General features: G+C 27.6%; 1 protein-coding gene across 2 annotated transcripts; it reads left to right on the top strand.

Moving 5' to 3' along the window:
- Nucleotides 1-9,676: 9,676 nt before the first annotated feature.
- On the top strand, nucleotides 9,677-60,701 carry LOC100205420 (protein phosphatase 3 catalytic subunit alpha). 2 transcript variants are annotated; one of them, XM_065795575.1, is made up of 11 exons: nucleotides 9,677-9,895; nucleotides 21,523-21,723; nucleotides 35,452-35,576; nucleotides 35,716-35,827; nucleotides 36,022-36,307; nucleotides 36,476-36,553; nucleotides 43,441-43,535; nucleotides 48,133-48,258; nucleotides 54,218-54,365; nucleotides 57,444-57,541; nucleotides 59,679-60,701. In XM_065795575.1, exons 1-11 carry the CDS (start codon nucleotides 9,847-9,849, stop codon nucleotides 59,807-59,809), a joined length of 1,449 nt encoding a protein of 482 aa, XP_065651647.1. In that variant the 5' UTR covers nucleotides 9,677-9,846; the 3' UTR covers nucleotides 59,810-60,701. The 2 variants fall into 2 exon arrangements, with proteins under 2 accessions (XP_065651647.1, XP_065651648.1); XM_065795576.1 differs by lacking the exon at nucleotides 9,677-9,895 and adding an exon at nucleotides 10,195-10,309 and having other exon boundaries at nucleotides 59,679-60,090.
- Nucleotides 60,702-60,948: the final 247 nt, after the last annotated feature.

Raw genomic sequence — 60,948 nt, forward strand, 5'->3', positions numbered from 1 at the left:
ATTTATTTTCAATTGAGAAAATTACTTTTTTTAGTTTTCTTTTGAACATATAATAATTCCATTCATGAGAAAAATCAAAATTTTTTACAATTATTTGATTCCATAAAAAAGCTCCACGAAAAGAAATGCAAAATTTACCATTGTTTGTTTGAAATTTTGGTTGTTTAATAAAATTATCATTTCTTAAAGAATATTTATTTTTTTCCTTTAAAGAATATAAATCAAACAAGGAAGCCGGAGATGAGTTGGTTTTACATTTAAACATAAAACAAAGAACATTATAAACATTTACTTGATATATATTAAAAACATTCATGTTAAATAAGAGTGGCCTTGAGTGAGTAAAACGAATTTTGAAATTTATAAGACGTGCAATATGCTTCTGCTGACAATAAAGTGGCTTTAATTTATTTTTATGGGTACTACCATGCAATATTAGCATAATTAATATGACAGTGTATAAAAGAGTAACATAGTTGAGTTAATGAATGTTTGTTTAAAACGCTTCTTGCTTTATATAAAACTCCAATGCTTTTTGCAATTTTGTTGCATAAATGTCCAATGTGATTCTTCCATGATAGATTTTCATCTACAATGAGACCTTGAAAATTTGTGAAAATTACTCTTTTTATTTGAGTATTATCAATATAAAGAAGAGGCATATTACTTGGAAGTAAATGTTTTTTAATTCGTGAATGAAAGAAAATCTATTTAGTTTTATCAATGTTGAGTGAAAGTTTATTTGACTTAAACCAGTCAGATATTTTTGTTAGTTTAATGTTTATATCATAAAAAAGTTTATTGATTTAATATTAGATAGGAATAGGTTTGTATCATCAGTAAACATTATAGTTGCTAATTTTGAGACTTCATGGAGATCGTTAACATAAATCAGAAATAATAAGGACCCTAGTATAGACCCCTGTGGAACTCCACAGGTTATATTTAGATAATCTATATTTTGATAATCTTGTGGAGAAGATCCGTCGACATAGACAAAATGCTTGCGGTGTTTCAAATAGCTTTTTAGTAGTTTTAAAGCATTACCGGTGATACCATAATGTTCAAGTTTTTTAAAAAGTATTTCATGATCAATTATATAAATTATAGTTTTAAACCGTTAAGTTGTATTCTAAAATCAGAACTAAAATATTAAAAATTATGCGCAGAAAATGACGGATTTAAATAAAAAATTGAAATTTGAAATAAAACTAAGATTTATCAATTCGGAAACCAGAAGTTACATTAATCCATCGAATGCCGGCTTTTAATCGACACAGCGTGTGCGTATTTTACAACAATGTTTAACTTAAATTATAAAAATTTTTCTTTTATTAGATCTGATAAAGCAAAGCTTTTTACACATAAACCTAATATTTTTCAGAATGTTGATAAACCGAGGATTACAATAGTTTAAATCCCCAAACGCGTCATTTTTGAAAGGGATAAATACGGTGACTAAGTGCAATACAGTAAATCATTGTAATATTCTCGTTTTATATTTTCCACGGGCACATTTCAAAGACGCTTTTCTAAATAATAAAACCGGCATAGCGCAGCAAATTAGATGTATAGCGAAGAGAACATTTTTTGTAAACTTATTCTTCGAAAATATTCAATATTTCTTGATTTATTAGTTTAGTATATTGTTTCTTTATTTATTTCTTAATGTATTTATTTATTTAATTTAATTTATTTATTTCAGCCTTATTTCTTTTTTTCACGTATTTTTGAGGGATAGGGTCGAGAGAAAGTTGAAATTAAAAAAAAAAAATTACAAAATTTTTAATTAGTTCTTAAATCTGCCCACAGTCAAAATCAAGCCCCAATTTTTTTTTTTTTTTTCCTTTTTCTTTTTCAACATCTTCGTTTCCAACTATAAGTTCAGTGCTCTTTACTTACTTTTTTACTTTTTACATTTTTCAAAAGAGAACTTAGTTCTTTTGTTTTTAGACCATGAGATGCCACGGAAAACTTTACCCCTAATCATATATTTTATTTTGTATTTTCTATTTTGAACATGCGTTAATATTAAAGTTCAACAAAATATAAAAATGAAATTAAACTATTTTTAAGCTCATTTCTATATTTTTTATAATCGTTTTTAACTCGTTCTTATCGAGTCATTAAGCAATCTTTGCTTAATGACTCGATAAGAACGAATTAAAAACGAAGGGCCTCGATATTTCAAACGATGCGACCATTTCAATCGCATCATTTGAAATTTCGAGGTCCTCCGTTATTTGAAATGTCGGGGACAATTCGAACTGCAAATTTCCAATCATATCAACTGGCGATTATTTGAAAAAACACTTGGGTGGACAAAGAGTAAGGCAATTTCCCAAGAGACACTTTGATTAAATTCAATATATATAATTAGACTAAAATAATATAAATTTTTTTACTTCCAGGAGGCCTTGAAGAACAAACTACGTGAGTCAAACTGAAAGTTCCCAATCAGTACCTAGTTGATATTCAAACATGGAAAACTGTTAGTCACATGTAAAAAACGTCAATAAATATGCTTAAATGAACAACGGGTTTTATAATGGTGAGGTTCTTTATTTGAGGTCCCTAAATCGTAAATCAACAAGTGTTCTTGAAACACAATTTAGTCGTCTGCATACAAAAATAGTTAATTGCATTAACATGCTATTAAGTATTACAGGAAATCTTTAAGATGCGAAGATGTTATAGTAACAAATCTATTGCTGGGATACACAGGACAGAAAACTTTTTTATTTTATTTTTTTATGCTTTTATGAAAAGTAGACAAAATGAGTAAATTATGATCGTTAAAAAAAAGAAACTTTGTAAAAATAATAATTTGCTGGATTTTGTAATACCACCTGCAACAATAGACACCTATAACAATAGATGGTGGTATTACGTAACAAACTTTAACTTTGACAAGAGAACATGACCGGCTTAAGCATTTAATACTTTTTTTCCATTAAAAAAAAGACTAGAAAAATTATACATACTTTTGCTGAAAAAATTTTTTATAAACTTTTTGATTTAAAAAACAAGATACAAAATATTAAGTTAAGATATAATTAACAATTTATAGCTCACGGTCTCCCACGTTTATAACCAAAGCAAAAAGTAAAGCTCTATTATAAGTAATAAGATTTAAAGATATTTTTCTTTACTCCCTGTGACATTTTTGATTAATGGTTAAGCTTCTAATGTCATAATTAAAAAAGAAAATGGCATCATTATTCAAACCTTACCATTGTGGAACCATGAACGTTAAACATAATATCAAAAACATAATATACAAATTATAACCTTTTTTTTTTAAATTATATTTCAAATTGAAAATAGAGCTAAAATAGTTGCGGACAAGTTTTAAAAAATTTAAATATTTAAAAAGTTTTAATTTTGAATAATGTTGGCTTGAAACATGGTGATTTATTCATTTATGAAAAAATAAGTTAATTTTTTGAACTTTTAAAAAAAATTTAATTACAAATTTTATAATTGGATAAGTATGATATTGATATTAAGATTTTTTAATTCTAATTTTTAATTCTTTAATATTAACTTAGAGTTTCATCGAAACTTAATAAAATAAAAGAAAAATCTAATCGCGAAATGTTTTTTGTAATTTTTCCTCTACAACCCGATTATTTTACAACGATATTTTGAACAAAATCTGAATTTAAGGTTCTTTACATTTTAATGTAATTGATTCCATAAGTTTCCAGCTTACAAAGGTAAAAATCTAAAATAAAAACCAAAAATTATTTTTGATTGAATTGGTCATGCATCCGGGGCAAAACAACTTTCTCTGCGTTTTCTGTCACCAGATTTACTATGTTCTAAAAACTATCAATTTCAGCTTTTCTCAAATTAAATTCTTAAAAAAAACTACGTTATTTTAGGATATATTAATATTATTATTTAATGTTATTATTATTTATTGTTATTACTGTTTATTGTTACGCGCCCTTAAAATAAAAGTCACGTTAACAATGAGTCTCAAAAACCAAAAATTATTCTGAAATAATAGACAAATAAAGAGTTTTGTTTCTATTTTTTTAATTTTATTGTTGAGTTGTTATAGAAAATATCCTCTAGTTATATTTTTTTATAGAAACGGAAAAAAACTCTCAAAAGTTTATATGTAAACAATGATGTCTCGATAAAATCAAACAAGGATTTCGTGATAAAGATTGCAGTAATTATTGGTGCAGTAATTACCGCACTTTTCTCAGAAAGTTCGAGCTTTGATCCCACCTCACAAGGTGTTTAGTACAAAGATTTATTTTTTAACATTTCGGCAAAGTTTAATTTCCATCTATCAACTTTACGAGTATAGAAACAGTGTTTCTTTTTTCAGGGTTATCTAATAGCCACCATTTTAGTTGTCTTGGAGACTGCATTTGTATAGCATTGCGTTGTGGAGATTATTAACCTTAAAAGTAGATTTTTTCATTATTAAAGTTTGAATATGATCAATGAAAGTAGCTGAAGCTGTGAAAGCAATGAAAGTAGCTGAATTTTCATCTTTTCTTATTATCAATTCACTTGATAATGAGATAAGCTGAAGTCACAGCGTCTACTTGGTCAATGTTATGTGAGAACATGTACTGGAAGGTTAATATCAGCTAGATCTAACAGTATTAGATTGACAATGTCTGTAAAAAACTGCATTCAGCATTTTAATATTGAAGGAAAACAGCAGATGCTTGAATTCGCAGCGAATTCAAGCGAATTTGAATTAATTATGCCATCAAGCGTTCTCCTTTTTAAATGTTATAAAAATTAGACTTTTTTTCCCCCCTCTCTTAAATCAGTAGGAAAATTACTCAAAGGCAGCATCCTAATCAAGGTGATTTCTTATCAAACGAAGCGATTACAACTATAAATGAACACGTCCAGTCATTTCCCTTAAAACAATTTCATTATAGCTGCAAATATATAACATATTTAGAAACGAACCTAAACATCAAAAAAATGCATGAACTTTTATAAAAAGTTCATGCATTATTTTGACGTAAAACACAACTATTACAGAAAATATTTTAATGAAAATCATGGCTACAAATTTGGTCGGTCACAAGTAAACGTTTGTTCTTTGTGAAAATCGAAGCAAAAATAAAAAGCCCATTTCACAAAAATTTAAACCCAAAAATGCCAGAAAATCCGGCATATGTAACTAGAATGCTTATAAATAGAAAAAAATGAACGACAGACAAAAAATTATCCAATATACTCTTGACAAATTCAAAGATTTTACAATATTATTCTGGCCTGGTCAACAACTACAAGATCCAAAAGTGAGGAAGTAGATAAATATAATAACATTTTAATGAAAATCATGGCTACAGATTTAGTCAGTCAAAAGTAGACGTTTGCATGGTTTGTGAAGAACTCGAAGCAAAAATAAAAAGTCCATCTCTTAAAAAAAACAATCGAAAATACCTTAAGAACACCTTAGCTATATTAGTTACTAAAATTCCCTAAAACTAAAATAAGAAAAAAATCAACGACATACAAAAAATAATCCTGACAAATTTAAAGATTTTTGAGATATTATTTTGGCCTTGCCAACTACAAGATCCAAAAGTGAAGAGTTGATGAATCTCCGTGTTTTTTTTTTTATAACTTATTTTTGAAATTTTTATTATTATTATTTTTTAATTTTTATCTTGTAAACTTTAAATTAAGCAGAATTCGTATTTTCTTCATTATCATTGATGTCAAATAAACCTATAAATTGGAAGTAAAAAATAAAAAATTAGTTTTAGTTATTTCTATTTTTATTTTTTGGATATATACCTTTTTCCTAATTGGTGGTTCATATAATAAATAAAGATCACAAATAATTCATAACATAAAAAAAAAAATCTTCAAATAGCAATTAGACATTATTATTTGAAATACAATTTAACAGATTCATGTTATCACTAACTATAATGATAAAAACAATTGAGTAACTTTTCAAAAACCACTTTAGTCAAGTTAGTTTGTTTTACAGTAGATTAAAAAAGTAGATAAAAAACAGTAGATAAAAATACAGTAGATAAAACAGTAGATAAAAAAATTAAATATCAATTTTAAAAGAGTGTTGTTGTATTAAGTTCGCCAATGCCCCACTCTCCCCTAATATTTTTTCAAAAAAAAAAAAAGTTTAGTCATGAAATATTTTCTTTTACTTGCTGTTAAATATAAGAATGTAAAGATGTTTATCTTTACATTTTTAAATTCTAATAAATTAAAATTCTTCTTTCTCTTTTTACTTTTACCAGTAGTATTTTTTAATTCTTCCTTCTTACTTTTCTTTTGCTCTAAAATATTTCTCATCGGCGAACTAGTGATAGTAGTGGAATGTTTCTTTCTTAAACATTCTCAGGTTTTCACTCTATTAAATAAAATTACGTATCTAACAATTTGTCTGTTAAAATTAATTGTCACAAAACATTAAAGAAACATTAAAGCTCTGGCCGCCTGATATCCGCGTTATCAATGACACTTCAGACCGCGGACAAAACAAATGAAATACGAATAATCTATTAAAGTTGTATTGACATACTCAAAATATAATACGTATTAAAAACTCCTTGATTATGGTGCTATGCAACAACATCAACCAAAGGAGTGGTTTTATATCCATAGTACAGGGCCGACAATACGGGTTTAAAGTGAGGAGGGGGGATGCACAATCTTCAGTTCTTAAAAAAAGTCAATTATATCTAGAATGTTCTTATGAAAAAGGATCAATTTATTGGGAACAACGAGCGCAGCTTCACTACTCTACTGCACGTCTGGAACTTAGTATGGGACCCCCTCTTAGGAGAAAAAAAGAAATTGTCAGCTATTTTGATCTATCATGCTGTTTTGACCATGTTCGGAGTTACCACGCGTTCGCCATAGCGCTTCTCTCCCCTAAGTATAATCAGAAAGCTTTCAAATTTTTTAAATAACTGTTCATGTAGGGGAAAGGCGCCTATGATGGCATACTTAACTTTGAACCTTCATTATTCAGTATCCTGAAGACCAAGAACAAAAGTTTTGATATGCATGCATTCTTTGTTACATGTAGAACAATAATGACCCTAGGAGTTTTTTTTCAGTTTTATTTTTTTAATAGTTATTTTTATTTTTAAAAAAGCACAAGTATGTCATCATATGCAATTACTGCTTCTATGATGGCATAGGGAAGGATTGGGCTGGTTAGCATCAAAGGTAACTTGATGACTTCACTTGACCTTAGAGTCTTCCTTCAGAAATGCCAGAAATTACACGTAATCATCCTAATTAACTATTTTGTGCTACATAGCACCAATGTAGAACTTCGCGCATGCGCATAAGAGATATTGCGTTTTATGTGTTTTTTGAACCAAAATTTTTTTACTGAAGTAAAAATTCCTTTTTACTCCACTAACAAATATTTTGCTTTTATGAAAAAAAAAAGGTTTTCTCCACTCGTCAATATTGCAACAAACCTAACTCATCAGTATACTATGATAGGAAGAAGTCATTATTTTCATTTACACAAGCTGTGTCTGCCTTGTTCAAAAGATAAAATTAAAATAAGTATTCCACTAAATGCACAAAACTTGGAAATAAAATGCATGAAAACTTTATTTCTGCACAGTTAATAATAAATCGCAATCTTAAATATTTAAAGGGATTAAAAATACAACAGCACATCCAAAAATCGAATTTTTGTTGATTATAAGAGCAATATTTGTGCATGCGGGACGTATTTTTACTAAAACTAATGTAAAGTTAGTGTAGACACGTTGGTCTAATCACTTTTTCGCCATAATCAATAATTATGAAAGTATGACCAGTATGCCATCATAGGCGCTATGCCATCATAGGCGTCTTTCCCCTACTCCAAGAATCAAAACGGTCTTACCAAAGAGTACCGCGGAGTATCATTTAGCCAGAAAGTTCACGTCTCCTTCTTTACCAGCGATGCATTTATGATCATAGTCAGCTTCGAATCACTGACCTCCAGTTCTGAAACCTGAACTCTGACTACTACACCACGACTTCGTTTGAATTCCATTACAAGATGGCGTAACTAACTCAGAACATGACATTTTTGATAAAGGAGGCTTTTGAAATTGAGTCTTCAATTTTCCGTGTTCTATTAGTTTAGTTAAGAAAATGCTTTCTTTAATAATACGGCTTTGATTTTTAAGTCTCTAGCTTGAGGTTGTAAATAGAATTAAAAACGCCGTTGATGACGTATTTTTGTTAATTATCTGTTTTTAATAAAAGATTGGTTTTTCAAATTACGTTTTTCTAATCATTTCTATAATATGCATAAAAGTATTAAAGGCTCATAAGCTATTAGTTTGAATATAATAAACTTATAGTTAAGCAAATAAAGATTAGCTCTTCGGCAAACAGTTTACTAACCGGGTTGATTTTTAAATGCATAAACCATGCAAAACTCCTATTGTTTATAACCTGATACATAATTAGTTAATTTAAAATATTACATTTCACTGTATTTTGAGAAAACGTTCCGTGGAACATTACATTTTCCATTAAAATAAGCTCATGTATAAACATGTAAAATAAGCTCATGTAATAACATGCACTACAGAAGTACATGCAAATAAAAGCCACTACACTAGAAGTATATGTAAACAAATGTCATTACTCCAAAAATGAATGTAAACAAAAGTTTTAGAAAAATCACTAACTATGAAATTCCATAATAGTAGATTCTAAGGGTGTATAGTTTTTTTTGTTTTTGTTTCCGTCATATATATATATATATATATATATATATATATATATATATATATATATATATATATATATATATATATATATATATATATATATATATATATATATATTTATATGGCGATTAGAAATATATACGATGCTATTCACTTCCATAATATTTGAAATTGATGAATATTGTAACCGAAAAACTAGGCAAAGAAATTTTTAAGATTATTATTTGTATTTCTATTTTACAGGTTTCCAGGTTTTGATAAAACATTTTAGATTATTGGAATGTTTGAAGATTTAAGCAGCGCGTAATAATTAAAAAAGTCCTATTCATTTAAGATTTAACTATTTATGGTTTTAAAAACATTGTAAAAAAGACATTTACTAGCAGGTGCTGCAACTAGACATAAAACACGCAATAATATAAATCATTAAAATAGTTTATTGAAAATAAAAAAAATATTTTATTTCTGATCTTCATCTATTGTCCAAAAGCAACCTCCGAAGAAATTTATTAAATGAACTTGGATCCAAATCTAAGTGAATTTTAAAATATTTCAATAAAAGATATTTCGGCGAAATAGGACAACGTTAAAATATGACAATGTTTGTTGGTAATTGACTTAAACAATAAAAGAAGTTCCTGAAAATATTTGTTTAGTTAAAAAAATAAAAAATAAAACAATGGTAATATTTCTTTTATCATTAAATAATCTCTAATAATAAACATTTTTTAAGCAACTATTAAAATGCCTTATATTCAACTTGTGGAAAGCGCGCCGTATTTTTTTATATCCATGAAAGATTAATGGAAAAATAAACTACAAAAATGATAAATGAAACATTAACGAAACTTTTATACTTAATACAATCTTTCTCCGTTAAACATCTGCTATTTAGATTCCGACCGTTTACACTGGCCATTTCTAAAAAATTATTTATTTATGCGCATGCGTGTTAATAAATCAATTAACAAAGCTCAATATCCAAATTTATGTATTGTTCCGTGGGAGATGCCTATTGATTATAAAAGCTAAGAGAACCAATAAATAGCATTTTATTTAAAAAATTAGTGAGTCCCCAACGCTTAAAGTACATGTTTTATTCGTAACATTATTGATATAGATTTTACTAATAATGGCTAATGCAGGAGATAAACACCAAATTCCAGACAGAATATCAGCAAGTGAGTAAACTCCAACAGTGTCTTATTTTGTAAACTTACTAAAACCTAGATAGCTCAGCATAATTAATAATACGATAGGAATAGATTTGAATAAACTATGAATTTTTATTAATAGATTTTTTATGATCAGTTTTCATTAAAGTGTGATGAAATTCGGAGAATATTAGCTATTATAGTTAATTTGTAAACACAAATAATTTAAAGTAGTGCTAGCGTGTAGACTAAAAAATGTTTTTTATGAGAGATTAAATGTTCTTTAATACTTTAATGAGATAATCTAAAAGCTTAAATTACAAGGCTTGTAGTTTATTTGAACCACAATTTATTTGTTTAATGTGAGCTTCTTACATGTAAGCCTATGACTAACCAAAAAGTATTAAGGTCTGACATTAATGGATGGTAAAGGATGTCAGGGTAGGTATATATATGGCTTTTTCTGATTTAATTTTTGTTAACACTATTTACTAATTAAAAGCACATTCAGATATTAAGTTGACAGGATTCTAACATGTCCAACCTTTTATAATATATAAGAACAATATGTTGTTTTACATCTAAGCAAAGATTATATGTTAGTTTTATATTTTTAAATTATATGTTAGGTTTATATTTTTTCGATTTTACTTATAAAATGTGAAAAGTCTTGCTTATTTCTGTAGCCTGTAACCAGCTCATCACTTAACTAACCAAAGCCCTGGATATAAATAAGACTTTTTTCAAACCTGACCCCAGCAAAACTATAAGATTTAACAGGGGTTGATAGCCGGGGCTAGAAAAAAATTTATAATACTTTATATATTATAAATTTATGCATATATTTACTATTTATTAAATACTATATTTATATTTTTAAACTCTAGTTTACTTCCAACAAGATTGCAAGCAACCACTATTAAGTTATGAGTTACTTTAAAATAGAGAGTAAGTAAAAATACTAGGAAATGGTTAACTGAAGACTTCATGTTTTTCTTTTATATATAAAAATACTAGCCATCTTCATGTTTTTCTTTTATAGCCTACAACTAAAGTTGTAGGTTATATATAAAAGAAAAACATGAAGATGGCTAAAAGTTACAAGGTTTTTTTGATGTGCTAGGAAAAAAACTGGATTAATAAAAGTCTTTATAGCATGAAGGGACAGAGTAAAAGGATGCAACTTGTTGAATAAGAAACAAGCAAGAATGATTTTTAGTTTATCGTAATAGAGATCGTTTGAGCATCGACCATGATGGTATTTGTAGGAGAAAAAAAGAAATGCAACCTTACAACAATGGGAGAGTGATGCAAGCTTGACAGATAAAGCAGGTCTAATTGCATTTACAATGTGCTTTTAGACTTTGTCTGAGAGTAGGAAGGTTGATATTCATCAATATAAGAATGCTAACAATATTGCAATATTTTTTTGCAATTAATAAATGAGTTTTGTTGTCTAACAAAAATTGTGGATTTGAGGTCCAGAATTTAAATCCATAAGCCACTGCAAGACTTAGGCTGTTAAATAAGAGAGATCAAATTTAAAATCAGCTGCTTGTTTTAAGCAATCAAATAGAGAGGTTTTTTTGTTAAGACAAGAGTATTAAGTTGAGTCGTCAGCAAATAGAGCCATTTAGATGTAAAATTTTCATAGTGATTGATATTGTAGATAAGAAACAATACCAGAGAAAAGATTGAATCTTGTGTTACCGTTAAAGTTACTTGAAATAAAGAAGAGTGTAAACCTTCAAGAACAACTTTAATACTGCAGTTAAAAAGCAATAATTTAATAATCTCAAAACCTTTATATAAAGAAACTAATAACTGAGTGAAGACTATTTGTAGAATAGTTAGAGATGTCGAAGTGTTTTCTCTAGAGTTTTGAAAAATTGGAGCCACTTCAGTCTTTCACTAGAAGACGTGCTTTATATGACCAGGCAAATTATATTTTGCTTTGATGATTTGACCCCGGCTATTTCAAAAAACATTTTAAAAATGCGCTGAATAAATATTCTGATATATACCTTAAGTAATATTCTTAAAAAATATTCTGATATATACCTTAAGTAAAATAAATTACATCAAAACTTTGAACGAATGTTTTTATATTAGCGAGACGCTTTTAAATAAAGTAACAATTTACTGATAATAGTTTTTTTTTAAAGTATAATTGGCAGTTGTAACAAAACACTTCTAATGAATTTTCATAATAAGTATTAAAAACTGATGTTGTTTTTTTTACTTGTATAATTAAGTATTTTTTATGATAAATGTTTATCTTTAAACATATTGAAAAATAAAGTACAAATGTTAAAGCAAAGAGTGAACTGGTTTTTTAATGCGTAAGTTAAATAGACTATGTATTTTAGTTTGATGAGTTTTTTTATTTTGTGTGTGTTTTTGCTTTATTTAAGTATTTTCTCTTCGTTAAGATTTGTTTTTCTTTTTTAAAGTTTTTTTTTTAGATAGGTTTAAGTAAGTTTTTGTAATGCATTTTTAAAATTTGAAAATATGTCAAAACCCATGGTCAAATAGTTAAAACAAAAATATTTTTTGTGTGGTCATATAATTGTGTGCGATTGCATGTCTTCCTGTGAAAGACTGCACTTATTTAGCACTTTTTAAAAATTTATATATACACATAGATATATATATATATTTATATATATGTATATATATATATATATATATACATATATATATATATGTACAAAGTATAACATTTTGAATTAAAAATATATGCATTAGGATGTATGTTTATGCAGCCCCAGTCGCAAACCCGGCCCTGGCTCTGGTTTTATTTTATCAAACCTGGCCCCTAGCCCTGGTCAAAAGCCCTGGTCAAAAAAACAACCCCGGTTGCTTACTACTCATCATGTGTGTTTTATATATATTTATATTAGACCTTGTTACGAGATTTCGCTGCGTAACAAAAACGTGTAACGCATTTTAAAGTAACTCAACTCAGCAAATATATATTGTATTGTTAAAAGTTATATTGCGTCTCTAGCGTATTTTCAAGTGCCGCGTTGTAATTAAATTTATTTTATTAACGCATTGAAAATCATAGAGTTTTTTTTTCTCATTATAACAAAAGTTACAAATAAAATCTAAGTTCCTGTTTCAAAAATCATTTTTATCATTTTTTTTCTAATATAAACTAAATTTTATTTAAAAAAAATTTTTTTTTCCATAAAATGTAATATTTGTTAATTTTCTTTACAGTTGGTTTTTGGTTATTTTATTAACTATTAATAAATTTTTTCTTATTTATTTTGTGAACTCTTTTTAATAGTGTTTAATAGTGTGTAAACAATAGAGTTTTATCAGTTACCGATAACATATTCGTGATCATAATTTGTTTTCACAAATTAAACGAACGTCATTAAAACTTTACGTTATTGAATTAACAATAAACAAAATATCTTATTAATTAAATATTTACTTCAAAATAAATCGTGCATTTTTTAAACTATTATGACAAAAAATAATTTAAATATTTAAAAGGAATTTATATATTTAATTCCTTAAGATAAAACTTTAAACACTTTATTTTCTTTAACTAATTTTTAACAACAACAAAAAAATTATTAAACAAACTGTTTCTTTAACAAAAAATCTATTAGTTTACAATTGCGGTTAAATGCTTTTACTTATGACTTTATTTCTTCTGAATAAACCTCACATAAATGATATTAAAAGATAATTTAAATATTCTTAAAGATAAAAGTTTTTGCGTAACGCAAAATTGCTGAACGCGTAGGTAAATCGCCGTTTCGCAGGCAAAATGCGAGCTGCGTAACGCTTCTTAACAAGGCCTGATATATATATATACATATATATGGTTGAGTATATACATTTGCCAACACTTTTTGCCTATTTTTTCCCATTTGGTTTTTTCGAAAAAGGACAAAAATAATTTTCAAAATGATTTCTGTCCAAACCTAAACCCTTAGCAGGGTTCCTATAGAGCCTGTTTTCGTGCTTTTGTCTGACCATGTTTATATTTAAAATTATATATTTTATAGATTTAGGAGGCAATCAAGATAAAAAGTGTTTCAAACAAAATTTACTAATTTTGTTTTAGGTATAATATCAGGTATTACTTAATTTAATAATAATAAAAATTAATAATGATTAATTCACATTTCAATTTGATGAAACAACTACATCACAGACAAAAAAACAATATGATGATTATGCCACTTACCATTCTAATCACTTTCAATAAATAGTAACATCGTACTTGGGGACATAGTTTGTAGAAAGATGTACTGCAAGTACATAGTTTGCAAAGATGTACAAACTATTAAAAGTTTTTGGGTGAAAAAATATCAAGGGTAGTATTCCTAGAAGAACAGCAAAAAGTAGAGTTGATACAGAAACTTAAAAGAAAACTAAGCACAGAGTTGGATATGGAAATTGGAGTTGGATATGGAAATAGGAAAGAAAAGAAAACTAAAATTAAAATAATGAAATGCTGTTCACAATTGAAAAAATTTTAAAAATAGAAAAAATATTATTGTTTTCAATTCTTTCTTTAAAAAAGTTTAAAATAAAAGTTTAAATATAAAAGTTTACAAGTATAAATTATAAAATAAATAAAACATGAGATAATTATTAACTATAAAAATAAGATTTTTAAATTACAATTAACTATAAGTTATAATATAAGTATTAAGATAAGTTAACCCCAAATATTATAAGTATAAAGTAAACTCCATGTTAAATAGAGCATATATGCATGTTGCGATGCGTTTATGCGTCTATTAAGTTTTATTTATTTTTTGTTTTTTGAAATTTGATATCGTCAGTCATATATAAAGCATCATATTTGTTTCAGGGCTAATTTATACCATATATATAAATATATAAATATATATATATATATATATATATATATATATATATATATATATATATATATATATATGTGTGTGTGTGTGTGTGTATATATATATACACAGTTTTTGCTGTTTATAAAATGTTTTTACTTGTTCATTTATCATTTTTTTAAATAATATATTTTAAATTGTGTCATAAAATAGCCTGTTTTTCTAAGAAAAATCCTGTTTTTTAGGCCTCAACAGTCCTGTTTTTATTTAAAAAATGTCCTGTTTTTCACCAATGACCCTGTAGGAACCCTGTCTTAGTTATTGTAGCAGCACTCCTTCTTAGCCCTTTAGCATATTCTCTTAGATAGTACTGAAGCATTCCCTTGCATATTCAGGCCTAGTTATGAGATTTAGTTGCGTAACGGAAAAGCGTAACGGGAATAAATGTAACTTTACTCAATAAAGGTATTTACATTGGTAAAAGTTTAATTACATCAGTGGTGTATTTTAAAGTACCTCATTCTAATTAAATTTAAAACCACATTAAAAATTGTTGTAAGTCTTTATAAAATATGTTGTAATTGTTGTAAGTCTGTATAAAAATGTTGTAAATCTTTATAAAATATCTTTAAATTAAATCTTTATAAAATATCTTTAAATTAAACAATATTGTTATATTTGTTATATTATACAATTTCCTTGTTTTAAAACTTTATACTTATTTAAACTTATTTTTTTTTTCTTTAAAACATTTGTTTTATGGTTGTTGTTTTTTTTAAAATGAGGGGACACTTGTTTATGATTGAATTCCTTAAAAGGATTTAAATGTACTTACCGCAAAGTTTTTTAAACGATTTAAACAAATATCAGTATATTTTTAAAATTTACATATCTTATATTTATAGAGCTAGTATTAATTTTGTTTTTAAAATTAAATAAGAATAAGTTGGGCTTTTAAAGCGTTTACTTATTGATTGTGTTATTTATATTTGGTTATAAAAGTTTGGTTCGTTTAATAAAAAATCAAGTTCTTCTACATAAAATTTAACAGCAAAGGGAAAACCCAAACATAACATTTATAACAAGAGTTTGAAAGAACTTTTTTGTATTGAGGTCATTTATTAACTACAAAAGCGCATTAATCAGACCAGTATTTTTTTATTTATTTTTTATCATAGAGCCAGAACTTACCTTCGAGAAATAAATGGCATCAAAAATTATAAAATTTTTCACTTTAACGGTCAAAGAATAAATAAAAACAACCTTTTTTTAACATTTGGCTTTGACGAAATTTTTGCATTCTACTTATAAACTAGTTAATCATTTTTAATCGACGTTCAGTCTATGATCAATTCAAAAAATTATTGATAAAGAAAAAACTTTAGTTAAAAAGCAATTTCATAACTGAAAAATAATGTAAAATAAAGTTATATGTAAATATATGTAAAAATAATGTAAAATAAAATATGTAATACAAACATTTCAAAGTAATTAATTAAATTTATTTTTATTTTTTTATTTTTTTTACTTTAACATAGTTTAAAAATATTAGCAGTAAAAAAGTTTATAAAATAAAGCATTTTAAAATTTTTATAAGAATTTTAAATTTAATAAAATAAATTTATTTTTAATTATATTTAATAATAAATTTTCAATTATTTAAAAATAATTTTTTTTTTAAACTGTAAATTGCGTAACGAATATGTGAAATCTCCATTACGTACCTAAAATTCAAATAAGGCCTGCATATTCTACCTAGATAGTATTCTTTATGGTGTCATATTGCTTAGCTAAGTATACATATATTATCAAAATATAAAAATACTTAAATGGGTTCAATTCAACAAAATAACCTTAAATTGAGTTTACAAAATTTTTTTTAAACTAATGACTTAAGACTTAAGGAAAAGCATGATCTTGATTTAAATTACTTTTATGATACAGGTGCTTTACAAAATAACTGCTCTGATTTTTATAATTATAAAATAATTTCTGCAGCGGGATCATATTAATGTTGTTTATTTAAATATTAGAATTTTAAAAAAAACTTTAAAAATTTTTACAATAGCTTAGAAGAAACATTGAATGTTTTTAACTTAATATGTGTAATAGAAATGTGGTGCAGCTCTGACGACACTGCATTGAACGCAAATCTCTATCTCCAAGGCTTTAATATGGTCCTGCTTGCATCCAAAACAAACAAGCGAGGTGGAGGTGTTCTTATTTATGTAAACAATAATTTGCAGTATTAATTATGCTAATACTGCATGGGGTGGTGTAAATGAAAGTATACTAGAACTTCTTTACCGTCAACAGAAGCATTTTGCATGTCTTATGAATTTTAAAGACCATTTTACAGGCCTCTTTTACTTAAAATGAATATTCTTAATGTATATCAACTTAATGTCTATAATATTCTTTGCTTTATGTATACATGTAAAACTAACACTTTCCCTTATCCTTTTTATAATTTATACTCACAAAAATAAAAATACAAATACTATCTTCGAAATGAAAACTTTATCCAACAACCTTTTTCGCATACAAATTTTGGTAGATCTTGTATCTCTTATCAAGGAGCTTTTTTATGGAACAAAATAGTTTTAAAATATTTTGATTTTACTCAATAGTGGTATTACAACACATTCAAAAGAAAACTTAAACAGATAATTTTATCTATTGATAACATACTCTTATATTTTTAATTTTTATAAAGTAAAATTTTTAAAATTCAATTATTATTATTTACATATATGAATGTTATATATCTTTTATGTTTATTTATTTTTACTTTTGACGAGAATATACATATTTAACACAATAAATGTATCAATGTAGTTGAAAAACAAAGCGGTTCTCGACGACAAGACCTTAAGGTCTTATACGAGATTCCGCGTTCTTCCTCTTACAAACTTAATCTTGTAATTGTTCTGTTATATTATTGAAGTTATTATAATTGTAAAACAACAAATATTGTAAAACATTTAAAGAAAGAACAAAAAATTAAAATATATATGGGAGGAAGAAAAAAAAATCACGGTGACATAATAACTTCATTAAATTTATTTTCCAACTATTTAAGAATACTTTTAAGAAAAAAATTTATTAAAAAAATCATTTTATCATACTAAAACATACTTTTAAAGTTGTAAGGGTTGTATGAGCATTTTTTGACGTTTATATATAGTCATGTTGTGAAGCGTTGAAAAAAGTTTCAGTGCTGTTTTTTTAAATAACTATTACCTCTAAGTTTGACTAAAAGGCAAAATCAAAGATTATGCATAATATTTTTCATTAAAACGAACTCTAACTAGGTCTATAAGAAGAGCATATTACTGAAAACAAGACGTTACGATCGTCACAAAAAAAGACGAAAAGCTTTTTCTATGCTTCGTATCAAACTTTTTAAAACTAAAACCATGGTAAAAGTAAAGATACCCATACATATTTTATGATCGCTTCAAAAAAAAAACATTAAAGTGCTTTAGATCACCATTTCAACATGTTACTAAGTACGTTACGACCATCACGATATGTTTGTTTTTCCATAATGGCTTCTTGACTTAAAAAAAAAAAGTTTAAGCGGAAACGATTTAATTCATTTCAAATGATTTACGTCATTTAAACCAAGTTATAATATAAATTAACTTTGTTTATTGTTTAATTTGCAGTTTGTTTATTCATTTTATTACTAAACTTGTTAAAGTTTTTTTTAAAACCATGAGTAACTAATTTCAAAAAATTGATGTAAAGAATTTTAGAAAGAGAAAGAAAGAGAAGTTATCTAAGGTGGCAGTTACTGACACCAAGAGAAGAAAACAAACAAAAAAATCAAACAAAGGGTCGCAACCAAAGGCTAAGAATGAAAAAAAAACTTGATTTTATTACTAACATCAATCTAAATTCTACGCAAGACAATTCTTATAACTGCAAATCGTCAATGAGAAAGGCATTAAACAAGTATTTATTATATTAACATATTTTTAAGTATAATTGCTTACACATAATTTGGGTTCTTTTATATCAAATTACATTTTTAGGACAAAACAGGCTCTTCCAAAGTCTCCAAATAAAAGACGTACTATTGTAGAGCAGTTTGGTGCTGAATATGGCCTATGCACTGCTAAAGAAACACATCGAGTTCACTTCACATCAGAAGAAATTGAAAAAGTAAAAGTATTTTATGAAAGAGAAGATATATCATTTATGTCTCCTGGAAGAAAAGGTTGTATGAAAATCGACGGAGAAAAAGTTCAAAAACGCTACTTAGTTATGAATCTGAAGGATTCATTAAATTACAACAATTAAATTGAGTAATTTTTGTGTATTAAGGCCAACATACATTCTTACGTGCAAAGATACACCACTTGAAACATGTGGTTGTATTTATCACAGTAATTTTACTTATTTGTGTGCTGCTTTGGCAAGTAAAATACCTTTTCCATTATATTGCAATAAATGGTTAGAAAGTTATGTATTATATAAGTAGTATATTAAGTAAAGTATATATATGCAAGCCCCCAACGTACCAATGTTGGATAATGAAATGTTTATTGTGCTGTGATAGTAAACTATTGAAAGTTTCTTTGCCCGAAAATGGAGACATGGATACCTTAATCACCTATAGTTGGTGGATTAAAGAAGATCATCGCTGTGTACTCAGTCAACATAAAAAAAACATAAAAGGTATTTTTAAACATTTCCGCATCTATTTACCAGAGTTTACTGAGCATCATCTCACTAAAAAGCACCAGTCTGAACAATACCGCAGTCAAAAAGAAAATCTCGAACCAGACCAAATTTTGATACACTTTGATTATTCACAAAACTATACATGTGGTTATCAGAATGCTGTTTTCGATGTGGTTATCAAGCTGCTTATTGGTCGCAGTCAACTATTACCTTGTTTACAGTTGTAATCTATCGTTACCAATTAAAGTCAAAATCATTTGTAATAATATCCAACGATAATGATGAAACAAAACGCGCCACTACTACATATTTAAGTGAAATATTTGACCTCTATTGCATAGATTATATAAAAAAAAGTTATATTATGGAGTGATGGTCCATGCACTTAATTCAAAAATAGATATATGGCTAAATTCATACAACATTGCTCTGTGAAATATTATTTTCAAAATATAGAATGGAACTTTTTTGCCACCTCTCATGGTAAAGGAGCAGTTGATAGAGTAGGGGGGTCATTAAAGCGATTTGTTTGGAACAGCGTAAAATCTTGTGAAGTGGTCATCTTAAACGCTAAAGACTTTCTTTTAGCATCAAATGGGTGCAAAACTTATGTTAGACTTATCAACACAGATGATATTTATCTAAGGTGGGCCTTAATAGCTGATAAAATAGAAGAAGCGAAAGCCATTACAAATATTACCAAAATGCATTTCTGGCAAGTAAAAAATGGAAAGTATTTGGTTTCAAAATTCTCTAATATTCTGTAATGGGGTTGCGGAACAAATTTAAAATTTATATATTAGTAAAAAAAATTTACTTGTCTAAGGGATCGTCCATAAAGTATGTATGTTGGAGGGGAAGAGGGGGTCTGCAGATGGCGTATATGAGATGGGAGGGCAGTGGGTTGATTATACATGAAAGGAGACTCTAAATTTAAAAAAATATCATAAAATGTTAGATAAATAGGTTAAAAGCGTAGATACTTTTAGGGAGATGGAGGGTACTCAAAAAAGCGTATTGCAAAATGTGTGTAGGGGGGGGGAGGGTCAACAACAAAAAAGCGTATGTACTTTATGGACGACCCCTAAGATATTTTTTCCTATATTGGATTCCCGGCTCCGCAAAACATTTGCGAAGCATATGAAAATACATACTTCTAGATATTGAGTACTAAATAGAGTTTATTAAACAAAAAAAACAGGGAGCATAAATAGCATTAAGCATTTGTTGCCTACTTTAAATAAAACGATCCCAGTATTGAAGAACCATCATGGATAACCTTGATAATGTTATAAAGTTCATATTTTTTAACATAATTTATAATCATTTATCTTTTTTTATATCATTCATTGCGTTATTTGTTGTTTTTCATTTTGGCTTTTTCTTTACGACCGTCACAGTTACGACCATCACGACATAAAACTTAATAAAATTTTTGGAAAATTTCAAGCAAAAACTATGAAACTCACTATATAGTAAGTTCAATGTGTAGTTAAAGAGCACAGCAAGGATTTTTTTTTTTTCACTGTGTAGATGGCTGCATAAAAATTGACAAAGTTTATTTGTTTAGATTTGTCAAAAAGTAAGCGTTATGACTGTCACGCTACGTTGAGTTGATTTTTCAAATTAGTTTAACAATTGAATGATTTAACTTTTGCATACTAAATTATATAATAGTATTTAACATTTCTGGAAATTTTCATGTAAATACCATTCTTGGTTCATTTTTAATGGCTAAAAAAGTGTCAAATGTTACGGCCGTCTCTTGCGTGGAATTGCCCATATACATACATATGTGTGTGTGTGCGCGCGCGCACGCATTAAAGAGTACAAAATGATTTAATTTTGTTTCATAATAAGTGTCCAATTAAAGTACATCGATATTTTATAATTTATGAATAAATCATATAATTATTATATCCTTGATAATATACCTTATTTAACATAATTTAACATTAATTTTATCTACAGCTAGCTTTTGTTCTGCAATTTCTAAAAATTTCTAAACAGTGCATGTTTTTTTTTATTATTGTCATAACAAATGTAACATTTTTTATAATAAAATTCTTTACTATTCGTTTTGTGATTTTTTCAATGAAATTCTAAAATTTCAATCTAAATTTATAGGCGTTCCTATGCCTCCTACAGATAGACTTACTATGAAAAAAGTCTTTGATGCTGAAGGAAAACCAAATATTGATTTGCTAAAAGCTCATTTTATACTTGAGGGTAAAGTTGAAGAAGAAGTAGCACTTAAAATTATACATAATGGGGAAAATATACTTCGTCAGGAAAAAACAGTACTTGATATAGACGCTCCAATTACAGGTAGTTTTTGATTTTGTTAAAAAAAATTTTGTTTTTTTATTTTTTTATTTATAGTTTTTATAGTAATATATTCAACTAGTCGGCATAGTTAAATCGGTTTTAAAAAATTATAGTGTCTGCATGATATTTTGCTGACTATGACATATTTCCGTTAAATGATCAGGTCTGTGAATTTTTTTTTTTTTTTTTTTTTTTAAACATCTTCGCTTCCAACAAGGCTGCAAGCAGCCACTAATTAAAGTTGGAAGTTACTGTAAGAGAAAAGATGAAGGTTGTAGAGCAAGATAACGATTGACAGATGATTTAAAAGATTGCAAATTATATGAATCAGGAAATCAAGATGAAGGAAGCGAATTCCAAAGAACTGATGTTCGAGGAAAAAAACTAGACGAATAAGTGTTTTTGGAGCACTTAGGAACAGTCACAGAAAAAGGATGACACTTAATTGAATGACGAGTAACACGAGAATGAATTTTAGTAGATGGCACAAGAGACGCTAGCTCTTTAGAGCAGTGCCCATTATAGTATTTGTAGAAAAGAGAAAGAGAAGCAACATTACGACGATGTGATAATGGTTGGAGGTTGGCTGCAAGAGCAGGTCCAACTATGTTTACAATGCGTTTTTGCACCTTGTCTAAAAGAGAAAGGACATCATTAGAAGATCCGCCCCAGATATGGCAACAGTATTCCATACAAGGCCGGATTTGAGATTTATAGAGATAGAGAATAGAATCCAGAGTAAGAAAGTGGCGAGCTCGATAAAGAGATGCAACCTTAGCAGATGCTAATTTTGCAACTGATTTGATATATGGTTTCCAAGAAAGATTGGAAGTAAGAGTTAATCCTAGAAGATGAAGAGTAGGTGACTCATCGAGTACATCACCGTTCATAAATATAGGAAGATCTAAATTATTGCGATAACGATTGGCTGAAAAAAATTGAGTTTTATCTGAATTAAAGTTCACCAGCCACTGTGAGCCCCATGCTGTAGCAGAAGTGAGATCCTTTTCAAGCTCAAATGCCCCATCCAGGCAATCAGAGGGTGTTGGTTTCTTATCACGACAAGAATAAATGGTAGTATCATCAGCAAACAATGCCACCTTAGACGTGAGAATATCTGGAAGATCGTTAATGTAAATTAAAAAGAGTATAGGGCCAAGGATAGAACCTTGAGGAACCCCTGAAGTTACAGAATAAGAAGAAGAGTGTTGTCCATCGAGGACAACTTTTATGCTACGATTGGAAAGGAAGGATTCAATGATCTTAAAGATGTTGCCGGATACACCATAAGAAGAAAGCTTATGAAGAAGACCAGTATGCCAAACTTTATCAAACGCTTTTGAAATGTCAAGAGCGATGGCCTTAACCTCTCCACCTTCATCTAATGCACGATAAAACCTGTCAGTTATTACTGTTAGCAAATCAGCTGTAGAACGAGAAGATCGAAATCCATATTGATGGTCAGAAAGTAAGTTATTAGATTCAAGATGAGAAATTAAGTGTTTGTTAATTAAAGATTCAAAAACCTTGCTTATGATAGGAAGAAGACTAATGGGACGGTAGTTAGACGAATCAGATCGCTCCCCAGAATTTTTGAAGATAGGGATAATAGATGCGGCTTTCCAGCAGGCTGGAAAACAAGACTCTGATAAGCACTTGTTGAATAGTTTTGAGAGTATAGACGACAGCTCCGGAGAACACTTCTGCAAGACAATAACAGGTATGTTGTCTGGGCCACAAGCTGTAGAAGAGTCTAGGCAGGAGATCACTTTAGATACAGATGCTGGAGTGATATGAATGTCAAGCAATGGATCAACCTGTTTGTTGGCAATATCAGGTAGAACGCAATTAGTGGAGTCAAGAGATGATATTGATGAAAAGTTTTTAGCAAACAGTTCGGCTTTGTCTTTAGGTGAGGTGACAAAGTCTGAACCATACAAGAGAGGTGGAATTATAGATTTGCCCTTATTATTGATATTATTAAAGATTCTCCAGAAGTCACGAGAGCCTAATTTTTGAGATGAGATACGAGATTTCATGACCTGAGAATAGCGGGTTTTGGTGTAAGACAAAACCTTTTTACAGTTGTTTCTAGCAGTAATAAACAGACGTCTGTTTTCTGGAGAATTGTTTTGCTGATAAATATGGAAGTAACGGTTTCGATTGGCAATCGCAGCAGCACAGTGTGAGGAAAACCATGGAGGAGAGTGAGGCTTGATCTGGAATCGTCGAGAGGGAATAAAAGATTCCATGCCAGCCTGAATCCACGAAGTTATGTAAGAAGCACATTTGTTGACAGGAAGACGAAAGATTTCTACCCAAGGGCCATCACGAAGAAAATCACGGAAAGAATCCCAGTCAGCTTTACTGTAGTTGTAAGAGGTTCGATAATAGGGGGATTCAGGTGATGAAGAAGAATGAGATATTAGTTTTAAAGAGATCAAACTGTGATCAGAAGCACCTAAGGGTGAATGTGGAGAAACTGAGCACTGACTAGGATCAGAAACAAGACATAAGTCAAGTAGAGAAGGTAAATGATTAGGGTTGTCAGGAAAGCGAGTTGGAAAGTTGACTATTTGAGTTAGGGATTGACAAAGGCAAAAGTTGTGGGCTTTAATGCCTGCAGAGTCACTGACACTAGAGCCAAGCCATTCAGAGTGGTGAGCATTAAAGTCACCGACAACAACTATATTAGCTGATGGATAAAGAGAGAGGGCTTGGTCAATATGATCGGAAATAACATCAAAAAGAGTGCAGTCTTGAGATGAAGGAGAGCGATATAGAACAAAGAGAAAGGCAATAGAGTGAAGTGGTGCTAAACGAAAGCACATGAAAGAATAGTCTGTGGATTCAAACCTAGTTTCACGACAAACAGGTGAATTCTTACGAATGTAAATGCCCAGGCCAAGCATGTGACTATTGGAGTCTTTACGAATCAGAGGAAGATAACCATCAACACTAAGATCACAAGATGAGACAGCCGAACTCAAATTAGTCTCACAAAGAGCAAGTAGGTCTGGTGAACTTTGCAAGAGATAAGACTCAACAGAAGAAAAGTTAGTTCGAAGACCACGAATATTAGTGAATGATAGGTTTAGAGAACTTGGTGATGATGATGGTTTTTTGTGTTTTATAGTTTTTGGTACTTTATTTATTTTTAAATTAGATTGAAGAACTTGACTCAAAGCATAGATAGTACTCAGAACACCGTTTAATAGCCCAAGCAATTGCCTCATTACTACTAATAAACCCTAAGCCGTAACAAAGGGCTCCAAATGTGGCCTCCGCAATGCACACCAAAAGTACAAACAGGGACACCATCCATGCGCAACATGGCACTGTTAATACTTTGATATTTTTCAGCTGTTGATGGAATCAGCCTCTCTGAGAGCTACCACAGAGTTCGGGAAACCTGACTACCAGCCGGCCTCAGAACCATAAAACTGAGTTTTAGAGCTGTACCCTCATAAGGAGATAATAGAATGAGTTGCCTAGTCGTAAAAACAGTGACACAAGCAAACCCATGCATTGAGTCAAGAAGATCCAGCATTCAACATCCTAAACTGGAAACAATGTATTAAAAATACATCTGCGCCAGCCTAATAGATGAATTATAAAAAGACAACAAATTTTAAATGAATAATTTTGCTGAACATAAAATAAAAATGTTTGTAGCAAAAAACCCAGACAGATTCTTCTTTTTTTTTTTTTAAATCTCCTTAAAATCGCAATTGCTTGTCCAAATTTGAATAAGATCTTGAAGAAATACGTTTTTTAGGTGAAATGAACATCATTAATATGATCTCTTTTGATTGTTTATTGGCAGTTTTTCTTAATTATAAGCTCATTTATGGTCAGAATTCTAATATTTTTTGTGAAAATTGATGAAAATGTTGTGTTTTGACAATTGTATTCAATTAATATGTACTAAATCAGATTACAGCTAGGATCTATTGTAGATTAAGGCACTTTTTCAAAAATATTTAATTAAGTTAACGCTGTTGAGCAGAATTGAACTAAATACTAAAAAATGGTAATTTTTAGATTCACAATTGAGGGTAATAAAAAAGTTTTAAAAATTTTATAAAAAAATTTCTTTAAATATTAAAACTTGAAGCAAAAAAAAAATTATAGCATCTTGTTTAGACATAATACGCTGACAAAATCATGCTAATTCTAAACAAAAGAATTTGAATAATTTACAAATCACCTTAACACAACACTAGGCAATTAGGTGCATTTTTTTTTTGGCATTGTCAAAAATTTTCTTAAACACTAAACAAAGCTTTTAATTTGTTGCAGTCTTGTTAAAAATAAGTTTGCTTTAAAAAGATGTTATTAAGAATATTTGTTTTTATTTTTTGTATGGGGGTGTCTAATTCTGCAGAAAAAGAGAGATTGTTCAGATATTTTTAAATAATAAAGTTGGACAAAATGAGTTGGTTTAACCAACTGTTTTTAATCAGATTTCTTTAAGAGATAAAAAAAAAAGTGGCAGAGGTTTTTTGAAAAAAGTTATGTGTAGTTTAATGAAAATTTATATATTAAACTGATTTTTCTTTGGCCATTATGACATAAAAAATTGACGAAAAATGATTTAACTATTATCATAAAGGTATAAAAAAAACTTTTGTTATTACTTTTGCTTTTCATTTGCAACAAATGTTAGTCATTAGGCTTTTATAAATGGAAGTTCATTCATACCATTCAAGTTAAACAGTATTTTTGTTAAAAATTATGCTGTCTTAAATAATTTTAGTAGGCAAATATTTTTATTCAGTTGAAAATAAGTTTTAGATAGTTTACTACTAGCAGTTATTGTTTTAATTAAGAAAAGGAAGAAAGAAAGTAAAGGAAACATTCTATTTGATTTTGTGCAAAAATCTAATTGCAAAAATTTTTATTTGAAATCCCTACCAGACCAGGGTGATGGCATTAGTAAAAAATAGTATTTTGAGTACTTTATTTTGCAATTGCTATTTTTATCTTCATATCTCAATTTAAAAAAACTGAGTAAACTCCAAAAAATTCTTAACTTATTAGGTTCCACACTCTTTCTATTGCTTTTTGGTCTAGCGTCAGGATTGCCAGAAGTTTTATAGCACAACAAGTGCAATTTGTTATAAAAGGGCACAAAAATAAATGATAAAATTATTAAAAAATAAATTCAGTTTTGGAAAAAAACAAAGGCATATTGGACATCAATGCATCACTAAAATTACTTAATAAGACATTTTTTAATTTTTTTATTTTTTATGTTTACATATAATTTTTGTTTGAAATAAATCAGTATCAATTCTTATCTTTGTTTATTCTGTTGCTACACATTTTTACAATGAAATTGTACCACAAAATGCAATAAAAATATCTCTATACCAACTGTATAAATTTAAAAATGTGTAAAGTCAATAAATAAGAAACTCTTGCTTCTTGTTTATTGACCTTATTTAAGCATCTTCATTGTGCAAAAGACAGCTTTTTGTACTACTTTATGTTATTGCCAAGATTGTCTGTTACTCTTTACTTTAGTTATTTTTTTAATACCTTATTAAATAAAAATGGGTGGATCATAAATGGGTAGAAAAAATTTGTGAAAAAGGCTTTACCATAATAAGAAATCAACATTTCATGGACACAACAATAAAAAGGTTTACATATAAATATAAATGAACTTTAATAAATATAAATGAACTTTAATGCAAAACAAAATGATTTAGTTAAACATAATTGTGTTTGGCATAAACCAATTGAGATAAACCCTCACTTTGTAATGTTTTGTGAAATGGGGAAAGGATTTCCATTAGTTTTTTTTTGTTTTTTTTAATAACATCTTCACTTCCAACAAGGCTGCAAGCAACCACTATTAAAGTTGAAAGTTACTGGAAGAAAAAAGATGAAGTTTATAGAGCAAGATAACAATTGACAGACGACTTAAAAGATAGCAAATTATATGAATAAGGAAAACAGAATGAAGGTAATGAATTCCAAAGAACTGATGTTTGATAATAAAAACTAGACGAATAAAAATTTACAAAGCACTTAGGAACAGTCACAGTAAAAGGATGAAACATAATTGAATTATAAGTAATACAAGAGCATCAATCTCACAGTTATTTTAGAAGATAGAACAAAAGACGCTAGCTCTTTAGAGCAGTGCCCACTATAGTATTTATAGAAAAAAGAAAGAGAAACAATAATACAACAATGTGATAATGGTTGGAGGTTGGCTTCAAAAGCAGGTCCAACTAGGGTTTCCTATTATCCAACATTAATGACTATCTGGATATTGAATACTGAAAATTTAAAATATTTGGATATATCCAGATACCAAAAAAGAAAATAAAGATAATAGATTGAAGTTAATACTTTCATGGTATTTTTAATGCAATAAGTAATTTTAACTTAAGTAATTTAGTTACATACATAGAAAATTCAAATATAAAAAAAATAAAACAGTTATACTATTTAAATTTATTTCATTTTTTAAAATGCATATTTCAAAAAAAATAATTGCATTAAAAGTTTCAAAATTTAAGCAAGTTTTAATTTTTGTCTGAGTCAAACCTGCAATTTTTTTTTTTTTATAACCATACTTGCTTCCAACAAGGCTGCAAGCAACCACTAATTTGAGTTAGAAGTTACTGGAAGAGAAAAGATGAAGATTGTAGAGCAAGATAATGATAGACTTAATAACAGACAACTTTAAGGATTGCAAATTATATGAATCAGGAAAGCAAGATGAAGGAAGCGAATTCCAAAGGACTGGTGTTTGAGGAAAAAAACTAGACAAATAAGAGTTTTTGGATAACTTAGAAACAGTCACAGAAAAAGGATGAGACTTAATTAAATGAGGAGTAACACAAGAATGAATTTTAGTAGATAGAACAAGAGATGCTAGCTCTTTAGAGCAGTGCCCATTATAGTATTTATGGAAAAGAAAAAGAGAAGCAACATTATGATGATGTGATAATGGTTGGAGGTTAGCTGCTAAAGCAGGTCCATCTATGTTTACAATGTGTTTTTGCACCTTGTCTAAAAAAGAAAGATCATTGTTAGAAGATCCGCCCCAGATATGGCAACATTGTTCCATACAAGTACGGATTTAAGATTTATAGAGATAAGGAATAGAATCCTGAGTAAGAAAGTGGCAAGCTCATTAAAGAGATGCAACCTTTACAGATGCTATTTTTGCAATCAATTTGATATATAGTTTCCAAGAAAGATTAAAAGTAAGAGTTAATCCTAGAAGATGAAAGGTAAATGACTCATCCAGTACATTATCGTTCATAAATATAAAAAGGTCTATATTGCGATAATGATTAGCTGAAAAAAATTGAGTTTTGTTTGAATTAAAGTTTACCAGCCACTAAGAGCCCCATGCTGTAGCAGAAGTGATGTCCTTTTTGAGTTCAAATGCCCCTTCCTTCCAAGTAATCAGAGAGTCTTGGCTTCTTATCAAGACAAGAATAAATGGTGGTATCATCAGCAAACAACGCCACCTTAGATGTGAAGATTTCTGGGATATTAAGGGCCAAGGATAGAACGTTGAGGAACCCCTGAAGTTACAGGAAATGAAGAAAAGTGCTGTTCATCGAGAACGACTTATGATTAATATGACTAATATGATTGGTTATGATTTATATGATTAATATGACTATATGATTAATAACGACTAATATGATTGGTAAGGAAGGATTCGATTATCTTAAAGGTATTACCTGATACACTGTAAGAAGAAAGCTTATGGAAAAGACCAGCATGTCAAACTTTATCAAAAGCTTTAGAAATATAGAGAGCCATAACCTTATCCTCTCCACATCTATCTAGTTCACAATAAAACCTATTGGTTATTACTGTTAACAAATCAGTCATAGAACAGTTTTGTATGCGCACCAAAAGTTCATGATACAAATTCCAGGCTGAAAAACTGACTGGTAAAATAACATATGATAAAAATATTTTTATTTCAGTTGCTGCGTGTACATTATAAAAACAATATTTATAGGCATTTGTTCTGATAACTTTATTGAAAAATCTCTACCTAATAAAACACAGTTTTAATGTGTTGTTAAATCAATTTATACTGGAAGCAAAGTCCAAATCTTGAAAGAACGGCTTTAATTATTGGATTAGCACCATTCTAAATTCTATGATAGATAACAATTTTAAGTAATTTATTTAATGAGCTTGCAATCACATTTAGTAATAATGGACAAAAAAAATTAAGGTATTTTTTTTTACTTGCATTTTTCTGTAAATCATGTTTTTTTGATTATGTAATTATATCTTATTGTATCTACAACATATGCTAAAATAACATTTACTGCTACTCTCATTTGGTAATAATTATGGCTCATATATTGGTCTAGTTTACAAAAATGCAAGTATTTTAGTAGACTTTTAGACCTAACATAAATCTTTCAGTTTATGACTCAACAACATGTTTAATATATCACCAGCCAAAATTTCAATCAAAAAATGAGAATGTACTGGAAAACTTTCTTCGTTCTTTACCCCATTTTTAGATCTGTAATGATTTGTTAAAAAAAAATTTTTTTTTTTTAGTTTTCTATGGGTATATTATACAAGGTGAGAAAAAAACATTTGTAAAAGTTGAATACAACTTTTTTTTTTTTGTATTCTTAAATTGCTGTTAGTCAACAGGTCAAAGTTCCCACTGCACCTAAGGTACCTGCTGCACCCAAAGTACCCAACATTATCTAGCATAATATTAAAAATTTAAGTATAATAAATTTGATATTTGACTATTTTTTTTGTTCAATAACATAAAGCAAGAGACAAAAGTCTAAGCATGTGCTTAAATTTTAATTTTTTAAAAAATATTTTTTTTTTTACAGAATTGAAATAATTTATACTTTTGAATTTAAATTATTTATAATTTAGCTTATAGTTCACTCTTTTAATGTTTGCAATAAAATACTTCTCTTTTTTAAACTATTTTTAAAAAACAAAAAATGCCTTTAAAAAGTTTCAAAATATATAACCAGGCTTGGCCAGAAAGGTGTGCAAAAACAAGTTATTTTATGACCATGCAAGTAATATTTTGTTTTGAGCATTTGACCACAGCCTTTAACATTTTAAAAATGCGCTGAAAAATATGGTTTTTAATTGCGTTAAAAATAAATAACTTCAACACCTTTATTTTTTCTAACCTTTTTATATTAGCAAAACGCTTTTAACTTAAGTAACTAATAATTTTCATTAAAGTATTAATGAAAGCTGTATAGATTTTTGTTTAATTATATAAAAAATTTTTACAATAAATTAGTTTTAGAAGAAAAAAAAAATTAAATTTTATATGCGAGACTTTCAACAATAATTGTCTCTAATAAATTTCATATAAGAATCATTTAAGTTACACTCGAAAAAAAAAGATTTTGTTGAGAAGATAAAAAATACAAACTTTTTTGAAAGCTGTTTGAATTAAATAACTTTGATCTTTACTTGTGTGTTTATATTATTGAAACACATTTAAATAAAGTATTAAACAAGCCACTGCTAATGATTTTTTATACATATCTATTCTTATAGATCACATATTTTTTCTATATTTATATAAGTATGTATTTTTTAATATAAATGTCTCTTAATAAAAAAATTATCACCTTTTTAAAAACAATTTTATTATTTATTTATTTTTGTGAAGAATTGTTAAGAATCTTTTTTTTTAACTTTAAAAGTGCTTATTTATTTGTAAGTTACTTACAAATAAATATTTGTAAGTAACAATATTTGTATGTTTGAAGGGTTTCACATAATATTACATTACAAAAACATTAGTAAAGATAAACGATCCAAAGTTATTTATTTCAAATGTAATTTAATAATCTTATCGTTATATTTTATTATTTATTTTAGTTAAGTTTAAATTTTCCTTTTTTTAATTTTAGTTTTAGTAAAGTTATTTTTGTTTTATTTTTTGATATTTTTTATATTTACAAAGATTTATTTGCTTCTTTTAGGATAAGTTTTTTTTTTTTAAGTTTTTTTATAGTTAATATAATTTTTTAGCGCATTTTATTAAAATGTATACAATTTTTTAAAATATCTTAACGGCCATGGTCAAGTTTTCAAAATGTAATAGTATTTGCATGGTCATGTTATGGCATAGAATTGCACACCTTACTGGCTTGTATAACTATTAAAAATGATTGTGACTTAAATAATATTCTTTGCTTCCACTATCTTCTAATATAGTTACTGTGGCTATTTTTTATATTACCTAGTTTTTTGTTTGATTTTAAGGAAACCTTTTAACAAATCATGTTTAAATCCATATTATATATGCACAAATGCATCTTTTACCTAACCTCCTGAATTCAAGCAGGTATGGAAGCTTTTATTCCTTCTCTTTGGTCTTAAATTAACTGTCATTCTACTCCACGTTTTTTACCTTCTAGTGCAGTTACTATATTAAACCATAATCATTTTTAAATCTTATTTACAAGAACATCTCTCTTGAAAACAAATGTCTTTTTATTATTGCAAGAAGTCAAATAAAAAAGGTCTTGTCTCATGCTAAGCTAGGTTATTCTCAGTTTACTAAATCTTGTATCTTATCTCAGATGTTAGGTACTAGATACTTTTTGAAAATCTGTTATTACCTGAAGTAAGTCTAACATTCCATCTCTAATTCATAGGTCTGATCTTATTACTTCTCCCCAAAATAAATCAGAGTTATTTGCTAAGAACTTTTCTTCTAATTTGACTATAGAATCTAATGACTATATTCTTCTTGTTATTCGATTTAAAAAGGTTAACCCATTGTTAGGCATCCAAATCATTTCGGCTTCCGATGCTAAAATCAATTCTCAAATAAACTCTTCTGAGGCTCGTGGTTCACACATTTCCATAATAGTCTTACTAAAGTGTTCTCCAGAGCTCTCTTTAATTCTTACTAAACTATTAATTGTTGCTAAATTCCAATTGGTTCCAATTTTTATAAAAACTCTAGAAAGCACACTGACCTTTCTAATTATCCTGCAATTAGTCTACTGTCTATTATTAGTTTTTTATATTAAGGTTTTGAGATTATTTAATCATTTCTTTCTAAGAAATGATTAAATAATCTTTCAGTGTTAAAAGGAAACACAAAGTGCCGTGACAAGTTGTGTTCATGTTCAAGAGAATGATTAAAAAAAAATGTTTGGGCTGAATTTTTTTTGTATATATGTTGTAATAATAAACATATACAAAGAAAAACCAATTTTGTTGTTTTACTAGAAGCTCGCCGTCTCCATGTTAGCCAGTTGCTTTAGGTCTTTAAAATATACGCTGCAATACACAGACTTTATAAATTATTCAAGCACGTTTAATTCCAAAGTTTTAGTATATGACATCATTGTTGAATTTTGATATCTAAAAATTCTTTTTTACATCAAATTATAGAATTATTTTTATCATTATAGATTACTCAAAAATTTGTTAAGTTACTTACCCAGCTAGCACACATATGTTGATAAAATGTCAGAACTTTGTTGTGTGTTGCATTGGCCCAACATCATCCTCCAACATTGTTTTTATATCATTTTGGTTACAAATTCGATGTCGCCAACAACCAAAAAATAACATTGGTTCAACATTGTATTTTAGTTGGCTTTGTGTAATGTTTTACCTTCATTCAGCGTTATATTTTATGTTGGCACAACGTTATATTTTACGTTGGCAAAACATTGTATTTTAAGGTGGTTCAATGTTATATTTTACGTTTCCACAACTTTATACTTACTTTTTATCAGAATCAAATTTATTTGTTTTATGTTAAGCATATACATATGAACATATAATATTATAAATTTATACGCATATATGTGTATATATAGTTGTATATATGTATTTGTCATACATATTTCTGCCATTTTGATAATGAATCAACATTGCTTATGACATGTTTATACTTGTTATATTGTATCTGCTTAAAGAGGCATTATTTATGTTTGTTATGCTTGTGGCTTGATATTTCATCAAAAAAGAGAAAAATATATTAACAAAGTATATTTCCATAATCAACTGAAATATTTGAATGAAAAATAATTCTCATAAATTATACAAATGTATAATTGTATATCTGCCTTTTTTCGATGCAAGCGCAACGTTGATCCTCTGTATAAAGTCCAACATTGTTCCAATGTACATGGATCAACGTTGATTTAATGTATATACATTAAATCAATATTGGTATATACACATTGAATCAACGACGGGTTAATAACATTGGATCAACATTGGGTTCAGATTGTAAAAAAAATCAAACTTTTGCAATGTTTTTACATACATTGGATCAACGTTTAATTTAAACAAATAATTTATAGAAATAGACAAGCTTAAAATATTTCAGATATTTTAAGCTTGTCTATTTCTATAAATTATTTGTTTGTTATAATTATTGTTATTACATGATTATTATCCTTATTAAGATCCTGTTAAAAAAATTATTTTTGAATTGTTTAACATTATGAAAGTTTAATTAACAGCATTTATTTGCTAAACTTTTTGTTGGGTACAAATATTCTCAAAATTTATATTTAATCATGCAAGAATATATTTAATGAAATTTATTCTGTAAACCTGTAATGCTTATTTTATTTTATTTTTAAAATTGAACAACTATTGGTCAAAATTGAAATATAGTGTAGCATTATTGAGTCAACTATAAAATTAAAATTGTTTAATGAAAAACATTTTATTGTCAATTTTGGTAGTTTTTTGATTTGTGATATTAAGAGACAGGTTTTCATGTAAATATGCCAAATAGGACATATAAATTAGGAAATATTAAATATAATATGCTTTTTAACGTGTGCTGCAACACATTGAAAATTTTAATTGCCATCTGTCTTGAATTATTGCCATAAAACATTAATTATTGCTTTAATTGATAAAAAGCTGTCTATGAACTTCAAATTAAATGATTGCAAATTGCAAGAAATGCTTTTTGCAATCACTTAATTTGAAAACGATTTAAAAAATTCATTTTTTCCTGCTGTTTAAATTAAAATTGCAAAAAGAATGCTTTGAATAAATACTAGATAAAATAATTTAATGAAAAAAACTGGTCAAAAATATCTCATATTTCAGATGTTTCATATAAAAATATTTCATAAAAGTTGAAAAAATAATCAAAAAGGTTTTGCTGCAATTTAAAACAAAATGCTTTTATTTTATTGGCAAGCATTTTTTTATGCACTAGCCAAAGTTTTTGCAGGTGAGCGTGAAAAGTGCTGGCTAAACACAGAAGACTGCATTGTCTTTTGCTATATGATAAGTTGACTCTTTCATTAAAACAGTTGTTATGATTTTTTAATTAACTTTGAGTTCAATTACCAGAAATATTTCCAGATTTCACAGCAATCACCTAATTTGTGTCTTGTTGTGTAAGCTTTTAGCATTCTTATTTAACTTTAAAGTAAAAAAGTGTTTTCATTAATAAAATAAAAGATTTTTTTACTGTTATTCCGTTGGTTATTTAAGTATGTGGAGATATCCATGGTCATGTTTTCATTAATAAAATAAAAGATTTTTTTACTGTTATTCCGTTGGTTATTTAAGTATGTGGAGATATCCATGGTCATGTTTTCATAAATAAAATAAAAGATTTTTTTACTATGTTATTCTGTTGGTTATTTAAGTATGTGGAGATATCCATGGTCATGTTTTCATTAATAAAATAAAAGATATTTTACTATGTTATTCTGTTGGTTATTTAAGTATGTGGAGATATCCATGGTCAGTTTTATGATCTTATGAAATTGTTTGAAGTTGGTGGAAGTCCAGCTAGTACTCGATATTTATTTCTTGGTGATTATGTAGATAGAGGCTATTTTTCAATTGAAGTAAGTTTTTATTATTGAAAATGTTTTCTCCAAAGTAGTTTTAATTTTGTATTAATGATAACAATAGTTTCTAATATTAGCTTTTTTATTTATCTATTATTTTATTATTTTCTATATTGTTAATCTTATTTTGTTTTAGTGTGTAATGTATTTATGGGCTTTAAAATCTATTTATCCAAAAACATTATTTTTATTACGTGGAAATCATGAATGTCGTCATCTTACGGAATATTTTACTTTCAAAACTGAATGTAAGTCAAAAAGATTTATAAAATTATTTTTATTTTTAAAGTTTAAAGAATGAAACATTGTGAAAATTTAATTTAAAACAATTAAACTTTCACAATGTTCAAAATGTTGATGGGTGAGCAGTTTTTCTTCTTGATTTCACAGGTAAATTAATAAAATTAAAAAATGTTACGTCTGTGATGGCTTCTTGTTACAGGTAAAATTAAGTACTCTGAAGCTGTGTATGAAGCATGCATGGAGTCATTTGATTGCTTGCCCCTAGCTGCTGTCATGAATCAACAATTTTTATGCGTCCATGGTGGCTTATCTCCAGAGTTGCATACAATAGACGATATTCGAAAAGTAGATCGTTTTCGAGAACCACCTGCTTTTGGAGCAATGTGTGATTTATTATGGTCTGATCCTCTTGAAGATTATGGAAACGAAAAGACAATGGAACATTTTTCTCATAATAGTGTTAGGGGCTGCTCTTATTTCTATAGGTAGGTTTAAAGTTCTGCACTTTTTAAGTTTTTAAAATATTCAAGGCATAATGATTGTTCAGTTTTAAAGATTTAAGATATTGTTTTAGTCAACAAAGTTTGATCTTTAAAAGGTTTGTAAAAGACCAAGAACACTTGATTTTATTTAAAAAATAAGATTTAATTTAGTTATCAAGCTTGCTGTGATTTTCTTCAAAGAAATAATTTGCTCTCTATAATACGCGCACACGAAGCACAGGATGCTGGGTAAGAATTTATCAGTTTTACACTGCTTTTAGATTGTCATAAGTTTTTAAAAACAAATTGATAGCTCAAATATATTTATGTATACATTTTTTAGGACAAATTCAATCTTACTAACTTTGTAAAATTTGTAATTTCTAATAAAGTTTTTCAATAAAAATAAAGAAATCTTTTTTTGTTTTGATCATGTGATATGATAGATATGGGCCATTATAGGATAACCTAAAGGTCATATCTTAGAGTCTAAGAAACATTGAGAATTTTTTGAAGGTAGTTCAATGTTCTATTTAGAAAAATTAACATAGTTTATCAAAATTGCTAAAAGTATGAAGAAGTAAACAATTGTTTTTATGATGATAAATATAGTTAACTATATTTAAGTTTTTTGAGGATGCTCAGAAATTGCCTTTACTATAGTCGTAATTTCATATTTTATGCCATAGAAGAGTGCCATCTTGCTATGAAAAATCTCTTATATAAATTAACCCTAAAGTAACCCTTAGCTGCATTAAAACACTGCGTTACACCACTTCAAGATGTAATTAAAGGGCTTCACAAGACAAAATATTCACGTGAAGCAAATGTTTTTGTTGATAAATATGTGCAGATAAAACATTTCTGGCAATTATTCTGATACAGTGTTTCGCCACAGTGAAAAAAAGATTCATTTCGACATTTTGCAAATCGCTACAAGCGAAAACCAATCAAGTTTTGAATATTATATTATGTGATGTCAACAGTAAAAAAAGCGAAAATAAGTTGTTTTTAAAGTGGCAAAGAAACAAAATTCTTAAACAGGCATTCTTATTGATTTTCTATGAACTCACTCTGAACATTGGAAAGCATGAGTAAATTTGTCAAATTAGGAGCAAGATTTAATCAAGAATTCACAAATGTAAATTTGCACATTCATTCCAAGAGTTACACTTCATTTGAAGATTTATCTTCACGAAGCCACACAAAGATAAACCTTTTTGTAAAAAACCCTAAATTGAGTTAAACCTGCTGTTTGTTCTTGCAGTAACAGTTTTTTTAACAGAAATGTTCATATAAGAGTTTAGCATTTATTTTCTTATACTTTCTTATAAAAAACCTTATTCAATTATTTTATTACAAAATCATATCACATCTTACATACAAATACAGAAATGTTAAAATGAATGCATGGAAAGAAATTTCCACATGCTTCAAAATAGAAAGTATGCTAAAAAAGTAATAATCGCTTTTAGTTAAACATACAGCATAAACTTGTTGCTACCATTTTTATTGTTAATAACAAAAAAAAAGTAGCGCAAAAGAAAGTAAGTGGAAATAAAACAGTATTTCCTCATAGCAAAAAAAATTTGCTCTGCGCGAATATTTTGTCTTGTGGAAAACAAAAGAAACAAAAGTTGTTTGTCGATTACATCTTGAAGTAGGTGTCTGTAGAAAAGAAAAAGATAAAAATCTCTAATTTTTTGGATTGTTTCCGTGAAAGATTTGTGTGAGATAATTCAAGAAGTCACTATGTAGAGGACAAAATGACAAAACAATCAGTAAGAGTGTTGTCATCAGTATAGAATCATTTATGTTATTTACTATAACATAATTTAGTTATTGCAGCCCCTAAACTGTCACAGTGGAAAGATAACAATTAAAATAGGCTGCTTATTTTAACCAGTCAAAAAGTAATGAGTTTTTATTGATTCTAAAGCACTGAGACAAGTTTTGTTCATATTAAAGGGAATGTTTAAAAAACATGTTTAGGCTAAATTTTTTTTAGTAAAACAAAGTATTAAACATTTATCAACAAAAACTTTGTAGTTTTAGTCAAAGCATTTTAGTGTGATTTTAAAGTCTTTTAAATATTTGCACTTTTCTAAATGCAATTTACGGACTTTATAATTTATTCTAGGTTGTTTACTTCATAAGAGTTTCAGTATAAAAAAATAAGGTCATGGTAGGATTTTTTCATTTTAGAAACATCAAAAAAAAAAAAAATTTCACATACAATCAGTAAATCACTTTTTTTTGTATTATTTTTCACTAAATCTCAAAACATATGCGTTTATTAAAACATATTAATTATCAATATATATTCGTTTGTAAGTTGAAAATAAATTAATATCTTTTTTTAAATTTTATTAATTATTTGGAATTTTATTTATAAAGATTGTCAGGATAGTTGTATTAACTTATAGTTATATCTTTGATATAATTATAAGTTTATATTACATAATATATATATATATATATTTTTAAGCATCTTCGCTTTCAACAAGGCTGCAAGCAACCACTGAATAAAATTGGAAGTTACTGGAAGAGAAAAGATGTAGATTGTAAAGCAAGATAATGATAGACTTAATAACAGACGACTTAAAGAATTGCAAATTATATGAATCAGGAAAGCAAGATGAAGAAAGCGAATTCCAAAGAGCTGATGTTCGAGGAAAAAAACTAGACAAATAAGATGAAGAGTGCTGTCCATTGAGGACAACTTTTATACTACGATTGGAAAGGAAGGATTCAATAATCTTAAAGATATTACCAGATACACCGTAATAAGAAACCTTATGGAGAAAACCAGCATGCTAAACTTTATCAAAAGCTTTAGTAATGTCAAGAGCGATAGCCTTAACCTCTCCACCTTTATCTAATGCACGATAAAACTTATCGGTTATCACTGTTAGCAAATCAGCTGTAGAACGAGAAGATCCAAATCCATATTGATGATCAGAAAGTAAGTTATTTGATTCAAGATTCAAGATTAAGTGTTTGTTAATTAAAGATTCAAAAACCTTGTGATAGAAAGAAGATTAATGGGGCGGTAGTTAGTTGAATCAGATCGCTCTCCAGAATTTTTGAAAATAGAGATAACAGATGCCATTTTCCAGCAGGCTGGAAAACAAAACTCTGATAAGCAATTGTTGAATAGTACAGAAAGTTTAGACGACAGTAGCTAAAGTGATACTAATGTCAAGCAATGGATCAACCTGTTTGTTGGCTATATCAGGTAGAATGCAACTAGTAGAATCAAGAGATGATGTTGATGAAAAGTTCTTAGCAAACAATTCAGCTTTGTCTTTAGGTGAGGTGACAAAGTCTGAATCATACATGAGAGGTGGAATTACAGATTTGCCCTTATTATTGATACTATTAAAGATTCTCCAGAAGTCACAAGAACCTAATTTTTGAAACTGAGCACTGATTAGGATCAGAAACAAGACATAAATTGAAAAGGGAAGGTAAATGATTCGGGTTGTCTGGAAAGCAAGTTTGAAAGTTGACTATTTGAGTTAGAGATTGAGAAAGGCAAAAGTTGTGGGCTTTAATGCCTGCAGAGTCACTGTCACTAGAGCCAAGCTATTCAGTGTGGTGAGCATTAAAGTCACCGACAACAACAATATTAGCTGATGGATAAAGAGAGAGGGCTTGGTCAATATGATCAGAAATAACATCAAAAAGAATGCAGTCTTGAGATAAAGAGCGATATAGAACAAAGAAAAAAGTGATAGAGGAAAGTGGTGCTAAACGAAAGTACATAAAATAATAGTCTGTTTTAAACCTAGTTTTCCGACAAATGGGTGAGTTCTTTTGAATGTAAATGCCCAGGCCAAGCATGTGCTTAATGGAGTCATTACGAATTAAACAAAGATAACCATCAACACTAAAATCGCAAGATGAGACAATTGAACTGAAATTAGTCTCACAAACAGCAAGTAAGTATGGTGAACTTTGCAAGAGATAAGACTCAACAGAAGAAAAGTTACTTCGAAGACCACGAATATTAGTGAATGATAGGTTTAGAGAACTTGGTGATGATGATGGTTTTTTGTGTTTTATAGTTTTTGGTACTTTATTCATTTTTAAATTTGTTGAAGAACTTGACCCAAAGCATAAATAGTACTCAGAACACTGTTTAATAGCCCAAGCAATTGCCTGATTACCATTAAAAACCCTAAGCCGTAACAAAGGGCTCCAAATGTGGCCTTGGCAATGCGCACCAAAAGTACAAACAGGGACACCATCCATGCGCAACAGCATGGCACTGTTAATACTTTGATATTTTTCGGCTGTTGATGAAATCAACCTCTCTGAGAGATACCTCAGAGTTTGGGAAACCTGACTACGAGTCGGTCTCAGAACCATAAAACTGAGTTTTAGAGCTGTACCCTCATCAGGAGATAATAGAATGAGTTGCCTAGTCATAAAAACAGAGACACAAGCAAAACCTATACATTGAGTAAAGAAGATCCAGCATTCAACATCCTCAACTGGAAACAATGTATTAAAAATACATCTGCGCCAGCCTAATCGATGAAGAAGGGGTGCGAGGCTGATCAACAGATAGAATCTGTTTACCCCGTAAGTCTTTGCCTAGGAGGCCTTCTACAAGACAATAGCCTGATGCATTTAACATCTGCCCAAGATGAGTATTTTTATCGAGACACTATCTCTAGCCTTTATTCAACCAAGAGCCCCAAGGCAGGGGGTGTTTTAAGTTGGAGTTAGTATCTCCTAGCCTTTGTCTATATAGGTGTATTCTACAAGGCAGCAGAACATGCAGCAGATTGAACTGGGTTACATGTTACCACTAGCAGAATAACCTGACCTGACTAATTTTTCTTAGTTGTACAAATAATTAGTACCTTTTTTAAAATATAAACTAATGTACACAGTATTAAATAATAATAATTATAATAATAATAATAATAATAATTATAATACATGATTTAATAATAATAGTAATACATGATTTACAAATTAAGTTTCATTAAATATATTCTCTCATGACTAAATAAGAGTTTTTAGAATATGTGTACCCAATAAAACGTTTTCCAAATAAATGCTGTTATACTTTTATACGGTTAAACAATACAAAACAAATTTTTTAACAGAATCTTGATAAAAATAATAATCATTTATTAACATTAAATATTACACAAAACCAATTTATACCAATAAACAAGTTTAAAATATCAGAAAGCTTTTATTTATATTTTTAATGCAAATTTTGTGAAAAATAGAAAATAAATTAACTGAACAAGTTGTTTAGTAATTTATGAAGAATAAAAAATTTTCATAGAATTTCTAGGTTTCTTATAATATCAAAAATTTTACAATGAAAATGCTTAAACTCTTTAGAATTAAACTAGAATAAGTTATACTCGGTTAATTGCGTCAAAAACGTGTATATTTTAAAGACTTAAAAATCACACTAAAATGGAAAACGAGAGCTCCAACTAACACTACAAAGCTAGTTTCTGTTGCTATACGTTTATTATTTTGTTTTAATCAATACAATTTAGCTTAAAAGTTTTTATAAATCATTCACTTTAATATAAACACAACTCCACATATATACTTTGAGATCCCTTCAAGACTAGAATATATGGTTATATTGAAATATACAATTTAAACAAATAGTTTCCGGAAAGTTGTTCTATTAAGACTCAAAAAAGCAAGGAGAAAAGTATGGATAGAGAGAAGCTTGACTTAAAACAAATTAGAAAAAGTTTCAATTCCTGTTTGTATCTAAAGTATTAAATCAGAAGTGATTTTATTCGTCTGGAAAACGAGTCATGATTTTTTGACTTACTGTTACTGACATTTTCCTGATACTGTTGTTAAATATAAGTACATAAAGAAATAGTCACAGAGTGAAAACCTGATTTTACTACCTATTGATATATTGATACATAATACATTTATTTGTGATACATAGTTTATTCTCAGGTCAAGCATGTCACATGTTGTAGTTTTTTAGAGAATAACAGCTATCAATACAAAGATATGAAGATGAAACAGTTTAACTTTAGTCTTACAAATGTCTTATAGATCTACAAGTCTCTTAAATTTGTAAATTAGTATGAAAATCATGATTTGAAATAAAATTAAAAAAAGCTGGTGGTGACAATAGTTTTTCATATATAATATTTTATAGTCATGGTTTAACTTATTTAAGAGAGTTCAACTCTCTTCAATAAGTTAAACCAAATTTCTCAACAAATTTTACCTGCCACCCTAAGCAACTTTGTTTAAGTAGTAACAAATTGTTACAAACAATATGTTTTTGTTAGCAATATTATTTTGGCTAGCAATAGTTTTAAGCTTCATAATTAATAAATATAGATTTATCTTGATATCTTTGTAAAGCTTAGCATAAACATCACTTAAAGAAAGTTTCTTTTGGATGGTACTTTAATATCTTAGATTTTTCTTTTATTGGCTATGTTTCCTTTTTCTATTAGTAATTTCGTCAATGAAAAAGTCCTAATTTTTCATCATATTTGTTTTCCGTTTGTGTATTTTTTAATTTCATAATTGATAAATATTTTCAGTTTAAGTACCTGTACTTGTACAATGGTGTAAGATTTTCAGTTTAAGCACTTGTACTTGCACAATGGTGTAAGATTTTCGTACACATGAATTAAATCAGCCTTTTTAAAAGCTATCACAGAGTTTAGGAAATATTATTACAGACTTGAAACTATTGAGCCAAGTTTTAGCTCTACCCTCATTAGGAGATAACAAAAAGAGTTGTGATGAATAAGAAAAAACCAGTTAATCATTGTATAATTCATATAAATTGATATGTTAATTTTATTACGCTTTGATTATGATATCTTTAATACGCTATATATAATATACACAATATTGCTACTATTAAACTAATGTCTGATTTTTTTTGTCTTGACTGGTCCTGACTTCAACTTGTTCTACCTCTGTTAGTTTTTTTCACAAATTGTTTTTTTTTTTTTTTTTTAATTCATCTTCTTTTTAATTCATATATTTACATATTCAAGTTTATGTTTACATTTTCAGTAAATTTATTTTATAGTAGAAGACCTTATAGAGAAATAAATGGACAAATGTTTTTTCCCATTTTCACATTTTAGTTTATATTTTAGATATCGTATGTATAGAAAAAGTCAGGCTACTGGCTTTCCTTCTCTCATAACAATATTCTCCGCACCAAATTATTTAGATGTTTATAATAATAAAGGTTGGTTAGTATTTTATACGCTTTTGTTTTTTTTTAAGAATTTTCAATATATTATATTTTTTACTTTGATAAGTTTTAATTTGATAAATTTTGTGTGTGTGTATGCCCTTGCATACAAACACACAAAAAAAATCTCCAGGGGCCAATTCTAAGTTAAAGAACTTTTTCATGTGTTTGCTAAATATTTTTAGTTATATTGCATATTTATTTTACACTAAAATGTTTTAGATTATTTTTTGTTTTAAAGATATGGAAAGAAACCAGCTTAGACATTCTGCTAACAGTTTTCACAAATGTGCATTACTATTTTATTTTATTTTAATTAAAATTTTTTCACTTAATATAAACACATTATTCTCTGTTTTAGCCAGTATATTTACCTTATTTAAAATGCTCACAATAAAAGTATGAGCATTTTTTTAATCACAACAAATTTTTTTTTTTTTTTTTTTTTTTTTTTTAATCTACTTTTTAATTCATATTTATATTTACATATTCAAGTTTATATTTACATTTTCAGAAAATTTATTTTATAGTAGAAGACCTTATAGAGAAATAAATGGACAAAAATATACTTATTAAACCAATAAAAATGATTGCAAAAATGACTCAGTTAATAGCTAATCATTTTCAAAACCAACCAAAGAAAATTTGTTGTTAACTTGAGATTTTAGTAGCTTAGGTTGTGGATCTTCCAAACAAACACTATTTTCTATATTTATTAAAAAATTTTGGTGGTTTTAAATTTTGCTCTAAATTTTTTTTTATGTAAAAATCTTCCATCTAAAGATGTTTGTTAAAAGTAACAATGGCATGTTGTAGTTTTTTATGTATTCAAAATTCGATTATGGAATTTCCAGCATTTTAAATTGTGAAATTTAAAATGGCAATTATAGCATAAACTATGAAGTTTTTCTAAAATCCTTTTTTTTAAATGAAATAATTTTTAAAAAAATACTGGCTTACAATCAAGAAGTTCAAGGTTAAAATCCACTTAACGCATCTGTGTAAGTACTGCTTACACCTCTGTTAAGTACTGCGTTCAACCAGTTTTCCTGCATAGTGGCTTTGTTTAACATGGTTTGTGTTACAGAGTTTAGAGTTGAGAAAAAGTCGCAGATTGAAAAAAAATCTTTTTAATTGACTAGCCTCTTTAATTATAGTGGTCCCCTCTAGAACCCTGGTGAAATAAACTAAATTTAAAACTTATAAGTCCACTACAATTATCGATTTTACCTTCTGTTTTTTTTTTTGAATTTTTTTTTTGATGAGTCAATGCTTATTATATTCAAATACCGTTATTGTTATGTGTGTGTGCATATAAAAAACTATATACATATATCAGTGGCTATTCTAGACTGTTTCGGAATTTATTAACAGCGCCGACCGTATTGCTATACCGGTTGGCGCTGTTAATATTTGGGAGTCGCCCGGTCAGTATTTAGGAGTCAAAATTAAAAATTATGGGCTTAACATGAAATAAAGCCAATTTTTGACAATATTCCCGCTAAATTTCTCTGGGACATGTATATATATTTATATATATATGCAAATATATATATATATATATGCATATATATAAATATATATATGCATATATGTATATATAAATATATATATATATGTATGCATATATATAATATAACCTGTTCAAATTGTAAAATAAAATACAAAATGTATGCATAGTCATATTAGGCATGTGAACCCACGTGTCTCCTGAGAAGGCTTGAGAAATAAGTATATATATACATATCCCAGAGAAATTCTCTCTCTCTCTCTCTCTCTCTCTCTCTCTCTCTCTCTCTCTCTCTCTCTCTCTCTCTCTCTCTATATATATATATATATATATATATATATATATATATATATATATATATATATATATATATATATATATATACAGTATCGGACAAAATGAGTGTAACCAAATAATGCTAATTTAGTTTCTTTATATAAAAGTGCTGCATTTTTTCAATTTAGAGAAATAACTATGTAACTGTTTAGAGACAAAGTTCTTCAAGTTTTATTCATCACAAAGTTCATTATTTGTACACGGAAATTAATAAATTAATCAAAAGTATTAAAAAAAGTTGATTTCCTTCTGGACAAAACAAGTGCAACTCGACAAAATGTTGACCAAGCTGTATTTTGCTATCAGTATTTTGTGGCAAATTCTTCGTTGTCAATCACAGCCTTGCATCTTCGAGGCATAGATTCGATCAGGTGATCAATGAAACTTTGTGGAATTGCTGCCCAGGCCTTTTGGATTTGTTCAAACAGTTGATCCTTATTACGAACACCTTCACAATTAATTCTGCGGTTGACGATCTCCAACAGGTTCTCGATAGGGTTGAGATCCGGAGATTGAGGCACCAATCCATCACCGATAGGTGGTTGTCTTGAAACCGCTGCTTGACTACTTTTGCAGTGTATTTCAGATCGTTGTCTTGCTGAAAAACCCATTTTATTGGCATATTCCATTCAGCATGAGGTAGCATAACAACTTTCAGGATATTTTTATACATGAAACCGTCCATTATTCCATCGTTTCTATGTATTGGACCTAGACCGTTGGCAGAAAAACACCCTCAGACCATTACATTGCCTCCACCATGCTTCACGGTCTTACAGCAGTAACGTAAATCGAGGCGTTTTCCGGCCGGTCGACGTACACGGCAAATGCCATCGCTCCCAATGATGTTGAACTTCAATTCATCACTTAACAGGACAGTTCGCCATTTCTGCACATTCCAGTCAATATGAGATGTAGCAAACAGGAGTCTTTTCTTCTGGTTTTTTAGTGAAATCAGTGGTTTCTTTGCAGGGCGTCGAGAAAACAATCCGTCTTCGACAGCACGTCGTCTGATTGTTCGGTCCGATACAGGCAGCTCTAATTGCTTTTGTATCTCGAATGATGATATCCAGGGATCCTTCTTGACAGATCTGACGATCATAGAATCCTCTCTAGAAGTGGTGGAACGCGGTCTTCCACCTTTGTTATCTGCTGCCAACTTACCCGTAGAACGATATTTGGAACATAGTCTTGATACGGTCCATTTTTTCACGCGATATTTATCACAAATAACTTTTTGTGACATTCCACGTAATCGCCAATAATTTTCTTTCTTAGTTCCAATCCAAGACTGTCGGGAGCCATTTTTGCACTTGAAGTCATAAAAATAATTTAAAAAATCACGCTTCTCAAGGCTTACCGTGTTACGTTTACTTTGTGATGATACAATAATGCTCTGTGAAACACAACGTCTTAGTTGGATGTAGACTGTGTTGATGTAATGAAACAATTGTTGTATTTCACTTCTTGTATTGATGTTCTTCGATAAAACACTTTGATAAAACTCACTTCGATAAACTGTCTTGATAATACTGACTGATTGACTTCCATATACTGACTGAATTACATGTCGATTTACATGTCTCTTATATAGTAAAATGAACCTGTGTGAACCTGTTCTGGAAGATTCTAGATGCTTCTTTTCGATGCTTCTGGAAGCTTCTGGATGTGTCTGGATGCTTCTAAATGTTTCTGGATATTTCTGGATGCTTCCAGATGCTTCTTCTGGAAATTTCTGGATACTTCCTTTAATTATTAACAAAATTCCGTGACGTTGACACGGACCAGTCTTAAGAAAATGATAATTCTGAAGTCTGGCACTTGTCAACGAAATTCTGCCTGTGTGCTGTCACCTGTCAGCTGATTGCTCATGTCATGGCATGCTATGACTCCAGACTCCTGAACTGTTTGCTGTGGTAGTATAGTTGGTTTCGTTTTTAAGACATGTAAAATTAGGAACACTTTTTAGCATTGTTCGATGTTGGCTGCAAATGTTTTGTCCAATACTGTGTGTGTGTATATATATATATATATATATATATATATATATATATATATATATATATATATATATATATATATATATATATATATATATATATATATATATATATATATCACTAGTTAGTGTAGTGCTAAGATTAACTAATTGTTATATATGTGCAGACTGTTAGTTCAACATTGGATGAGGGTTATATTCTAGTGACAGATATTTTTTTTTTTTTTTTTGGTAGACATTAGAAAGTATCAAAGTTTCAAATTTTTAAATTATTAAATTTCAAAGTAATTAAGCTGAGGTTAAATAACTTTGAAGCTTTAATCATTTCTAAATTCTATGAAGTAAAACACTTTTAAGTTAAAATAAAGACATTAGTTTTATGCTTTTATTTTTTTCTGGCTTATTTTATTATTCATTAAGATTTTAATTTTTTTTTAGTTTAATTTTAAACATTTGTTTAATCAGCGCATTTTTTGTAAGTTGAGAATTTCAAAGCTCGGAAAAAACCGTGGCCAAGTTATCAACAAAAAAAATATGCATGGTCTTATTAGGCGTGCAACTGCTCCTGAGAAGGCTTTATACATATATATATATATATATATATATATATATATATATATATATATATATATATATATATATATATATATATATATATATACATATATATGCATATATGTATATATATATATTGCTTATATTATTTTTTATTATTTCATTTAAATGTTTTTAAATTCTGTCTTTAGCTGCAGTCTTAAAATATGAAAATAATGTTATGAATATACGACAATTTAATTGTACTCCTCACCCTTATTGGTTGCCAAACTTCATGGATGTTTTTACTTGGTCAATACCATTTGTTGGAGAAAAAGGTTGGTACAAAAAAATTAATTTTAAATTTTTTTTTAATTTTAAATATTTTTTATTACAAATGTTTTGTAAGTTTATCTTCCATTTTATTTATGTTTTTAAATTCCTAAAAATAAATTTAAAAAGATAGTAGAAGTTTTAGAGTTAGATATTATTACTAGCCTAATAAAACATGTCATTATTGATTGTGGTATCAATAAAAACTTAATAGTTTAGTAAATAAATTGTTGATTATTTTATCATTAATTGAGGAATCCATTAATGATATCCAATAATCCAGAACATGTACCTGTAGTATGTACTAAATTTGAATTAGTTTTTAAATAGGTAAGGTTTATTTTGTGAGGTGTCATAAAAATATTTAGAACATCCGGTTTGTGAAAGTGTTGTCAAAAATTATTACACAAAATAGCAATAACATAAAAATTAGCAGCAAAAGCCAGCTCAAAAATTAAGCCTTTAAATAAAGTTATATTTATCTTAATTGTATTTAGCTCAATTTTTTTCTCAATTGTTAGCAAATGATCAATTGGGTATAAAAATTTAAAAAGCTAAAACCATCTTATAATAGCAGACAAACTAAATTCAAATAATGACACAAGATAGAATATCAAGATAAAACTAAAAAAAATGGATAAAAAGTAGATATTTAAGTTTGTATAAAATATTTGTATTAAATTTGTAACAAAAATTTAAATTTTTAATCAAAATATAAAAGACAATTTCAACATCTTGGAATAATAGAGGTAAAACTAAGAAATGAAAATAAAATTGGAAAATAAACTCAAATCGAAACAGGAACCAAAAATCAATAATAAATATTGTTTTTTAAAGGTAGTTATAATTTAAGCAAAACCAATAGAAATTCCAACAACTGAAGAATTTTTCCAAATTTTCTGAATGGATTCTGCTTCTTTCGTTTGAGAGAATATTTCCAGCTGTTGAAAACAGTCTCAATGTCTGTGAATGTCGGAGGTGGTGTGAGGTACTTTTTTGCCACCTTAATCAATCCTAACTTGATTTTAGAATTAGCATTTTCTTCATAGCTTTTCCAAAACTCAAGGCATTGAGAGGCAATTGGAAAATCCAAAAAATCATTTTGCACTTCTTTTATCATTTTGTGCATTAGGTTCAGCTTGAGTTTGAGAGTTTGTGCAATAGTTTTTGGCATATGTAAAAACAAGATGTGTTTTTTTCATTTTCTCTCTAATTTGAGTTGCAGAAGTCAATTCATCTTCAAGAGGTTCAAAAGTGTCTAAATCTATAACTTTTGAAAAATTTTGTATTAATATAAAAACTTTTTAAAAATAAGTTGAAAATTTCTATATTATTTTTATCCTTTAAACATCTACTTTTATCTAAAATAACTTATAATAATTCAAAGTTAGGACATGACAACATGTTTAGCATTTTGCAAAGCTGAAAAAATATGATTTGTATCTTGGATCGAGTAGAGTGGCAACTAAATAATGTTCTGTTTTTTACATTGCTTAAAAAAAATTTTTCCATTGCATTTTTTATAGCAATATTTAACAAAAACACCTAAAATATTCAGAAGCTCCAATCTTGGGCAGAAAATTCAATTTCCACTAATGTAATTTGATTAAGGTGGTAGCAATGGCTTCTTGGTGTAAAGTTTGCTCAAGCATATAATAGGTAGAGCTCCATCTTGTGGCAACCAAGGGTTGAATTAAGCGATTACAAAATGTGATGTATGGAAAAAATATCTGGTCTTCAAAGTTTTAGTTTATGCAAAACCATGAACTTTGTTTTCATGGGCAAATTAACTTGGAGAAAAAGTTATAAAAAACAAAAACAAAAAAGACAATAAACTTACGACTACAAAAGTATTAACACTATAGTGTAAATTGTTGCAGTATCAATGTTATAAATATAATAACACTATAATAGAGTTATTATATTTATTTTTATTATAATTACTTTTATAACTTATGTCTATGTTATAAAAGTAATGACACTATAATAATGTTATTTCTTTCTATAACTTATAACTTTCATTTATAATTTATTGTTTGTTTAAACTAATACTTAATCAAGGTGTCATAAATAAAAAATTATTTAAAAAATTAAAAATTAAGTAGAAAAAATAGAATGCATGTTTAAGTGATATTAAAATTTCAGGAACTTATTGTATACATACTTTTATAAATAGTTTCTAAACTGTTACTGAAGGTTCGAAAAAATGTGCGTTAATTTTAACTAATCAACTAATTAAAATACTAAATTAATTAATTATTTATTTAGGAGGAAACTTTAAACATTTAAATGTTTTAATTAATTAATTATAGTTTTAGTTAATTTTAGTTAATAATAGAAGTAAACATAAAAATTTTCAGCACTAGAGATTTATGAGCGTTTTAATGGCATTATTTGTTATTATTTAGTTTTTGTTATTTAATCTTTTATTTAATTTTAAATCATTATTAGTGAGTATTTTATACTTATTCAAATCGAAAACTCAAGAAAAGAGTGTTCAAAAGTAAATTACAAAAGAAAAAGATATCAACAAAAATAAAATAAATAAAAAATTATACAACAGAGTTTGAACTATCGCTTTTTTTTTCTAAATCTAATACTGTTAATACAGATAGATCAATGGGAGATTTTGCGTCAGCAAATTTTTTTTTTATCTGGATAGTGATGAGAATATCAAGAGCAAGATTTGGTCGAATTTATTCAAACTGCATCCTTTTTCTCCTATTTGTAAAAGACATTTGAGCGGATTACATGATAATTTATTTCTCCAATCAGATTTTACTTGATTAACACGTAAAAACATACAATCACTTTTAGCAAAAGTGATTGTATGTTTTCCCGAGTTCGAGTTAGCAAAAGCAACTCAAAGACATCTAATACATTTTGACATTCTGCTATAATCTTATCTGGCAAAAATATTTTTTTCAAATTATGTAAATAATTTTTACCTTCCAAATTTTTTAACATCGGGAAAATATAATTTTTCAAGGTAGTTCACTCAATACTAATTTTGTTGGTATCGCATCCTCCATTTTTTAAAAGGTCATTAAGATATATAACTATTTCCGCTATTCTTTATCTCCAAATGTACTATTAGGGTGAACCGGCCATAAAGATACGTCAAGCAGAACAATTGAATTTTAAAATAAAGGAGAAGAATTTTTTTAAACACAAATCCATACAAGTTGTAAAACTAGTTTTAGTATCATTTGTTGGTGTTGCATCAACAAATTGGATTTATTAAATTTTTGTATTAGTTTTTTGATAAGCAAAGTTACCATCCTTCTCAGTTACATTGCCAATCAATTTTTTGTAGTTAATTAAAATAGTACACATTTTGTCCACAGTATTACTCAAGATAATTCGAAGTTTTGCCATTATACAATTAAATTGCTGTACCCTACAAACTCTTTTGACTGGATCGTGTAAATCTTGCTGGAAGGCAATGCTTAAGCATCTCAACGGAGCTAAAATGTCTAGATAAACAGATATATGGATCACAGGAGAGACTTTTTTCCACCGTTAAAGAAACCCCTTTAATTCAGCTCATTTTGAAGTTTGAGAATCTGTATGACTGAGAGATTTCATATGCCTAATATATGCGACATAGTTTACTAAAGCGAGATTCAATGGGCTCCATTCAGGGTGAAGCCAATGTGTACTGTATGATTTCGTTAGCATGGGAACTGATGTTCCCCAAGCTTGCGATATAAGTTTTAATTATTTTAAACATTTGGGAGAGTTCATAAAGAGAATTTATATTTAACAAGAAGGTTTTGCAGTTTTTAAATGCTGCAATTTTTTAAAAACATTTTTAAGGCAAGCTCAAGACGATGTTCAAAACAATGGATTACTTGAAGCCACGGAGAGTCTAAATTTAATAAAGCTCCTAAACCTGAGTGAACACCAAGAATTACACTTGCCCCTTACCATATTATATGGTTAGTTAAAACATATTAGAAAAATATTTTAAAGTCTTTTGAAATATTCTCTAGTGCATTTTTTTTTTTTAATGATTTGTTTCTTCAGTAATTGTAAAATATCAAAGATTTCTTTTAAAGACAATGATTACATTACATTAATCAAATTCAAGTTTCTTGGTCTACAATACCAAATCAAATTCAATTTAATAAAAAAGTTTAATAACTTTTTTCTTTTTCCAGACCTTTTTTACTTTTTTTTTTTTTCTTTTTTTTTATTACTGTTATATATTATTATTTAATCATCCCCTTGAGTTTTACCTTTTTTGTAGTTTTTAATAATTTATGAAATTTATAATAAATATAAACATATAAATAAAATTAAAAAATTTAATTTTGCTTTATTTGTAAAATTTATTTTAAGTTTTATTTCTTGGAAGAAAAAAGTTTGTCCATTTTATTGTTTTTGCTATTTTAAAATTTTTTCACCCTTGTAAAAGTAACTGAAAATAAAAGTAAAAGAATTAATGATTAATAATTACTAAAAAGTTGAAAGGAAAATATAATAAATCTTGTTTAACAATGTAGTCAACTACATTACTATCATTGTTGCAAGTATTCAATGGGCAATCTCAACTTTAAAGATTTGAAGGAGATTTCAGTCAGCAAGATTGAATACTAACATAATCAAAGTTATAAATTATGGTAACTATCATGGTACAGTAACATAACTTCGTTTTAAACTCTAAAAACAAATTTTAAAATGTTTTATTGAGCTTCATTGACTTTAAAAATCATTTAATTTAGGAGTTATCTTTTTTATGATATTTCTTTCAACTTTTAGCTATTCTGGATTTCCATTTTTTGTAAATACAAATTTAAATATATTTTGCAATATATTTGTTTTTTAACTTTTTCAGTCATTAGCCATACAAAAAATAAGAAAATTTTATAAAAAGATAAGAAAGCCATCAACTTTAAGCTTAGTTATGATAAATTATGATAAATAAAAGGTAAATAAATTCTGGTAATTTTTTACAAAATGTTTTCCGGATTTTTAAAATATGATCTGGAGGATAATTGTTGATTGCATACAAAGAAATTCATATTTAGAATCAGCATTATGACTATTAATTGTTAACCTACACATTAAAAATTATTTTAAAAACATAATAGGTGGCAGGGCTTAATTTACTACTACCCTTAGACCCTTACCTTACCCTTAGAAGACACCTACCCTTAGAAGACAAACTTTATGTTAAGTTATTCAGACTAGAGTAAAAAGCTTTGAATTTTTATCTGTCAAAGATAAATAAAAGTTAAAAGAATGAATTTAAAAAAAAAGGTAAAAAAATTAAATGGTATCTTAGAATATTTAATACTAATATGTAACTTATAATAATAATAGTAATATATAACAATAGTAATGATGGTAGCAAAAGGAAGTGTAAAAGATTGTAAAATAGAAAAACTCAGAAAAGATTTAATTTATTTTTTAAGTTTGAGTTTAGTTTGAAATGTTTCACAATGCATTTATACTTTTAAATCAGAAATGTATAAAAATTAATGTAAAGCAATAGAATTTTTAATAATATAATAAGGAATAGAAGTTTTTTTTTTTAAAGTGATTTCTATAGTACAGAAGTTTTTAAAAAATAAATGTCCTATTGGTTGGTGGCTCATACGTTGTAATCACTTAAAAGTTATTTTAAAAATTAAAATATTAGTATTATAATTTTTTTCAAACTTTAAGTAAAAAATCATTTTTTTATATAAAAAAATAGTGAAACAATTTTACAAGTGGTTAATGATAATTTATATCAAGCTTGAATTGAGTCTTTCTGGATGTATCTGTACATTGATTTTATTTTAAAGGTACTTATATGGAGTAGCTGAATTTACTTAAAATCAATTCTATATATACTCCATACATCTCTATACTCTATAAATACTCCACATACTCTATACATACTCCACAATGCCAACTTTAACCTGTTATCTTATGAAATATGTTCTATATTATATTACTTTTTTTTCTTTTTAGTTACTGAGATGCTTGTTAATGTATTGAACATATGCACAGACGATGAACTTGATGATGAAGATGGTGAGGATTCGGCTAAAAGAAAAGAAGTTATTAAGAATAAAATCAGAGCTATTGGAAAAATGGCTCGGGTTTTCACAATTCTCAGGTATATGCTTTTTTATTTGATTCACTTTTTTTATAATATAGCATTTGATATTAAATTTTGAGCTCTATTCTGGATGAAGATTTAAATTATTAAATCTTCATTCAGAATAGAGCTCATAGTTTAATATTGTCTGTAGCAAAAAACTAAAGAGACCATTATATTGCAAAAAACTGAAGAGACCATTATATTGTAAAAATTTTGTATGCAAATTTTGACAATAAAAATGGCAGCAAACATTGTTTAGATGTACTGATATTTCATTTACTGCTTTGTGTTAGACACAACATCATACGGACTATGTATATTGTTGCTCCAGTACTCAATTTTGTAGACAAATAAATTTTTTTTTCTAATTACATCATTGCAATAAATTTTAATTTTAGTAAAGTTCTGTTGTGAAAAATCATGTAATCAAAGAATTAAGGCTTTTTTATAAATTAGCTTTAAGTATTGTTAAATAAATAAAAAAGTTAAAGAAGCCCCAATCTGGGACTGCCTAAATCTTGATTTTGCAAAAACAGGTCAACACCAGAAATGGCATCTGTTTTTAAAAAAAAATGCTTAAACTCTTCCAAAATGTCACTTAAATAAAAAAATAGCAATATGGAAACCTATCCTAACTATAAAAATATGGATACCTTTTACATACTTTTTTTTTATTATTTATATTTTAAGTGTTGGGTTATAGTCGTACTTGTGTTAAAGTTTTATTATTTTAAGTTGAAATTGTTTTTGAAATTTATTTATGGAAAATTTATCTAAAATATACTATCGATCAAAAGTTTGGATTCATTTGATAAATTTAACAAGTTGCACCAAAAAAAAAAAATTTTCTCCATTATATTTATTTATATTATTCACAATAATTTATTGATCATAATAAAATAATAGAAAAATATGAGATTGTTTTGAAGATTGTGTAGTATGTTTTCTTTTTTTCTTTTTTTTTTTAAACAAACATTTTTCCAATAATTTTTAATTACTCATATTGTTTACAATTAAACAATTACTTAACAAAATAAGATGACATATAATGTCATCTTATTTTGTTAAAAGATTATTTTATCTTTCATCTTTCAGTAAATCTTAAAAAATCAAAATTTTCGAATTTCAAAAATCTTTCAGAATTTTTTTTTTTTTTTTTTTTTGATTTTCAATTCTTTAAAGTATCCTTTTGCTTTTATACCAGTAGCACATACTCTGTGCATTCTTAAAATTTCTGCAATGGTTCAGTTAACATTTGATTCCATCATCTTTGTATGAATACCCAAAGGTATTTTTGATTAGTTGGTTGTATTTTTCTCACATTTCTATCTAACTCACCCCACAACTCGATCTAGTTTAAATCGGGCGGCTGAGGAAGCCATGACATATATTTTTTGTGTGTGTGTGTGTGTTTTTTTGGGCAATATTTACATGTGTGTTTAGTTTACAAGTGTGTTATCCTGTTGAAAAACAAATCCCCGATCCACAATACATTTTCCTCACGGAAATTTTTTTTTTATTTATTTTATTCATAATGTCCTCAAATTGCACAAGGTTGCTAACTTTGTTTTCAGTAAAGTATCCCCAGACCATGACTGACCCTCTACCATGCTTGACTGTTGGGATCACACATTGTTTTATCATTTGTTCTCCATTTAACCATCAAACATATTGTCAACAATTTCTTTCAAAAATTACAAATGATGATTCATTGGAGAACAAGGCTCAAGAACATTGTTGAATTGTCCAATCTATGTTTTATATGTATTTTTGCAATCTTTTAACTTTATTTAGTTTTTGAAGTTATTGTTTTTTTGGCAAGAACACCTTTTTTTAAAGAACACATCCTTTTAAGCTGCAATTGCAAAGACATTGTTTTACCATTAAAACAAATACTAGTGTTTCCCTGATGGAAGTGAGTTCTTGGCAAATTTTAAAAGCAGTTTGAGTACAATTTATTTTACTTAGAGCACAAATAAATTTGTCTTGGTAATTTGGAGTTGTTCTAGACCTCTCCAAACAATGATGACTCTAATTACAGTCAATCTCACGCTTTCTTTGCTATGCTCTCATGACTGCATTTTGAGAAACATTGGTTTTTGAAGCAAGTTTTGTGTTAAATAACTTTCCTTGTGTAATGCCACAATAACAGCTTGTTTTTCTACACTCACTTCTGCTTTTTTTACTCATTCTTCTTTAATCAAAACATAAAACATATACTTTTCTTCAAATTTCAATACTAGAACAAAAATTTTTAAAATATTTCAATGTGCATAACAATTACTCTATAGGTGTTACAGTATTTAACAAAAACAATCTTTTGATTACCGTTCTGTGCAAAAATTCTATAAAACAAGAAAGAGAAATAAAAGTTAATTAAGTTAATATTACAGCAAAATATCTCCAAACATTTCCATCAGTATGTGCCCAAAGTATTCATTATTGTAACAATGGTAAACATATGCTTTATGTTCTCAAACAGGTGTGCGAATCTCTTTTTAATCAAAATGCCATAATAAATGCTTAAAATTAATGTTAATGTTATTTATGTTAATTAATGTTATTTTAAATAGAAGGGCTTCAATTTTTGAAGGAAATTACTTAGAGTTAAAAGAATAAAGTGAACCCAAACTTTTGACTGGTTGTGTATATTTATTATTATAATGAAATTATTCAAACTTTACTTTGAGTCAATAGAAAATTTTATTATTATGGTTTTTCAAGAATTTCCTGATTTTTACCGTTCAAGGTATGATTATTTTACAGGAAGTATTTTTTGTGGAACAGAAAAGTTTAAATTTTTGTTTTTAATAAATAATAGTTAAAAAGGAAAAGGTAATAAAAAAGAAAAAGTAGTTAATTATTGTAAATAAATTATTTTTAAATTTAATTGCTATGGTTTCCTAAATTAAAGCTGTGCTGATAGACTTTTATTCACATTTATTTTTAAGTCACAAATCTTTAATACCCACCAATGGTGATACCAACACCCAATCATTCGTGTAATCTGGCTACACCAATAGTACATGCACAAGTTTTTAAAAATTTCTACTTTGTTCATGATAAATTGTGAAATAAAGCTTTTTCTATTAGGGAAGAAAGCGAAAGTGTGTTAGAGTTAAAGGGGCTGACTCCATCAGGTGCACTACCTGTAGGTATTCTATCAGGAGGAAAAGATTCTCTAAATTCAGGTAATTGTTTGTTTATTTAAATAAAATGTAATGTATTTCAAAACCATTATATTATACCATTATATTAAACCATTATATTTTATATTTAAAGTAAAATATAAAATTTTTTGTATTTGTGTAGAGCAAATTGAAATAAATTTAAAAAGAAACTAGGACAAAATGTATTTTATTGTGTTCTTACTTTTAAAAATAAAATAAATCCTCTTAAAATTTTACTAAAACAGTTTAAATTTTATTAAATGTTTTTATCTGGTCTTTTTTTATTTTTATTTTAAGCATCTGGTTCAGATGAACTAGATACTGTTTTTATATTTTCCTTCTTTATTGTTTGACCTTCACCTGTAGTATTTTATGTCTTATTTTTCTTTCTTCTTTCTCTTTTTTTTTTAATTTTATCTTATGTTTGACTTCTTATTCATACAGTTCTAAAACTTTTTTTGTTATAAACATTCCTTAATTTTTTTGTATATAATCTACCTGCTTCACGCCTAATAAATATATTATTAAGTTTTTATAAACTATCTTGTCAACCTTCTTGAACCATTTTTATTTTTCTATTTATTAGTTCCTTCTATTCTAATTTATTCCTTCCTTCTATCCTAATTTATCACCTCTTATTCTACTTTGTTACTTCCTTTTATCCTAATTTGGCTGGTCCAATAAATGATGTATTTTTCGTTTTCAGAATATGAATGCAATTTCAAGTGAAAATGAAACAATGTGAATGTGCATCGTTTAAATGAATAAACATTAATGTGACATAAATGATTGTTTGAGAATAAGAAAACAGGGCGTGTAACATCTTTCAGTTCATTCTTCATTTGAATATAATCTTTGAAAGAGTTCATTTTGCCATCCAGATTCAGTTTAGGCAAATAATAAATTGCTATTAACAGTTTCAGATGCATATATCTTTATTTCTATCCAAGTAAACTTTTTTTTCAAATTAACATGGATTTTTAACAATAACATCCGTTAACTCCAAAGCATAGCAAACAATAATGTTTGACATTTAATTTTTTTTTTTTTTTTTAATTTCTTTGTTGGCTGGAACCATGCTTTTATATTGTTTCTTTAAGTTCCGACTAATCGTTTGCTCTTGCTTGTTATATTTTTGGTGGCAGTATAAACTGATATTAGGAATATTCTGCAGTGGTTTTTGTAAATTAAAAAGCTTTATATTTCTTCAATTTTTTTAATAGAGGTACAGTGGGAATTTTTGCTTCCACTTCTTTAATAGTATCGCGATTTTCCTAGATTACGATACAAAAATCATTATTTAAAAGATGGCTTTAAAAAATTTCGATGAAAAGTTTAAATTTTTCCATTAGACCGTTTTCAATCTTAAATCATCATTAGACAATTTTCAATTGATGAAAAATTCAATTATCGAAATTTAATTACATAGATGTTCAAACTTTTGATTATGATTATGATTATGTTTTTGGAATGGCTGATGACAATGGTTTATAAAAAATTTTATATGGTTAGTAAGACATTAAGAACATGCTAAGTACTCCAAAGCTTTTTTTCTTAAAAATAATCAAAAATAAATCTTTAACCTATATTAATTCTTTACCTCATATTAATTCTTTACCCTATATTAAAAATATAAGTATCTCATATTTAAGTTGAGGTAATGTTTTGATACAGGGTGGCCACAGCTCCTCCTAAGTCCTCTTTTTCCAGAAATCTCCTCTAAAATGCTCTATTATCTTCTAAAATGTTAAAAATGTGATCAAATCTCCTTTTTAGGTCCTCTTTTATATTTTTATTTCTGTTGTATAATGTAAAAACCCCATAAATGTAGAAACATGGGCGTTAAATCTTTTTTTTTTTTTTAAATCCTATATTTTTATTCAAAATTTTGTAGTGTTGCAAAAAAATCCTCCAAGTTAGATGCAAAATCTCCTCTATAATCTTCTATCCTCTTTTTCCTATGAAAATTATATGTGGCCACCCCTGTGATATTTAAAATCAAGTTATGATAGTATTAAAGTTATTTTTATATGGTCACTTAGACAAAGCCGATTTATTCTTATGGGATCATTTAATTTTACTTTGAATAGTTCGCTAAATATTTTTGTTGTTTGAAAAAATTATATAATTAAATGTTAAAATTGAGTTATGTTTTTAGCTTTGTCTGATCTATCAGTTGATGGTGGTCAACGTAATAAAATACAAGGCTTCGCCGATGCAAAAAGCTTAGATCGAATGAATGAACGCATGCCACCACGTAAAACAGATAAGTTATCGGGAAAAAAATAATAGTCGACTATATGCTGAACTGAATTTTATGCGGCCCCAGACTGTTGGTTTTTTATTTAAAGGGAGGATTAGAATATTGAGCATTAGCTTCCATATTGGCGAATATTGGCGACTTAGATACATGTTAAAGTACCTTGTGGGGTTTGGTTTAACATAATTAAGTTATTTTTATTATTAATTTTTTTTTTTATGTAAAGCTTTTTTTGACTGTACAATCTGTTAATATTTTTACGGTTTTCTGGCTGTACAATGGTGTGTTAATATATTTTATAGTTCATTGATTTTATCTGAATAAGTTTTCTTAATACCCATCGTAACTTTATATTGTAGCTATTTATTTTGAAATTGTTTTCATTGTTTTGAAAAATGGGTATTTTATCTCTTTAACTATGTTTGATATCTGCTGAACTTGTTAAGCGACTATTTTTTCGCTTAAAAAGGAAGTTATCTATTGTATAATATTTAATGAATTTTGTTTTTTGCTTTAAGATTTTATATACAACTTTAAAGATAACAACATACTTCAATGGTTATTCCCAACCTTTTGGTTTTTGAGCTTCAAATATAATATGTATTCTTATGACGGTCTCGACCTTTTAAAGTTTAATATTCCTTTTTGTTAATTTTTTAATACTAATCAAATGTTACCAAGTAAATCACATTTTGTCGAATTTTTATATTTGTGTTTTGCGGGCTATATGAAAGCACGAAAGTCTAAATTAGGTGTTTTAAAACAGTCTAAAATCTTTTCTTTTTTTAATCCAGCCGAGTAAATTAAAGTTAAATTAATTAGTTTTTTTTTGACATATTAGCTTTTATTACTATTTTTTTTAAATTTATTTATGCGTTTCGTTAAATACGTAATATAAAAGCTTCACCGTTATTCAAGTAATTATATTCTTTTCTTTTTTTGCCTCCTTTCTTACCAATGTTGCATACGTGGTCAAAAACGGCTTCGAACCACGAACATTCAGTTCTGAAGCCAGAACCTTAACCACTTCATCACGGCTGCTTTTAAACATAGATAAAGTTGAAGCAGATGCTTGTAGAATTCAAGAAAGTTTTAAATGCAAAACGTCTTTATTTTATTTTTAGGGCTTGGGAAGAATAAAAATTAAACCTATTGATTCTAATCCGTA

This window comes from Hydra vulgaris, chromosome 04, assembly GCF_038396675.1.
Source record: "Hydra vulgaris chromosome 04, alternate assembly HydraT2T_AEP".
NCBI lineage: Eukaryota > Metazoa > Cnidaria > Hydrozoa > Anthoathecata > Hydridae > Hydra > Hydra vulgaris.

Excerpts from the sequence above, each read along its gene's own strand:
- LOC100205420 (XM_065795575.1), top strand. The coding sequence starts at position 9,847 with ATGGCTAATGCAGGAGATAAACACCAAATTCCAGACAGAATATCAGCA. Across the intron at positions 35,577-35,715 it reads GAGGCTATTTTTCAATTGAA|TGTGTAATGTATTTATGGGC; the intron begins GTAAGTTTTTAT and ends ATTTTGTTTTAG. Across the intron at positions 57,542-59,678 it reads AAAAGATTCTCTAAATTCAG|CTTTGTCTGATCTATCAGTT; the intron begins GTAATTGTTTGT and ends TTATGTTTTTAG.